Below are 65,985 nucleotides of genomic sequence, written 5' to 3'. Positions count from 1 at the left end.
GATTTATGGTAGATTTTTATATAAAAAAAATTAAATAAATCACCCAGTGAAAATTTTGGAGGATTAAATTCAAATATATCAAAATTGGGTGATTAAATAAAAACCTCAACCCCATTTTAAGTAACAAAATATTATATTGTGGCTCAGTTTTTGTTTGGCTCCATTAATTTTTTTTTCATTTTTTTCTATTTTATTTTCAATTGCAAAATCTTCCATAAAATAATATTATACGTAAATTAAAAAAATTCATTAAATTGATTGGATATTGAACAATACAAAAAGATTTGATTAATTACACAATTTAATTATATTGAATATAGTTATCATCAAATACGTCCTTTATATGTAAAATAATATTTGATATATAAATTATGAACTCCAATAATTTGGCTTTTTAATCCATGCATCGAGAGAACATTTATCCTATCTCCAAAAAAATATTTCAATTATAGCAACACAAAATTGAGATCAACTAATTTTTCATCTTGATATTTTAACATCTGAAAAAAAAATTTATATGAAAGAAATTCGATCATTTTTAGTAATTTTTTTCTTATTGTTATTTTTTCCTCTCAATCAATTAATTTTTTTAAATAATCTAATAAGAATGTTGATGTCATTTAAAAAAATTCCTAATAAACTTTTTAATTTTTTTTTAATGTCAAAAGTGTGTCATATATGAATAATACACTTCAATTTATCATTTTAAATAATTAATCAAATTTGTAGATTTATTGAGAAAACTGAATATATATTTTGACACGTTAATAACTTAATATTACCTAAAAATGACATAGTCCGTGCATTGTACGGGTGGAAAACTAGTTTAATTTGAAGAAGGAACTATGGTTATCATTTTTTTATAAACTATACCAGATATTTCGTCTTCGAGTAATAAATGGACTATAGGGGTGGGTTGTATTAAAATGAATAAAGGTTTTACGTATATGTCTTTCTTAATCTTGCAAATCAAACATGACAACAAGGTATGGGACAAATATGTCACAAGATGCTCATATATATGATTAACATGTAATTTGGATTAAATCTAGTTTAATTAATTTATAATTGATTTTGCAGGTTTTACCATTTTTCCAAAGGAAAAATTGCAGCAACGGTCCCTAACATTTTCATTTTTTGCAGACATTATATTAACCTTCGTTTTATACCAACGAAGGTTCCTAACCTTTCATAAATATGTACTTAAGGTTCACCTTGATGGAAACCATCCAAAACATCGTTGGTTGACCTGGAAAATTAAAGAATCACCATCCAATAAAATCGTGCAAAATATCGTCCGAAAAGGTATCAACATCTAATAAAATCGTTGCGGTAGCAGACAGTTCAAGGATGTTTTAGACAGTTTACGTCCAGATGGACCTCGAGTGCATATTTATGAAATGTTAGGGATCTTCATTGACACAAAATGAAAGTTAAGATAAAATCTATAAAAAAATTAGAGATCGCTGCTGCAATTTTTCCTTTTTAAAAAGGTGCTAATGCAAAAGTATAACCACATAGATGAATTGGGTTTTGACGATCTACGAGTCCATTGAGGCCCAAATGGCCCAATTCAATTAAGAAATTCAAGGATATGGCACCAAAGAAGAGACTATCACTTCTATAGCACTTTCTTATTCACAAATTTTAGTTTTAGTGTTAACTGTTAACGAGGTACTACAAACCAAATTTCTATTGGTGATTGTTTGTGTAGAGTACCCCCTTATTTCACATCTAAACTCTAAGTTTCTTCCAAAATTTTAAAATTTCAGTTCTGAAAATTATGGAATTGTGTAAATTGATAATGATATTAGAAATTAAATTTCGAATTTTCAAAAAAGAATTAAATTTCAATTTCTAAATGACACCACATTGTTGCAACTAGCTTAAAGTGTCATTTCGATCTCATCAAAGCATCTTAAAACTCCGACAAACTTTGCACATTCATAACTAATTTTCCATTTAGTTCTCAAAACACAATCTCAACTAGTAAATAATATGCTTTGAATACTTAACTTTGAGTCAATATACGTCACAATCGTTAAAGTTTTTATTTATTTTTACTTATATCCTCAACAATAATCGTCTTTGTATTTATATTTTTGCATCAATAATGAAAATTTCATACCTTGCAAATTGTAATCGTTGATGAAGTTCTTGGTCCAGAAAATTCGCCATGATTGCAATTAGTTATGAGTTATTTCAAGTATCAAAATGGAGATATGCCTATTTAATGTAGTTCTTGTCAACTAAAATATTCTACTGGTCGGCTATATGAATCACATTTTCAAAGTTTTTCATCCAAAACAATTTGATTTTTAACAAACGAAACTCACACTTTAATTGATATTATCTTCACTTGTTAGGTTACATTATTCTCATCGTTTATCCAAATTTTCGAATGACTAGTTCTTATGAGAAAAAAAAAATGAAAGTAATGTTTTATTGCTTGTGGCTTATTTATTAATAGAATAACATTTGATTTTTGGCACTCTTCCAGTCACAAAAATTAGGTCCATTCTTTTTCAGTGAAAGCTACCAATATAATAGTAAGGGTCATGCCTCCATAGTGTATTTATTACTCTATGGGCGTTTAACACATTTGAGGAGACATTTTTTCAACATAGACATGAATTATAAGCACGTCTTAATGATTGGACCTACATACATTCAAATGTTTACAAATTGTCCTTATTTAGTTTGAATATTCATTTTAGAGCCTGTCATAACAATTTATAATTAACCTAGAGTAGTTGTACAAATACGTGATGACTAGTATAAGCCTAATGATCATCTTGACACGTGTAATGTGATGACTTCGTTTATCTTTAAAGTTAGGCCGAGCACTTATAGGGGTCTTACCGACCCCTCACAAGGATGGGGTCCCTTTTTTTATTTATTTATTTATGGCATCGGGGTCCTCATGGGGCTGACCCCATGTGAGGGGTTGGTAAGACCCCTATAGAACAAACACAAGGCTTTGTTCTTCTAAGTATGTGACATGTCAGAGCAAACATCTAGAAAAAAACTTAAGCAAAAGAGTGAAAATCCGTATGCCAGAAAATTTGGGTCGCATTATTTTGCGCTAATGAGTTGATATTGTTTGAGCCTCATTTTTGAATAGTGTAATGATGTGAAATGTGTGGTTAAAAAATAAAGAAAAAATTTAGATTTTCGTGTAATATTATTTTATTGAAGAATGTGTGGTTGAAATGATATCAAAACACTGTTTAAAAATATATATTTTTTAAAATATGGGATTCAAACAAGGGCATAATTTTAGGTTTAACACTCTTTTTGTTGTTTTATCTTATTTTGAATTTGTCCACTATCATTGTAGCGTACGACTGGATATTTTAAGCCAACAGACCACAACAAGACTAGGCCCCTCAAACAAGTGACACGAGTTAGCACGAGATGCTCTTAGAGCTTTGGTTGAACAATCATTAGTGTAGGGCAAAACTTGCACAAAACAAAATGCTTTAGCAAATATCTTAATTCTTAGCCACTCGCATGCTAGAAATTGAAATAATTCTCTGGAATAATCCATTGTTATGTTGGTCCCAAAACCAAAAATGCTTTGAAATTGCATTATTTGAAGATTTTTTTTTTCTATGTTAATGTTCTTCCCTTTTGCAAAAAGGAGAAAGAAAGAAAAAGTTGTCTTGTTTAATGTACTAAAATTGGGGAATCTTAGAAGGAAGAGAGAGAAAAATCTAATGGCATCATGGGTAGGCAAGCATGATGCCCTTTCCTCCCTATGCAGCAACGATGGTTTGATATGATTTCCCAAAGTCAAAAATGTACTAAGCATGAATGGTGATTGTACTTTACGATACGTCTCGTGTACTCATTCTGTAGTATTGAACATGACTGAGAAAAATAAAAGAAGTTAAAATATTGTTCATGAATGATGTTAAGAATAAATCCCACATTGAATAACAATGAAATAAATATGCAAAAGGTAAGGATTTTGGATTATTTTACTTAATAAGATTGATAGTTAGAGATAGAACCACATGTTTTAACACGCACTACTAAAAAATATAACTTCAGGCACGAATTTTTCGTTCCTAAAACCTTGATATCCATTGTTATTTCTCTTTACCAATGGAATATTTGTAATCACAATTCCGTTGTTAATTTGAGGGTTGCTGATAATTACCAACGGATTGTACCGTAGGTAAAGAGCAAACATTTTACCAACGAAAATTCCGTTGGTAATGTGTGAATTTTTTACTAATGAAATTTTCGTTGGTAAAAATCTAAATCAATACCACCTGATTTTTTGTTGGTAAATGTCTACCATTACAATTGGTAAAAATCAATGTTGTAAATAGTCGTATAGGTGTGAGGCATGGTAAAAAAAAAAATTACTTTTTTTTTATAATTGTTATTATTATTTATTTAATAATTATAATTTTTTTTAAAACTTTTAAACAATTGAATTGAAAAACCAAAATATTATTTAACCACTTATTGGACCACAAATTTATAGATGACAACTCCAAAGACTTAATTGTAAACTTTCGATGTGGGATAATTGAATTACTTTTACCAACGGATAATCCGTTTTTAATTACCAACGGAATATTCGTAGGTGAAAGATTCAAATGTTAAATGGTCATATTAGGCACAAAATATCCGTTGGTAAAGAAATATTATCATTACCAATGGAAAATCTGTTGCTGATTATCGTAGTTGAAAGTGAATTACTTTCACAAACGGATAACCTGTTTCTAATTACCAATGGATTGTTTCCGTTGGTAATATTTGGCACGTCACCTACGGAATATCCGTAAGTGAAAGATCCAAATGTTAAACGATTATATTAAGCACGGAATATCTGTTGGTAAAAGGATATCATTATTACCAACGAAAAATCCGTTGTTGATTATCATAATTGAAAGTGAATTACTTTTACCAACGAATGATCCGTTTCTAATTACCGACGGATGCAATCCGTGGGTAATTTTCTGTAGGTAAAAAACTATTTTTTAGTAATGATAGTATCACTGCTCAAACAATGTCTAGAAGCTCAAACAAGTCATCATCTTGCTGGGAATATTAACGATAAATCTCACATCAAATGAAATAGAGCCCCAAGTCTTAATACGTGCAATCTCAACCTATAATTTGTTTGATGGAATAAGAAAAAAAATGAAGATAAAATCTTATTGAATATTGTCTGTAATGGTGCATGTACTCTATACTAAATATGCCATTTTTGGATTCTACAAGTGTTACTCTCTAATGATTTTTTTTCTTTTGAGAGTGTTTATAGTTATCCCACTATATGATGGTGAAACGTATCTTTTCCAAGCATCTAATAAAGAGTTTAAGATTGAAAGGTATATATCTAGTCATATGGAAGAATAGTGCACATCCTTTTCATTAATAAATTGCTAGCCTGAGATTATCCTAATCAAAATGCACTTTTGTGGAGGATAATGATTCAAAGCCATCACCTTGACCAAAATTTCAAATGATCAAGATTTTGAGGCAAGATGCAAAACACAATTGTTATCTATAAATGGAGGGCGTTCGACTAGGTATTAGCTTGAAGTTAGATTTTTAAGTTAGCAATGTAAGAAACAATTAGAGTCATTACATTGGATTAACTCAAAGTTAAATCTTAAGTTAGTATGAATCAAAATCAAAGAAAAATACAAAGAAAGCAAAAGAGGGCTAGGGTTGGGTTTCAAAGAACCATAACATTCATGTACAAAAAGAGAATACAATGATTTATATTCTCTAATGAGCAAAAAGTTTAAACTATCGTAACTGTGCTAGTAAAATGACACAACTACCCTTCTAAAAATATGAAACATAAGTTCAAAATTTACAACTAAATATTTTAACAAGACGCAATTAAAATATCATTACAATCCATCATTTATTACAGAACAGACGTTCAAACTTGCATATTCTCCTATAGGTGAACTTATGAAACCCATCTTTTATTGTAAGTAATCCTCCACAGTTCATCCATCCCTAACAACGATTTGTGAATTTAAGACGTGAAACAATGACTTGTGAATGTAAGACACGTATTTTTAGTGGTGTGAAATGCAATTAGAATCGTTAATTATGCAAGTTGTGATTTGAGTCTATCTCTTTGCCCCTTGTCACACCCAGGTCAACTAAAAAAATGAAAATAATACAAAATCGATAGCAAAATGAGCTAAAACGACACATAAATGGATAAATTCAGAAGTCTCCTCGTCAGTTCAGAATCACTTGTAACTTCTGTGTCAATGGTGTTTGATTATATCTGTTTTGAGTCATTTTAATATTATATATATATATATTTAAATGAAGTAATTTAACATAATATTAAAACACCGTCACCTATTTATTCGAATTTCAATTATCGGGAACTTAGTAAAATGAAATCGACCCATTTTATAAGGGACATGGTGAAAATAAAATATAAATGAATTATGAATAAATCCCCTAAAATCTATCTTGAACTTTTAGACAGGACGATTTAACAAACAGAAGAACAATGTGCAACTTTGAGTATCTCTTGTTAGCATTAGAGAGATAAAAAAAAAAAAATCAGCTTCCAGCCTCAGAAATGCTCTGTAATGCAGGTTGCCAAATTCTGGGTTTTGCAGCAGCGCCAGAATTTGTTGCTGTGTTATGTCTTGACCTATGTCTTTCATGCTTCACCTGAAATTTGTCAAAAATTCACATATATAATTAATTACAGAACAAAACAAGAAAAAAAAAAAAATTATTATATGGTGGTTTTTTAAATAGATGGGTAGGAATGATACCAAACCTTCCCTCATTCTATCCAAAATATGAAATTTCTGTATTTCACAATATATAAACTTGGATGAGAGTCAAGATTTAGAAATTTTAATTCTAGTTTGTAAAAATGTTAACAACAATAAACTAAACAGGATTTCTTTGCTATAGACTCAGACGAGAGTCAAATTTTTAATATATATATATATATATATATATATATATATGTTTACCTGTTTGATTTTCTCCATATCAGAGTTCCTAATTGCTGCACCAAAATCTGAACTTTCTTTCTCTACAATCCTCTCATCTAGTTCTGGCTGTTGCTGCTTCATTTTTGCATGTTTTTTAGCCCACAATCCTTTCATCACCTCTATAAACAACACCCACAAATAAATAAATAAAAAATCTCAATAATCCCATAAATATAATTTAGGCGAAGAAAAAAGAAAAAAGAAAAAACCAACCTTGTGTAGTGATAAGTCTATAAACATGGCCAAGAACAAGGTTGTCTGTTGGCCTAAGGAGTTTTATACGCGTAATCCGAACTGGCATGTTGTTGTTGTCTACTGAACTTCCGTTCTTGGCGGTGGTGGCTGTGGCGGTGGTGGTCGAGGAGGAGTATAAAGTGGTGGTGAGTAGAAGAGCAACATAATGACCAGGGTTCATTTTCATGATTTCCTTAGCAGAAACTGGGCAATATAGTTTGTCTACTCTTCCGTTTGGGTGTTGAATCACTAGAGAAGCATTATCAATGGCCTGGCAATTTCCCATCTCTCTCTGAAATTCAATGAGTTTCTCTCTTTAGATTTAATGAGATTTTGAGAAGGGAGTTTTGGTATTATAGCAGAATCACTTTATAGCCACACCTTCAGCCTTTATTCTGGGGCATATGAGCATGACCTCAATTCTATATATATCTCTCATCCCTAGAAAGAGATAAAAACAGCCATCATAATTATTCTTACGTTACTACTGCATAGATAAAAAATTTGAAAAGTGGACTTGCAATAATTACATAGGGTTGAATTCACTCTTAACATTGATTCACAGATTAGACCTTAGCTTAGCGAAGTGGGTTACAACTAGAATTGTAATGTTCACAATGGCCCATATTTACAGTCATACGACTTTACGAAGGTAAATTAACCTCCTCACCGAAAGGAGAGTTTGTCCAATTGATTATAGACTCATAAAGTGAGGCTCAGCTTAGAGATGTGTGACGCAATTAAGTCATTACATTTTACCGTTATTGAGTCGATATTCACGATGGTTCATACTCTCAATTAGGTGAATTTGCAAAACCTATTGACCTCGTTTTTCGTAAGGATGATGTGGACATAGAAGTCGGGCCCATTCGCACATACGAAAGCGAATTTCGGCATGTGATCACGAGTTTCTAGCCGACGGTACTCTGAAGTGTGGGTATAGGACAAACTCAACGTCGGGAGAAAAAAGTTGTTCGGATTCCGACGATTGATTCGTGAAAACAATTGTATTATGATCAACAATTGCAAACAACTCAATTGAAGCTAAATAACATAAACTTGTGGTTGAGTAAATATGTAGTTTGCAAGAAAGAAGAACAAGAGTAGTTTGTAGTGAGTGGGTTGGCTGTTTAGCCAACGAGTGTCGGTCATCTTTTTACCACGTGGATAAGAGGGCCCTGGACTCGGTGCCACGTGGGGTGAGGTGCAACAAAACCAATTATCTACTCATCCCTCCTCATCTTACCCTGTTCACAATGAAGATCATCCTTTTAAAGACTGTATACCAAACTGATTTTACAACCCACAAATTTTTTTAACTTAATGATATGGATGCAATTAGAGTCATTACATTCTACCTTTTTCAAAATCGACGTCTATGTAGATCCATATTTTTAATTAGATAACATTACGAAATCAACTTTTATTGAAGGTAGCTCTCCTCAACTCACCTTATCCACAACTAATGTCATCCTCATAAAGTGTCTAATTTTTTACCAATTGTAAAATCACATTATAAACAAATGGTGTCCAAGTAATTATAAACCTATTATCTAAACCTTAGCTTAACCATGCGTCCAATTTGATCTATTTCCATATGGTACATATTTTCTTAATATACTATTATAATAATGTGACATTCATCATAGCATACAAGGGAATATTTATCTTTTACAGTGGAATGGTGATAATTTTGAGGGCACAAGGGGACAGAGAATGTCGGGCAGGTCTGAAATTTACCTCGTAATCACAAATAAATGCCTCTTAAAAAAATAAAATTAAATTTATATTCCTGGTGATACGTTACAAACTTTAACAACCAGCTGTTGGGCAATACTGGTTGGGATGGTGTCAAATCAAGAATTGCCACGCGTACTTAATTATTCACTATATTCTTTGCATAAAACGACGTTACATGCCAACGTAATGCGTTCATAGGTAGCATTATTAGTCAAAAATTGATAAATCACGCGCCAATTACTTGCTCCCTACCTCAAACTCCTCCTCCTATGCATCTTCGTTTATTTCTTCTCATTTTTTATTGATTTATTGTATTTTTTCTTTTCTTGAAAATAATTTTTGCAAGATTGAAGTTTTTCCATATTTAACATTTTTTAGTATTAATATATGTATTACTTTTATAATAGTAGAAAACGAGAGACTTGAAAATGGAAGAAAATTTGAAATACTGATTATAGAATAATGAAGTTTATCAAATAAATCGTTTTCATAAAGTGTAGAGGGGAAAGTATATCAAGAATCAATCTGAAAACCGATCGCGAGTAATTAAAAAGAAAATGAAAAAATGGAAATCTTAAAAGCAAGGCAAAAATTAGTTGATTGGTGTCGACGGACTAATGCACTCATAAACCAACGAGTTTTTCTTTCTTTTTTCTTCTTCCTTTTTTTTTTTATTATTATTATTATTAATATTTTGATAAAGCCAATTCTACTTTCAAGTGATTGGAGGTTGATTTGATGATTTGACCTTTGATTCGTTATTTTTATCAATTCAATGCCCAAAATACAATCTCGAACAGGCAACTAAATTTAGATTTTACCAACATTTTAACGATTCATTATAAGGGTGAAAGTTGTTTGATTTGGACGACTTCTAAATTATTTTTAAACCAATCCATTTTCAACAGTTCGAAAATATCACGACGGTGTACGATGTAAGTAGGGATGGCAATGCTCGGCTTGACCCTTTAACCCACGAGCTCGACTCTGGCTCGTGGCAAGTGGAGCTCGTGAAAGACGAGTCGAGCTCGAGCTCGGCTCGATCCACGAGCTTGACTTGGCCCACGAGCTCATGAGCTCACGAGCCACAAGCTCGTGGGCCAAGCCAAGCCCATGAGGCGCTCGTGAGCTCATGATTTTTTTTTTTTCACATTTTTTGGCTTTTTTTTTTTTTTGTAAATTTACATATTTTTTAATGAGCCCGCAAGCCGGCTTGACGAGCTGAGCCTGGAATTGAGCCCCTGCTCGGCTCGGACTCGTCATTTGACGAGTCCGAGCCACCCACGAGCCGATTTTTAACGAGCCAGCGATCGAATCGATGAACCACTCGACCTATTTGACATCACTAGGTGCAAGGTTTTGGCATGGGCGTGGCTCTGGACCCATAGAGGATTGAGAGAGACGTTTCTCATTGCTCACCAAACCACAACCTTGAAATTCCGTGGGAAGATAACGTAGTAAACATCAACAGTCCCACTCCTACCCTATCCCACCCCTCCAAGTTTCATGAATTTTAAATTTAATATTAAATATAAAGATAAAATATGGGTTTAATTAGCTTAATTATAATTGATGTTGGAACGATTACAATTCAAGTTAAAGTTTTGCTTTTATTTACTTATGTAACTTTTTTTACTACCAGCTCGATCTCGATTCGAACCTCTTACCACTGTTATTGAGTTGCAATAACGTTACTTTTAAATTACTTAAATGATAATTATCGAATGCCATAAAATATTTAGTTCATCCTTACTTAACACCAATTATTATTTAAATATGACGATTAAATTTCGATTCTATAATATAATTTTTTCGTGAGTCAACATCCAAACCTCGGCACGCACAAGAAGCATGATAGACAAGCAGAATAAGTGGTTGTCGCGTGTGAAGGATTGGCATAAGCCAATCACTACAGGAAAAAGGGCAGTTATTTTTGTCCTATTTTCTGCTTTTACAAACATTCCTGCAATTTTTTGGATTACAATTCCATTTTTTACAACCATCCCATCTTATTTCTCTGACTTCACTCTCATTTTGTTTCCCATTATTTGGACCCAAAATATACCAAAATCAAATTTTTTGTTGACTTCATAGATTACAAAAATCAAACATTAATTAGTATTAAATTATACTGTTGAGTATCATTGTTCTATAATTATGATTTAACCACCTCCTTTTATTTTCATGCTTATTTTTCTTATTTAAGAATGTAAAATATTGTCATTTAATCTAGGAATTTGATGGTTGAAGCTCAGTATACAGCCTCCTCACAAAAAGAGGGGGGCCTCATCCGATAAAAAAATTGCTGGCCCCCCTCTTGTGAGGGGGGTTAGATACTGAACTGTCAAGCTTGGTGTACGAATAGCAAAACCCTTTAATCTAGGAAAATGCTAAAGTGATTGAAAATGTTTGATAAAAAGAGTGATCGCGTCTTACATGTCGTGGATCCCGCTTGAATAAAAAATTATTCATCCACCTTATTTGTGGGGTCTCTGTCATGAAGTGGTTCTCTGTTAGTTTAGCATGGTCCCTTTAATCTATCATGGTGTACATTATTGTGTTTCTAGTTTTCATTAAAGTTGTAAATTAGATTAGGTCGGGTTCATAGACAAAGACCCAATCCACATGAGCTTTGACAAAATTTTCCATTTTGACTCTGCGCGAGTCGTGCATCTAGAGAATTGAGTCCAGCACAATTCATCTCTCGAGTCTAGTTGCTTCGTTTAGAAAGAAAGAAATGTGGGAAAGGCAAAGCCAAGGAAGAAAAAAAATATATAGAAGTTATAATCCATGATGTAATAAAGACTGGACGAGGCTAGCTTTTGTAATTTGTGAAACCTTTTGTTTGTAATAATCTAATGTGAAATCTCATTCCAATCTCAATTTTTGTCCTAATAATTTGATGGTTTATCTTAATGATTGAATTATTACTCATAATAATTTTACATAGTGGAATACAAGAATGGGATTTCAAATCATTAATAAAGATTTCCTTGACCAATTTGAATTTCCCAATCTTTGAAATTTATAACCCAAAAATTCACCAATCGCTAAAATTCGGTGCAAAATGAATTGAGTCAGCCCGTCAGTAATTGAACAAAGGCACAATCCGCATTATTTAGTATCCCACAACCTTTTTCATTTTTCAATGAGTTTCATTTGCACAAATCGTATACCCCAATAGTCGAGCCTTACACGAGTCAAGTTTTTTCATTTCTTCGATGGGACTCACTTTTATACCTCTAGGTAGAATGTTAGTAGTTCGGGGAAGGAGGGATGTTTGGTCATTACAAGTTTTATTATTAGTTGTTGAGGCTTGGAAACAAACAAAAGGTACAAATCATGTGGCTTTCTTTCAAACACAAAAAAATCAACTTTCTGGCCAAAATAATCTGTGAGGTTTTTCTGTCTTCAAATCAGACGAGTGACAATTCATAGTGGTCCACTTTTTTCTCAAAATTATTAATGTAATTTGGTCACAAAATCTTCTCAATTCATTTTAAATTAGATCACATTTATGCCTTTGAGAGCACAAAAAATCTTCCAATTCTTCCACTGGTTTACACTTTAAGATTCTGGTTCAGAGCTAAACCGTAAAAGCAAAAGGCCTTTCTTTAATAATTTGAATTGTAAGAAAAAGGTAGAAAATCTTGATCAAGAATTTTAAAGCATTTATACACTCTTAATGAAAGAAAAAACAAAAAATGAAATAAGAAAGGACGAGACCAAAATGATTTTAATATGATCGACGGAGAATTTTTCGCGTCGAAAATATTTCTAGAAGATCCCGCACTGCAACTAAATGCTTATGTTAGGTTTAGTAACGTGAATTGAACCGTATTCAACTGAGTTCTTGTTTTATAACGTGCACGTTACTAAATTATTAAGTTGTTTATAGACGACTCAAGCAATGCAACAACTTTAAGGGGGGAAAAAAATTTGGGATGGGCAATCCCTCTTCGAGCAAGCATGGGCAAATAAAAATCTTATGCTCTGCCCAATAAACAAGGCTCTCACGTTTTATCCACAATTTCGGTATGATATCTGATTGAAATGTCGGAATATTTGCATCAACCATATGAATTTTACTTATATTTGTATATATTATTATAAGGTTAAAACGTAAAAGAAAATATTGTTTTAGTATATGAAATAGAATTATAGTCCCTATTTGGTGGATATTAAAATCATATTTTTAGTAAATTTTGATAAAGATTGATAAAATGTCACTGGTTGATCCAGCTTCCGGCATGAACACGGGCTAATACAGCACAGAAAATAATAATAATAACTTACACATAAAAAAAAAATTTACTAATTTTTTTTTTAAAGGGAATTTGGGGCGGACAGACGAGCTTAGCACTGGTCTGCCCATCCCTGAATCCTCCTCTGAAAATGTGTGATTGAAAAATTGTGAATCCTATAAAATTTGTGATTAAAATAAATTGTTGATTTTGACTTAAATTAAAATCGCCAAGCATGGGCTATATTTCACCAAAATGTAAGATGCAGCACGGAGTAATTCAAAAGCAAGGCTCTCGAACCCAACATGTGGTGGATCTAAGGACACAAAGTTGAAGTTCTTGATCCTTTGTAAGGAGGTACCTCTTTCCCTAAATTTGTAGAATATTTTGTCGAGTTCCTTGGAAAGAGCCATAGAGGACTGTGGCAGAACCTGAATTTCACAATGGGGAGGTGAAAAGTATTCAAGGAACAAAAAAATATATGTAATTATGTATATCAAAAAATTTGGAATTTCTATATAATTTTTTATTAAAAAATCAAAATGTTGCAGGAACGGTCACCATCCCTGTGACTTTGCCACTGATTGAGGGGTTCGTCTAAGAGGGGATTGTGGCTGAATGTTCAAGTGAGAAAGTAAAATTCCAAGAAATATTAGAAAATTGGAAATTGATTTGTGTGGTTATATTTACTTCTTTTTTCAAATTTGATTTACTAAGATTAAAAAAATGCGAGGTAAATAATAGTGTATTTGCATGTGCGCATGCAAGTGAGGTTAATTTTATTTTAAAGAAAAATAATTTCTCGATGAAAATATATATTCAACATGTTTTTTGAACCGTATTCAACTGAGTTCTTGTTTTATAACGTGCACGTTACTAAATTATTAAGTTGTTTATAGACGACTCAAGCAATGCTAGAACTTTAAGGGAAAAAAAAAAAATTGGGATGGGCAATCCCTCTTCTAGCAAGCATGGGCAAATAAAAATCTTATGCTCTGCCCAATAAACAAGGCTCTCACGTTTTATCCACAATTTCGGTATGATATCTGATTGAAATGTCGGAATATTTGCATCAACCATATGAATTTTACTTATATTTGTATATATTATTATAAGGTTAAAACGTAAAAGAAAATATTGTTTTAGTATATGAAATAGAATTATAGTCCCTATTTGGTGGATATTAAAATCATATTTTTAGTAAATTTTGATAAAGATTGATAAAATGTCACTGGTTGATCCAGCTTCCGGCATGAACACGGGCTAATACAGCACAGAAAATAATAATAATAACTTACACATAAAAAAAAAATTTACTAATTTTTTTTTTAAAGGGAATTTGGGGCGGACAGACGAGCTTAGCACTGGTCTGCCCATCCCTGAATCCTCCTCTGAAAATGTGTGATTGAAAAATTGTGAATCCTATAAAATTTGTGATTAAAATAAATTGTTGATTTTGACTTAAATTAAAATCGCCAAGCATGGGCTATATTTCACCAAAATGTAAGATGCAGCACGGAGTAATTCAAAAGCAAGGCTCTCGAACCCAACATGTGGTGGATCTAAGGACACAAAGTTGAAGTTCTTGATCCTTTGTAAGGAGGTACCTCTTTCCCTAAATTTGTAGAATATTTTGTCGAGTTCCTTGGAAAGAGCCATAGAGGACTGTGGCAGAACCTGAATTTCACAATGGGGAGGTGAAAAGTATTCAAGGAACAAAAAAATATATGTAATTATGTATATCAAAAAATTTGGAATTTCTATATAATTTTTTATTAAAAAATCAAAATGTTGCAGGAACGGTCACCATCCCTGTGACTTTGCCACTGATTGAGGGGTTCGTCTAAGAGGGGATTGTGGCTGAATGTTCAAGTGAGAAAGTAAAATTCCAAGAAATATTAGAAAATTGGAAATTGATTTGTGTGGTTATATTTACTTCTTTTTTCAAATTTGATTTACTAAGATTAAAAAAATGCGAGGTAAATAATAGTGTATTTGCATGTGCGCATGCAAGTGAGGTTAATTTTATTTTAAAGAAAAATAATTTCTCGATGAAAATATATATTCAACATGTTTTTTTATTTTTCGGGAGTACATTTGATGTATGGTTAACAATATAAGACAGTACAATCAATAAGATTTTAACTTCTTTCTTAATACTATTCAATACCATCAAATCTGCTTTACCGAATACTCTCTACCATATATAGATACAAAGCTTTGAATGCGAATGATAAGTTTTTCATTTTTCTTGTTTCTTTCATGATATAAATGAAGAAATGAGTGGGTAGCATAGAATTTCTTTTCTTTTTCATGTAATTAAGTGGTTGAAAACAATATTTTGTAGGCCCAAATGTCACACCATTGCATTAAACATTCTTACGAGCCCCCCTTCCCTCTATCACCAAACAAATAGGATTATAGTTTTAGTGTTTTGTAAGGGCAATGCTGGTCAACATATCTCACTATGACTTCCATTTTATTTGATTAACCTCTAAGCTTAATAGGATTAATAATGGAGTTACTGTTAATTAAATAAGATTATTAGAAAGTTTTTGCAACTGGTGGGAGGCCAAAGCAACAAGGTCGTCTAGATTAGTCTGTACATCAAAAGTGGCGTTAAACCGCGTATAATGTTAAGGTCGTAGTTGTAAACAAGCTATCAAATAGGAGAGTTATAGAAGTAAGCTGAGGGACACTCAGAAAATCTATTTGGTTTCATGATTTTAGACTCATTTATACTACCAAAAATATGCATTTTCGAAGGTTCTTGAGCACATATCAGAACATTGAAAGTGATTCTGGTATAGGTTACCTAAATCCTTTCTTCCAACTAAAAATAGTATTATGGTCTTCGAGTTCAAAAGTAGTATTTGGGTTCGAATTATTGCTTTGCACAGTTACAAATGAGTTTTCGAGCTTTCATTAAGGCCTCAAAACACTACACACAAACTACACCTATAAAATAAGAATAATGTTATTCATAGTAAAAATTATTAATAGACACCTTACGTATACACGTGGCAGTCATGTATGCCACGTAGGATGATGACGATTACAGTAGTCTTTAATATGAATAGCATTACTCATAAAATAATATCAACATATATCGAACAATTACATACTAGGGTGTTTAACATGCCTTATAAAGGCCTTTCCTATATTGCTATTTCAATCATATTTCAGCACATTTGATCAATATTCTACGTGCACGTGTGGATTTATATCTAAGAAAAAACATACATACAGCTCAACTTGACAACTGAAAATTCGTAACCATTGCTTCATTGCTACTTCAAATTCATATTCATAACAAATAGATTTATAGATAAAGAAATAAATTCGAACAAACATCAACAAGTTCATTGACTCTGAGACTCAAGAATCGACTCTATACTTCCTTGAAATGGTCAGGCTGTTTATATTTCTTTACCATGTTACAAATTATAAAAGTTGAACAACAATGGTACGGTCTCTTTGGCCCATATTTAGTTATTAAGAACTACTTAACGACACGAGGAAAACTTACACAGATGGGAAATATTTATTGAGATTGAAGGGAAGGGAATAGAATTCCTCACTTCTTGCATCACTCTTGAAGGAATGGAATCTGTCCCACCAATGTCTTCCTCTATCATTCCTTACTTGAGGATCCTTCTTGTCTAATGTGTTGTCGAGAAAATACGCCAATATCCCGGCCACAAAGGCTTCCGATGAGAAAGGGACGTTTATTATGTCGTTGAACTGGCCACAGAAAACAAGCAAAATCAACATTTTTGTGAGTAAAACTTTGGAAGAAGCAAGAAATTTAACCACTAATGGCATATTTGGTAAGATGGACCAGATACTCAATAGTATTAATGATTAAATAAACGCTAAAATCTCGTTCATTGTATTGTTGAGTATGGTCTAATGATGTACATAAAACGCACTAATAAAGTAATTTTTTGTGCATACCCATCTCCCAGACGTGTGGGCAGGGCCATAGCCCTTAATAGCAGTGTACTCGTTGAAGTATTGGGGCACGGACAATCCCATGAATATCGAAAAGCCTAATATGAATTTGTTGCGGAAACTGTTAAGCTGGCAGAACTGAAGAAAAGCTAGACCGCTTGAACCTGTATATTCATGTTAATTAAAATTACAGAATAAGTTCATATATCAATAATAGCTTTAAGAAATTCAAAGTGAGATTTTTGACGGGTTAGTTATGCATACCAACATAAGCAAAAAAAACACAATATAAAGCAGCAAAAATTGGTGCTGGGATAGAAGCGAAGACTGCTCCAAATTTGCCTGCAGAGGAAATTATTCTTAATTAAGACGATACAACAGAAAGAGATTACTTAGGAAAGAGATCAACTAATCTGCATGAATTGAAAATTTTAGAGTACTCAACCAAGAACAGAAAAGAAAAGCATGAATCCAGCAGATATCTGCACAACTCTTCGACTGCCAACACGCGTCAGTCCTATCAAGCCAACGTTCTCACTTTACAGGAGCAAAGAAAAGCAGTCGAATTATAAGGAAGTTATGACTGAATAAGTTAGAATTAAGTAATTAAGCAGAAAAAAAAAATGTAATCTCTTACACAGCAACTGATGATCCATTTCCAGTTCCAAACAAACCGGACAACAAGATAGCAACGCCCTGAGACATTAACATAGGCAAATAATTTTAGAAATGCTTTGAGAAAAATCATTTGAAAATGGAACTGGATATGCCTCTTGAGTTCTTTACATTCAAAATAATTGATTAACAAAATCTTTACTGATACAAGTATGTCAATCACGTATTCATCTTCAATGTTTCCATTCTGAAGCATAAAGAAATCATCCAAAATGTTTCCTGACCTTAATTATCACCTATTTCCTGAGCAAAACGATATAATTTATTGATCAAAGGTGACCCAGAAAGTAAACTTTCACAGTGAATTTTCACCTTAACCATTCACAATCAGAAATGACTTCACAATGTTTATTAATTATTCACTTTTGTATTATCTCTTGCTTATAGCATATTGAGGTTTGTTTAGATTTGAGCAAACAATGTACAAAGAAGATGATTGGATGTATGAACAATGCAACAAATTTATCCAGGTAAACAATATTGGCCTTGCAATTTTATTCTTCCCTTCTCTTTTCTCCTTCGAATGTGACTCTTTTACTTTTAATTTTTTAATTTTTTAATTTTTTGGGATGGGAGGTCTGATGGACGGGGCCTATGAGGTGTCGTATTTACCTGCCAGCCAATACCACGGCCAAGAATAGATGGTGGCAAAGGAGTTGCACTAGATAATCTGGACGCACCAATGAAGGCACCACAGGACTGCATTTACCATTTGGAAAAATGTGCAAAAAAAAAAAGGAGAGTTAGAAATAGTCGAAGAATTTATGCATAATAAAAAAGAAATAAAAAAACAACACAATGAAAGCATGTTTGGTTAAGCTTTAAAGCTACTTTGTACTAACTTTTTTGCCAAACGTGTTTGAGATTTGTGGAAGTTACTTTCTTTAGATTTTCAGTACATAATTTTTTCAGTAGTCAAGCTTAGGCATACATGCTCTGAATAATCAAAAATCAGCAGAACCCAAATTTGATTGTAAACAAGAATCTATGGTTATAAAAGGGATGCCAATTACTGGATGGAACGACAATAGAGCACCGAATGATACTGCAATTTTGTAAGCACTGAGCAATGCTGAAAACAAACCTCTACAAGAGCAACAAACGCTGCCATCATCATGGCAAAGGCTTCACCAGCATCAAATGAAGGTGCTCCCCATTGAAACGGGTATGGAACTCTTATCCTGCAAGGATACCCCGAAAACCATGAAGAACTCGTTGGCCAAGTGCATCAATGCATTTGTTTATAGTTAACATTAGCAATTCAAAACAAAATGCACCAAATGCTGTTAGTACCAAACCATTGCTGTAATTTAACCATTGCACATTAGTCACTCCAATTGAGCTCACTCATGTATGATGAGACAGACAATCAGATTAGTAAAGATTATCCACTACCTTGTTAATGATTAATCTGTAGTAATTTATTATCCATTTGAAGATTTTAAATCAATATGATAGCAGCATAATTGGAAAACTCATTGAATCCGCCCTTAAGGTTCATTAAGAATGAACAGCTTAACGCACTTTCTTCTGCATTTCTTTACTGGGCTAGATGAAAGATGATTATGTACGCAAATGTCATCCAAATTCAGCGAGACATCTCATGAAAAAAAATTAATGTATGCAAGTATAAACAAATTACTGTAGCGGCAAGTGAATGCAGATCTCCCGTTGAGAGCAAGCCACTACAAAATTTGTTTGTTTGCATGTGCATGCGTATTTCTGTTTTTCTTCTCAATTATTATTGCTTTCAGGATTGTTATTGGGGATTAAATCTCTAAACAGCTTCTGCCCATCCTTGCCCAAAGCAATCTAAGTGCATGATGGCAATTAAAGAATTAACCCACTTGATTGTAAAACAAATGATGCGTCCAACATTGAAATTATGCCATCAAATGACTGGGTAACAAGCGAAAATACCAGAGTAATTGACTACTAACGTTAAGAGGGGAAAGGGGGGATTTGCTTACCATGGAGCAGCGTCAATGAGTCCTGCACGATCGGTTCTGCAGCTTGTTTGAGTCTTTGGTGCTTTATCGTTATATGCCCCACCCACAGTAAGTAAATGAGCATAAATCCATACAATCACCACCGTGATTAAAACCGCAAAACGTTCAAAGATATGCTTTCCTGGCTTTATCAGGTCAACCAGATACTGCAATAACCATAAAAATTAACAGTAGAACGCTTCTTGGAATTGGATCGCATAGAACAAATACTGCAATAATAAGAAAAATTATATCTATCCTAAAACATTTAACTACAAGATGGCATGTGACATAAGATATGTTGAACTTTACCAAAAATGTTATGAAATGGAAAGTGGCGTTCCTAAATCATGTAAGAGAATTGTCAAAGTGCAATTAAGACTATTACCTGAGAAATAAAAATTACAATTATGAGCTGTGGCAACCCAATTTCAACACATTTGCCAACCTAAAGAAAAAAGGAAAGAGATCGTATCCAACCCCTTTTAGCAACTAACAAAAGCCAGTAGTCAAACAAAGTAAAATCATTTCGACAGAAAGAGAGAGATCCAGTAAAGACTCGTGCATACCCCAGGGAAACCAAACTCATAAAGCCCAAAACCTGCAAGAGCAACTAGTGGAACAGCTGAAAGTGGACTCAGGTACCTAGATAACATGGATATATTAAGTTAGTTTTAATGATACTGAGAACAATCAAAACACTGCATAAAAAACTGGATAAATATATCATTACAACAGACATGTTGATTATAAACAGTATCAGGAGAAACAAGGTCCAGTTAAGCTAAGCAAGGAAACTAAGTACATGTATATTAATTTTGTAATGCAAACAAACCTTGCAACATTACGCCAAAGGCCACTGAAACCTAGTACTATTTGAATGGTTGAAGCTACAATAAGTGCACCCTGTGTGGCCCTCATTATCTTCTTGAATTTCTGCGCAGCCATTGGAAGTAAATCATTTATTTGGACCAAATTTCACCAAAAGTAACTAGAGGCAATTTACACCACTTTTAATAAAGCTCCCTCAGTGCAATGTTGCCCTGAGACTTACTAGGCTTTAGCACCATTTAATTTTCAACTCACTCATAACAAATAGCTGAATTTCTATCAACATGGACATTTGGGTGACAAACCACCAAGTGCATCTCAATAGTATTTTTAGGTCCAATTTGACAGGACTTCTGCTTTTGCTTCTACTTCTTCTGAGAGAGCATCCAGAGGAAGCTGACTACTCTTGTTGCCAAACAAAGAACTTTCAAAATTTAAACATGTTCAAAAGTAATTTCTTAGTTTCTTTTCAAAAATCCAGCAAACTGGTTCTTAGTAGTGCTTAAAAATTACTTTCTAGACAAAAATGTAATTTTGAAAATCATGTTTGGCAAAGGAAGCAACTTAAAGGTATATTCAATTCATTTTTATGCACAAACAAACATGCTATAAGTTTATATAGCAAGCACTGCAGGACTCATGACATCTGAAGAACAAAAGGCATTGGGTACAGTATCAAGATCGCTCACCGAAACAGGGTCTGGATCATTCCATCGACCAGACAGGATAATCGAAATTGTGGGTGCAACAAAAGTGTATGACCCTCCGATCACAACAGGTAATCTTGTTCCAAAGAGTGATTGCAATAGAGTGTTCAATCCAGCAACAAACAGCAGAGTCTGAATAACTTTAGCTTTCTCCTCCTGGAAATAGAGCGTGTATTTGGAAAGGTCAATAAATATGAAACATATAGGAAAAAAATAATGGAGAAAATTTAATGTCATTTAAGCACTAATAGCTCACATTTCCTCCCCCCATTTGAGGAACCAGCGCTGTGGGTATGATGACGGTTGTGCCAAGCATTACTATATAATGTTGAAATCCAAGAAGGATGGCCTCAGCTGTAACACAAAAGCCACGCATTGTGAAATTGAAATTGCTCGAAACCATTTTTTGTATTAACTTATAAAACTTACAAGTAACTAGATTCAAAAAAGAGGTAAAAGATATCCTTGATATTCAGAGACGTAGGAATTACTTCAAACTGGCACTATACTTTAAACGAGATTATTTACACAGCGAGTGGCTTAAAGAATCCCCACAGGCAAGCTTCTTCATTACACTCACAAGCACTACCACTTCATAACAAAGACCTCAAAATAATAGCAGAAAGTATTTACTAAGACTATAAAGAAACAGTATGAATATGATAAGATACTAACGCCATGGAGGAGGACTGGTAATGCAGTAGAAAACATTGGGAAGCTGATCTTTTGGTATATGCGGCGGTGGGTCATCAGGCTTCACCACTATCGGCGCCATTTCTTACTCCTTGTAGAACAAAATGCAAATGATACAAATCTGAAAACAAACCCGAAATCATAAAATCTATCAGAATCCCATAAAAATGACTGCAAAATTGAAAGAAAAACTGAAACTTTATGAGTACCCCAGAAACCAAAGGTTCAAGATAATCAAGAAATCACCCACATTATGTATACATGGCACCCCCACCTTTTTTGCTAGCAGTAAAAAGTAAAGAACACGAAATGCTGGTGGGAAAGTGAAGGCTCGAGTATAACGGCAATAAGGGATATTTTGTGTGTTAAGAAGTGTAGTTATTGCTGTAAAATGAAATATATATGGACCCGGCTGTGAAAAGAATAGCTTTTATATTAGCAAAATAAAAATTGAAATGTAGTAAAGTAAAGTGGTGAAAATCAAAGAAGTGTTGCACAAAAAGAGACTAAAAAAGGGAGGAAAAGAGTATATTTTGCCTAAAGCTAAGATAAAAGAAGTAGAAAAAATAGCAGGGAAAAGTGTGAGCAAAATGAGAAGATAAAAAGAAACTATGCATTGGCCGCATTCCCCCTCATTTTCTTGTTTTTATTTGCTTCCATTATGAAATTAATTCAGACTACTGAACTTCGCCTAATGTTTCATTCAAAATGCAAATTAAATTTGACTTTCATTATTTGTGTGTGTTTGATAGGCATTTTTATGTAAAAATGTATTTTAAAATAGTAAATTGATTTGAAATGTGTGATTGAGAAATAAGGAAAGGTTTTTTATTTATATGTAATATTATTTTAATAAAGAATGTGTGGTTGAAAAGAATAGAGAAAAAAATGTATTTTAAAAAAAATGGCTACCAAACGAATTAGACATTCTATGTATTTGTCTAGTAAGTCGCAATACAAATAAATAGGAGCTTTAGTTAAAAAAATGGACGCCAAACTTGAATATGTGCTCTAAATGAAATATTTTGTAAAGTCAATAATGACTCTTAGTGGCCAAGGTAACACGAACGGTGAAGTTCAGTGGCCATCAATTAAATTAATCGACAATTTGTTAAGTCGCCATATGAATTAGGATTAAACTGAGATGACAGGGGTTCTGTGAAAGGATTAAATTGAGATGACAGGGGGTTCTGTGAAAGGTTCTATTTTCACAGAACCCCTATAGGTACTCACAGTAGACGCATGTATAAAATAATGTCCAAACCCCACCCACCCTACCTATGTTGTGAGTATCTATAGGGATTCTGTTCACAGAACCCCTGTAGCTCAAGCATCTTCCAATTAGAATTAGCATGTATATCCGTCTTGCTTTAAAGCTTCTTTCTTTTTTCTTTTTCTTTTTTTAATTAAATATAATATGGGCGCATGGTGTATTTATTAAACATTTAAAAAAGTATCCAAGCCAAAAGAAGAAAAAGCAAAGAAAGATGTTTTGGTATGATGTGTTCCAGCCGCATATTAATCAAGTTTCTTCCCGCCGAAATTGTTGAATTTCATTTTCTTAATGTAGAAGAATCCACATGCATGGATGAAGAAGAAAATTTGAATTAAAACTCTCCACCTTTTTTGATAGCCACAACTTCAATTGCATAATGGAGAAGAAACATTTATAAAAGAAGACAATTTGAAATGAAATTCTCCAGCAGCAATTATTGATTGGTTTTTCGACACAAGTTTATGACAGTTTGTAGCCAAAAATTTTCTATAAATATGTGCTACCATAAAGAGAAAATAGATGTCCCTTGAGGGGAAGAAAAATAGGATAGAGAAGAGAGATAAAAGAGAGATTAGAGAGACTATTTTGAGAGGTTTTTTTGAGTTTGTAAACTCCGTTGTAAATTCTATTCAAGTAGAAATAAAATTATTTTTCCTCTTTTATTCTCTTCTCGTGATCGGAGAATCACAACAAGTGGTATCAGAGCCAGGTTCATCAATTAGCCCTCGTAGTTTTTGATAAAGCTTTAGCAAGCCAAGATATCAATGGAGGAATTTTCATCAGGAGCTATGATCAAGCTCACTGCCACCAATTACACACCGTGGAGGCCTCGAATGGAAGACCTCCTTAGTTGTAAGGATTTGTATGATCTCTTGGAAGCCAAAGTTATAAACCTCGATCCTACCAAGGAGACGGAGTGAAAGAAGCTAAATAGAAAAACTATCGATCAAATTCGACAATGAATTGACCATAGTGTTTTTCACCATGTAGCACAGGAGACAGATGCATATGCCCTCTAGAAGATTCTGGAGGACATGTACCAAGCCAAGACCGCTTGAAACAAAGCCCTGTTGATGAGGCGTTTGGTGAATCTAAAGTTAAAGAGTGGAACTTCAGTTGCTGAGCACACCAGTGAATTTCAGAGCTTGGTAAACCAACTGTCATCTGTGGAGATGCCGTTTGGGGATGAAATACAAGCCTTACTACTTTTAAGTTCTCTTCCTGATAGTTGGGAGACATTAGTAGTATCTCTTAGAAACTCAGCCCCTGATGGAAAACTTACCATGTCTATGGTTAAGGATGCCCTATTTAATGAAGAGGCCAAGAGAAAAGAAGTAGACATGAACCAATCACATGCCCTTGTCACAATGAACTGGGGAAGACAGCAAGGAGACGTTCGAGGCGAGGGGAGAGGCAGAAGCAAAAGTAGGGGTAGATCCATAGATGGAAGGAAACCTACTTACAAGTGCTACTATTGTGGTATGGAGGGCCACTTGAAGCAGAACTGCAGAAAATTGCTACGAGAGCAAGGCCACAACAGTTCGCATCCGAAAAATAAGGAAGGAGAGACACTAGTCACTATTTTTGGGGAGGTGGCTATCTGCTCCATCCATGAGGAGACATGTCTTCATGTCTCAAACCAAGATATTGAGCGGGTAATAGACACTGCAGCATCTTATCACGCCACTCCACGTAAATATTTCTTCACAACATACAAAGCCGACGACTTTGGTGCAGTGAAGATGGGAAATACTAGTTCTTCTAAGATCATAGGAATTGGTGATGTTCAGATACAAACGAACCTTGGGTGTAAAATAACCCTGAAGGATGTTCGACATGTACCTGATCTTCGGCTAAATCTACTTTCAGTGATAGCCCTTGACAAACAGGGCTATGTCAATCAATTTATCAATAGCACATGGAAAATGATAGAATGCTCCATGGTTGTCACTCGAGGACATATATGTGGCATTTCATACAAGACTAATATGAAAATGCATGTGGATAGCCTCAATGTAGTAGAACGTGAAGCTTCTCAAAATTTGTGGCACTAGAGACTTGGTCACATGAGTGAGAAGGGATTGTCTACTTTAACAAAGAAGGAGCTAATCACAGTTGCCAAGGAAGCTGCGCGGATCCTTGCAGTCACTGTCTATTTGGTAAGCAACATAGAGTCTCCTTCAATTTCTCTTCTACGAGAAGATCAGAGTTGCTCAATCTAGTACACTCTGATGTTTGTGGTCCCTTGGAGGTTGAATCACTAGGCGGTAACAAGTATTTTTTAACATTCATTGATGACGGTTCTCGAAAGGTATGGGTATATTTCTTAAAGACGAAGGACCAAGTATTGGATTACTTCAAATCATTTCATGCCATGGTAGAGCGTGAAATAGGAAAGACGCTGAAATGTCTTCGCACAAATAATGGAGGCGAGTATACTTCCAAAGAGTTTGATGCCTATTGCAAGACATACGGTATTCGACATGAGAAGATGGTCCCACGTACCCCACAACTTAATGGAGTCGCCGAGAGGATAAATAGGACGATCATGGAAAATGTCAGAAGCATGATAAGTATGGCTAAGCTGCCAAAGCCATTTTGGGGAGAAGCTGTTCGAACCGCCTGCTACTTGATCAACAGATCACCATCGATGCCGTTGAATTTTGAAATTTCGGAGAAAGTATGGTCTGATAAATATCCCTCCTACTCTCACTTGAGAGTATTTGGCTGTTTAGCCTTTGCACATATATCCAAGGAGCTAAGACAAAAGCTAGATGCAAGGACCACTCCATGCATCTTTATAGGCGATGGAGATGAGAAATTTGGATACGGATTATGGGATCCAAAGACAAAGAAGGTCATCAGAAACAGGGACGTAGTGTTCTATGAAAACCAAACATTAGAAGATATTGAAAAGCCCACAATATATCCTAATTCTAATTTTGGTGCCCAAAATATTGCTCCAGATTCAGCACCAGCACAATTCACTATAGATAACGACGATGTGCATGAGGAAATGCCGGAAATAGAACAAGAGGATGAAGAAGGGGATATTGATCAAGGAGAGTCATAATCCTCTTCACCAGAAGTTGTTGGACCATCACATCAGCCAGATGATGCACCTCCTGAAATCAACGATCCACAGGTAAGAAGATCTGAACGAGGACGGACTCCATCAACAAGATATCTAGAATCAGAGTACATTTTGCTCACTGACGAAGGAGAGACAGAGAGCTTTCAAGAAGCACAAACTCATGTGGACAAAGACAAGTGGATACAAGCAATGCAGAATGAGATGGAGTCACTGCAGAAAAATCAAACATATGAGTTAGTTGAGCTTTCGAAGGGAAAGAAGACATTAAGGAATAAATATGTTTTCAAGCTCAAGAAAGATGGCAGTGGAAAAGTGGTAAAATATAAAGCCCGTTTGGTAGTCAAATGATTTCTTCAGAAGAAGGGAGTTGACTTTAACGAGATTTTTTCAACTGTTGTAAAAATGGCCTCAATTCGAGTTATCCTTGGATTAATAGCCAGTTTGAATCTAGAGCTTGAACAGATAAATGTAAAAATAGCATTTTTTCATGGTGATTTATATGAAGAAATTTATATGGAACAGTCAGAAGGTTTTGAAGTTTTAGGGAAAGAAAACTTCGTTTGCAAGCTAAAGAAGAGCTTATATGGTCTTAAGCAAGCACCCAGACAGTGGTACAAAAAAATTGACTCTTTCATGGTGAGTTAAGGCTATAAAAGAACAACTGCGGATCAGTGCATTTATATTCTACACTTTTCGGATGGCAATTTTGTTGCTCTTCTATTGTATATAGACGACATGCTGATCGTCGCACAAGATGCAACAAAAATCAGACAGTTAAAGAAGGAATTCTCCAAGTCCTTCGACATGAAGGACTTAGGCCCAGCTCAACAGATTTTGAGAATACACATAACTCAAGATAGGAAGAATAGAAGGTTGGGGCTATCCCAAGAGAAGTATGTTGAACGAGTGATCAAGAGATTCAACATGCATAATGCCAAACTTGTCAACATTCCATTGGCCAACCACTTCAAGTTGAGCAAAAATTCATGCCCCTCATCCAAGAAAGAGATAGAGGAAATGTCATTGATACCTTATTCTTCAGCAGTTGGAAGCCTGATGTATGTCATGGTATGTACAAGGCCAGATATTGCCCATGCAGTAGCCATGATGAGTCGTTTTCTTTCTAATCCTGGAAAGGAAGATTGGGAGGCAGTCAAGTGGATTCTCAGGTACCTCAAAGGTACATCAAAGATATGTCTGTGCTACGGGGGAGTTGATCCAATCTTGGAAGGTTATACAGATTCAGATATGGCGGGAGATCTTGACAGTAGAAAATCTACTCCAGGATTTCTCTACACTTTTCCAGGGGGAGCTGTTTCATGGCAGTCAAGACTATAAAAGTGTGTTGCTTTATCTACAACAGAAATAGAATATATTGCAGCAACGAAAGCAGGTAAAGAAATGTTGTGGTTAAAACGATTTCTCCAAGAACTAGGGATCAAGCAAAAAGATTATAAAGTACATTGTGACAGTTAGAGTGCTCTTGACTTGAGTAAGAACTCAATGTATCACTCTCGAATAAAGCACATTGACATTCACTATCATTAGATAAGAGAGGTGATAGATCAATAACTGTTGAGACTAGTAAAGATTCACACAAATGAGAATCCAGCATATATGTTAACAAAGGTGGTTTCAAGAGAGAAGCTAGAGCTATGTAGAGGCATAGCTGGGTTGGTAGTCAGATAGCAATTGATTCAAATGCGACTGGAGGGGGAGAATTGATGTGTTCCAGCCGCATATTAATCAAGTTTCTTCCAACTTCTTTCATCCGAAATTGTTGAATTTCATTTTCTTAATGTAGAAGAATCCACATGCATGGATGAAGAAGAAAATTTGAATTAAAACTCTCCACCTTTTTTTATAGCCACAACTTCAATCGCTTAATGGAGAAGAAACATCCATGAAAGAAGACAATTTGAAATGAAATTCTCCAGCCGCAATTCTTGATTGGTTTTTGGCCATAAGTTTATGATGGTTTGTAGCCAAAAAATTTCTATAAATATGTGCTACCATAAAGAGAAAATAGATGTCCCTTGAGATGAAGAAAAATAGGATAGAGAAGAGAGAAAAAAGAATGATTAGAGAGACTCTTTTGAGAGGTTTTTTTTTTTTGAATTTGTAAACTCCGTTGTAAATTCTATTCAAGTAGAAATAGAATTGTTTTTCCTTTTTTATTCTCTTCTCGTGATCGGAGAATCACAACATGGTGTATACTTAGTTTGATAGCCTTCTAATAGTAGGTGAAGCCCGTGTTTGGAAGAGCAAATTAGAGGCTATTATTTTATATTGTTATGACAATTAATTAATTCAAATTTCAAAAAATAAAATTTATACTTTGTTTATTGTTTATTTTATTTTATTTTTGTTATAAACATTGATAATAAATGTTAAAAAGGTGGAGAGTAACCAAAACGCTGGACCATAATTAGGCGAGTAAAGTCTATGGTGATAATTAAAATTGGTAGGTGAATTGCTTTAAGTTGGATCCATTAGATCTCATCAAATTAAAATTTTTCTCTTTCATATTTTCAAATCACACAATTTTCAATAAAATAATATTACAAGTAAATAAAAAAAATTTCGTTCTTTTATAATCTTTCATTTTTCAAAAAAACACTATTCTCCCCATTATAATCAAAATTAATGGAGCCCAAATGGGGGCTAAATCTGATACCCCAGTTGTTTTTTGGTTCAATAGGGGGAATCATTTTAATTAGGAACAAATCGAAAGAGAATTAATTATTTTCTGTCCAATCTCAAACCAAATATAAATTTTTATTTTTAATATATTGTAACAAATTCAATATTCATTTTGAAAAATATATTTAATGACTCTTAAATTATGCTTGGACAGATCCCGATGAGTTTTCCTACCACGGCTGTTTACTGAAGGTATGATAAATTTATTTATTTTTAACATGTTTAATTTTTAAAATAAAATAATTCTAATATTGCATAATATTGTAATACTTAAATGTTCTAAATTTTTTACATAGATATTTTTCCATTACAAACTCTGTTCGTGTTTGGTATGAATTAAATGATATTGGATCTACAAAAACATCTCCTCTTATTACTAAATTAAATAACTTTAGACAAGATTTCAAGGTTGAACCCTAACCTTGAGGATCCCCACCGCTCTACTCCTAGAGTTTTGTGAGGAGGTAAATCGCGGAATGTGCTCTAACAGGTCAGGAACAAGAACTGCATGTACACTGCGCTTACGAGGAGTCCAATTTCATATTTCAGGAATCGAACCCCCACACTGCAACTGCCAGCAAGGCGTGGAATAACTTTACTCCCGTCCTTTGTACCACTGGACTATGCCCCGAGAGGCAACTTTAGACAAGATTTCAGTATAATGAACATGCATTGTGCTATAAAAATCTACAAAAAAACACTAAGTTAAATTAGCATAAAAAATAATCAATTTTTACATTTTCATTATCCGAAAAATGTTCACTACACATTAAACAAAATATCATAATATAACAATTTCCTTACAAATCGAGTATTCTTACTTATCATCTGCCCAGAGAGGTATTTCACTTTTTGAATTATGAGTTATATACAATAGAGACATTTTCTGAAAATAAATCTAAACTCGGCATAATTTCTTCAAAATTAAGCTCAAAAGTAAATTATAAACTAAGCAAATTATTTCCATGCCCCATTGAAATTTCATATGATTTTTTTATAGAAAACTTTCCCTCCTTATAATGAACGTTTCAATATTTCAATCATGGACGTTAGTTAGAATATAAGTTACTTTTCTATAATTGTGGGAGGCAACTTAATGTGTCACCATTAACTTAAAAGGCATAAAGCAATTTAACAACCTTAATATGGTGGGAGAAAGGGGACTACCTAAATTTTGTCCTTCTCTAATACCTAGATAAGAAATTGGTTCCAGAATTATTAAAACGATAATGTGCTTACAACATGTTTAATCGTGATTAAAAGTTACTTTTTATGAAAGTACATAACTTTTTTAAAGCTTCATACTTAAATCGATGTATTTATTATACTTTATCATCACATTCCACTTGGATAAGAAACTTTTAAGTAAAATGTAAGTTCTGGCTTGACTATTTTCGTGTTCATAAACTACAAAGGATAGTGAGTGTTAAGTTTATAATTGTATAATTTTTGGTGTAAGCGACTCACTGGAGTAATTCAAGAAAAGATTCGTGATTCCAAATCACATCAATTTATTTACGATTTTTGACGTTAAAGGTGGTTCGCACTTGATCTAAATAACAAACAGGCTGGATTTTGAACTTCATTTCAAAGTCGTCTACAATATCTAACAAAAGTTAAAACAATCCAAAACTCTTTTATCTCTCACTCAACCACATCTCCATATCAATTCGATTTAAATTTTTACAAGTATATTTCAAGTATAAACCACATTTTAAGGTGAATATTATGTTAGCATGTTAAAGCTTATTTTCAAGAAGTAAATCTGTTAGAGATTGTAACTTTAAAATCACATTTAAGAAAGTAACTTTAAAAATGTAATTTTAATTAGTTTTTTAGAAATGAGAAAGGGACGCAACGGGCGTGGGTGTTGCTTTCAATTTTTTTTTTTTTTTTTTTTTTTTTTTTTTTTTTAAATTTAAAGGATGCCAAAAAGGGACCATTACATATACAACTAACAAAATTCCTCAACTTTTTCCTTTATTAGAACAGACATTCAAGCGAGTATCTTTACTTCTTTGTTTGATGCCATTTTCATTTTTCCATCCCTTCAAATATCCCTTCTCTTTTGATCTCTTCCGCCTCCATTCATGCAAAAAGAAGAACAGATACGGGGGGCAACCCCAGCCAAGTTGGTCGCGCAGTTGGACTAGCAATCGTGAGGTTGCTAGTTCGATTCCTCTTGAAGCTGCCTATTGGCCTTCTTGGTTTGAGCCGGTCAGTTATGGGTAACCTAAACTGGTTTACCTCCTTGTGGTCCTTTGTCGGCTAGGATCACAAGGCGGGATTTACCTAGTGCGCACCTTCAGGTAGCGACTGCGGGTTCCCTTGTCAACAAAAAAAAAAAAGAAGAAGAACAGATATGTATAATTTTAACGTTTTTGTATGGTCGACTCTTAGTTCATGGTTTCAAACATAACGATAGGCATGGGCTCTGCTTGTCCTTTGGACTCGTGGGCGGCAATGATTAAGCCAGGATCGGGCTAATCACGAGCCTTTGAATTAAATTTTTTTTTTTTTGTTTTAATTTTACTACTTTTAATCAAAAAATAAATTTAGATTTCAAAAAGTAGCATTAGAAGCAGCAAAAAATGCAACCTATTACAATGGCTTACGAGGCGGTTCATCATTTTGACTAACTTGGCAAAGGTGGCTCATCATGGTCCATATTTCAACAAGTTCATGACATTAACGGGTCTTGTCTAAACAAATGGCAGCCCATTACCACATTCACCAAAGACAAGAATTGTCTCTGCTGTATACTCAATTCATTATCTTGGAAAAAGATAAAGGGGCAGGGGCCCTGTCCAAATAGACAGGCGCCCCCTCCAATAAGAGGTGCCAATTAGGCGCCTTGGATGAACATGTGGCCCTGTTCGTCCAACAAAACCCATTATCTTACCTACGAGCTTACTACAACTACCTGTGTCTTTTTTCCCCCTGTATATTGGTAACTCTGCCTTGAAACGAATAGTAATTATTAATTTATTCTTTTTTAAGTTGAATTACAATGAACATGGTAAGCTATATATTTCATGCAAAGTGATTGCCTCTTATTCTGTTAAGGAATAAAATCACGAAAACATAAAATAGTTTATAAAGAATTGTGTTACTCTTCTTAATAAGGTAGACATTTTTAAATGGAAGCTCAAATCTTAATATAGTATCAGAGTCTATTAAGTTTCAACGAAGAATTCAATCCGATCAATACTGATAAAATAAGCATACGGATTTCAAGATTTGTCTATTCAAATGAGCCACCATATTCAAGGGATAAAATCTCATGTCGAATAAGATAAAAATATAAACCAATTTATAAAGGGTTCGGACTATTCCTCTTAATAAGATTGACCTTTTAAAATAGAACTTTAAGTCTTAACATATTCTATACACTTTTGATACATTTTGAAGATTAGTAAGTAAAGCAAAACCCGTGAGCAAGAATCGTAGAAGAAGAATTAAGTTTTAATGTTTAATTTGTTAATCAATTAATAATAAATAATCTCACTTCAACAAACTCGCACTTTTTTCTTTTGCACTTTTTGATACATGAAAAGATATCACAATAAGAGCATTAGATGATAGAGGGTCTCACTTTTTCTATAATATTCAATTAAGGTCCTTAATCCAAAATAATGAGAGATTGGAATCGGTCTCTACAAATGGGGGATCTTAATTTATTTGTTGATTTGATAATATTTTTTTGGCGTAAAAGTGGTTTAGTGGCTCGAGATAGTGACGAAGATAAAAATAGAATAGAAAGTTAGTATGTCTACGGAGTAAAGTTACTTTTAAGTAATATTTTATCTTTGTTGGATAACTTAATTTCAAGTAAAAAAATCAAAGCATATGCCAAATAAAGGATTTAATTGTCATAATATAGGATCTATCTACGTATAATTTTGAAACACGAATAAAAAAAATTAAATTCAAAGTAACAAATTCTTGACTATCTTTACACAGAAGAAGAAAAAGCTTCTTCTTAATCCATCGGAATTAATTTTTTCTAGCATGTTTATCTAATTATTTTCTCTACTTTTTCGGGATGGACCCCCCCCTCCCCCCCTTCTTTCTATCTAATTATAAGGTTGCATTCACTTTAAAAAGTTTCTTCACCATTATCACTACTAGTATCGATCGTGCATTGCACGAAACTACGATAATTTTACACGTGATTTTGTTAAAAATGAATAAATTATTTTAGAACATCTAAATAAATTAACTATGTAGACTTATATTATTAACGATACAAAGTTATACTGCACGAAAGCCATCAATAGACAAACCCAAAGAAATATTCATATGTTATCTCTGAAAACAAACCCTCTACTCCATGAAAGCACACAGAAAGTTGAAAAAAAAGTATGGCATTCTTAGACAACCAACTTCACCTCTCTTCAAGAAGAATAATAACTTCATTACAGAACATGCCTCTTGTCAAGGGTGAATCTAGGGGTCGAGTTTAGTTAAGGCGGACCGCGAGTGTTAAAAGCTTACTATCGATAGCCAACGTCTATGATAGTGGGGTTGTTTATTAATACTTAATTAAATAATATTCAAAAAAATCGTATGGATTAGAGTTAGAAGAACTAGATACGAACTCTCATTTTGGATGAAAAAATCATTCCATAATTTACAAAATGCCCTAATTGATTTTTCAATTAAATAGGCAATATATATTAACAAAATGACAATATTCAGTTTATAATTAAAGTTAATTAAACAAGCATTATTATATGAACAAAATTGAATTATTTATGTGTTTATATCAATTTTATGTGCTCGTATGGTTCCACTTTTTCGCAATCGATTTTTTGTGAACGAAAAGTGAAATCTTTTATTCATTAAATAAATTTTGTTAAAAGATTCCTTGTGACATTAAGGTCAATTTTCATACAAATTCATTTACCATTAATTGACCAAATTCTCAAATCAATTGATTAGAGGGGAAAAAAAGAAAAAGAAAACCAAGAAGAGGGACAAAGCATCAATTTGAATTTTTCTACTTGCATTAAACCAGTACAATTGAACATATATTATTTTGTTAAATTATGTGTTAAAAATTAATAAGTGTCATGATGGTAAAGTAGTCAATATGTTTAACAAAGGTGACAAGTTTGAATCACTTTCCTTGCATTTGTTTTGGTAAAAATTGTTGAAATAAAAAAAAATTATTAAAAAATAATGCTCTTGAAGATATTCGAACATAAGATCTCCAATTCAATAATGAAATGGTTAGCTAACTGAGCTACCAGAAATGTTTGTTGTTAATATGAATTATCAAATATATAATCTAAAAATTTTATATATTATCAGCAAAAAAAGTTCCCCCTCATGAATCCAACTAGGGCGGTCCAGCTAGGGCGACCGCCCTAGCTGGCCGCCCCCTAAATTCGCCCCTGCCTCTTGTAATATTTCAGTTACAAGTACAATATTTCAATGCCTATCATAAGATGTAAAATGAAATTGTAATTTGATAACAAAAAAAAAAAAGGGAAAAAGAAAGAAAATAAGCGGAATGTAGTAAGATCCTATCAAATCAAAGATCAATTTCAGGTTCTGCCTTTGGTGATGGATACAGTGATATGATTAGCATTTCCAAGAATCTATGAGATTAATTCATGGCTAAGTTTGGCTTGTGTGTTATGACAATAAAGTGAACTCAGTGCAAAATGCAAAACACCATTGCTCCCAAAATAGACAACCAATAAAAGAGTCATATGGACTTATAAAATATTATCCTCTGTGATTTCTGCCCAATGGCCTTTCTGAAGGAAACCAAAAGATCCCTGCACAAGAGGAAAGATACATAAAACATGAATAAGAGCCCTTTTGACATGGCTTTTAAAAAGTCAAAAGAAGCTTTTGAGGTTCAAAAGCTGCTTTTGGACCCGTTTGGAAAGTGATTTTGGTGGTTAGAAGAGTTTTTAGAGTAAGTTGGTTCAATGTAACTTCTTCTAAAAACACTTTCGGAATAAAAAATGTTTTTAAATATTAGTTTTCAAACAAAAATTAAAATAGCTTCCTCCAAAAGTTCTTCTACAAAAGGCAAAAGTAAAGCAAAAGTTATGCCAAACTGTTGGGATCCTTGGAGTTCAATCAAACAATAATCATCAATCAATAAAGGATTTCAAGGCAAAATCAAGAATATAAAATGGAAAGATACAACCCAATGTTTCGGCCGGAATTTGGACAGCCCCTTCTCCTCTTCCTTATGGCTGATTTATAGGCTCAGGAACAACTCCATGTCATGCAAATCACGTTCCAAAGAGAGAGAGAGAGAAACCGGTAAAGAACCTCGCCAGAAAACCGCCACCAACGGACCCTCAACCTTCAACCAAGCCGAAGGTTCAAAAATGTAGAGAGAGTCGACTGGAAAGGGAGAGAAAAGACCCTGTCTACCAAAAAAACGTGGGGGGAGCCTTTTTGTGTCAACCATCAAGTCAAAACATCTCCCCAAGACAAGGCAACAAAAAATATCTCATAGATTAAATCCCGGCCATCGATCCCATCCAATGGTCCATAATAAAACTAGACAAGCACAATCCATGTGAATTACACAATTAGCACTTAAGTCTAATGGAGTTAAGAGAACCATATTCTCACATTCTTCACCTTGGTTCTCATAACACTCTCTCTTGGTTGCAAATTTGCACATGGAAGAACTGTTCATCATCATCGCCCATTACCTGCAAGAAAAATTAACCAGTGTCAATATGTAATAAAGATAAGCACAATTTAAATTTACCTGCAGATAGAATTTTTGTTCCCACATCAGAGGGATTCCTTTCAGTGTGAATTTTAACAAGATTAACTTTACCTTGAGACAGTTTCTCACGAATAAAATGATACTTCACCTCAATATGTTTAGTTCTCTCATGATAAACAGGATTTCTACAAAGCGATAAAGCACGTTGACTATCAGTAAACATAATAGGTATATCATGCATGAAGTTCAATTCCTTTAAAATTTCTTTTAACCAGGTACATTCCTTAACCACCTCGGTTATGGCAACATACTCTGCCTTAGTACTTGACAAAGTAAATAAAGGCTGCAGCTGTGACTTCCATGTTATACAATTGTCACCAAGTGTAAAAAAGTAAGCTGTGGTAGACTTTCTGCTATCCTAGTCACCAGCAAAATCAGAAACTACATACCCCTTTAGAGTAAGTTTTTCAGATCTTTTTTCATACACTAGACCCAGATTTAATGTACCAACAATGTACCTTAACAACCATTTCAAACCTGCCCAATGGGGCTTTCCAGGGTTGGACATAAATCTGCTCAAAAAACTTATAGCATAGGCTAAGTCAGGCCTGCTTGTTGTCATAGAGAACATAACGGAACCTATAGCATTAGAATAGGGTATGTTCCTCATTTCTCTAAATTCCTCCTCAGTTTTAGGAGAATGTGCATTAGAAAGATTCATGTGAGCTGCTAAGGGAACGTTTACAGATTTTGATCCATTCATACCAAATTTAGTTATGACTTTGTTTAGATAGGCTTCTTGGGAAATGACTAGTCTATTTTCAGCCCTATCTCTCTTTATAACCATCCCCAAAATCTTCTTAGCACTCCCCAAATCTTTTATATCGAATTCTGATTTTAAAAGGTTCTTCATCTTAGTGATTTCAGTCTTACTTGAACTTGCTAGAAGCATGTAATCTACATACAGCAACAAGTAGACCTCACAGCCCTCCTTACTATCATTATAGTACAGGCATGCATCATATTCACTTCTTTTAAAACCTATCTTCAGTACATAGGTATCGAACCTTATGTACCACTGTCTAGGGCTTTGTTTAAGCCCATACAGAGATCTTTCTAATTTGAACACACAGTTTATTTTACCTTTCACCTCAAAACCTTGAGGCTGACTCATGTAAATATCCTCTTCCAATTCCATATGTAGGAAAGCAGTCTTGACATCTAGTTGTTCCAGTTCCCAGTTGAACTGAACAACCAATGCAAAAACCAGTCTGATTGTTTTGTACTTTATCACAGGAGAGAATATCTCATTGTAATCAACCCCCTCCTTTTGAGTGAACCCTTTCGCCACTAATCTGGCCTATACCTAGGGGGATCACTAGGATTATTTCCTTCTTTCAATTTGTAAATCCACTTATATTGAACTATCCTATGATCCTTAGGTTTGTTAACTAACTTCCAAGTTTTATTCTCCATTAAAGATTCCATTTCTTCCTGCATAGCTTTTAGCCAATTTTTAGAACATTTTCCATTAACAGCTTCTTCATAACTAGCAGGTTCTATTTGTTCAAGGGCTTCACCTGAAACCAAGGCAAAATCAGTCAAGTTTAGGGATTCATATCTAGGATTTGGCCTGATCTGCCTCCTCCCCCGATCCCTAGTAAGTTGATAATCTTGATTAGGTAGCTGATCATTAAAATGTTCAACTTCAACTGGTTCAATGTTAACTTGAAGTTCAGTCACCTCTTCGGGTTCAGTTTCAATTTCATTTTCATTTTCATTTTCATGATGTATAGGGTCATTTTCGTCATTCCCAGGTGTAGGTGAATTTAGCCTAGTCAGCTTCACCTCATCTGAATACTCTTCTCAGTTTCAGATTTGTTAGTTTCTTTGGTTTTTTGTTTTAGACATGGCATCTCAGATTCATTAAAGACTACATTCCTGCTGTTAATAATCTTAATACCTTGGACTCCTAAAACCCATAACTTATAGCCTTTCACACCCTCGGAATACCCTAACATCACACACTTGACAGCCCTCGGCTCAAGTTTCCCTTCAGATTGGTGGGCATATGCAGCACATCCAAACACCCTCAAGTGTTCTAGATTTGGAGGCTCTCCCATCCACAACTCCTATGGGGTCTTAAACCCTATACTGCTGGATGGAGACTTATTAATCAGATAAGCTGCAGTACTTGCAGCTTCAGCTCAAAAACCTTTCGCAAGGCCAAAGCTAATCGACATACACCTAACTTTGTTCATTATGGTCCTGTTCATTCTTTCAGTAACAGTTCTGTGTCTTGTTATACCTTTCTGGTTACAGAAATTGTCAAATTCGTTATTACAGAATTCAAGCCCATTATCAGTTCTTAATGTTTTAAGTTTCTTGTCTAACTGATTCTCAACAGACTTTAACCAAACTCTAAATTTTTCAAAAGTTTTCGACTTAGCCTTCAAAAGATAAATCGAAACTTTTCTTGAGTAATCATCCAATAAGGACAAGAAGTACTTGCTTCCACCAAATGTGGAGTGCTTCTCCGGGACCCATAGATCAGCATGGACATAGTCCAATGGTCTGCTGGTCCTATGAGAGCTAGCTTCAAAGCTCACCTTATGGGACTTACCCAAGACACAAATTTTACAGAATTCCATAGTTTCGATGTCATCTTTTCCAAGTAATTTCTGATTACTTAAAGATTTTAGCCCTTTAAACCCAATGTGACCCATTCTGTTATGCCAAAGTTCAGTTTGTCTTTACTCACAGTAAGAAGGCTAGAATCAACTGGTATTTCAGTTCTACCCTCAAGATAGTACAGTCCATTCCTCTTAGGCCCTTTCATAACTATGAGAGAACCCTTTATAATTTTCAAAATCTTGTTACCAGACTAAAGGTATATCCCTCATCTTCAAGAGAACCTAAGGAAATGAGGTTCCTCTTTCAATTTGGGACATATCTAACATTTCTGAATTGCGTGACGGCCCCATCGTACATTCTGATGGCTATGTCACCAACTCCAACCACATTTTGAGAATTATTGTCTCCCATGTAGACAATCCTAGGTTCAGTCTCTCTATAGTTATAGAACCAAGACCTATCAGGGCACATATGGAAAGTGAATCCAATTTTTGTCAAATTCTTCCTCAGACACATTCATGACATGCAAACTATTAATTTCAGAAACAATAGCAGCATTATCAACATCAGAATTGTTCGGGTTTTTTTGTTTCCTTTTCCAGTCGAAGCAGTCTTTCTTGAAATGTCCTAACTTTCCACAGTGATAACATTTCTTACCGCTTTTATCTTTAGATTTAGATCTCATTTTAGATTTTCCTCTCCCCTTCTTGTCATGGAAGTTAAATTCTTTCTTTTTAGGTTTTCCCCTAACAAATAGGCTCTCTTCCCGGGAATGAGTTTTGTTGTTTCTTTTTAATTCAAGTTCTCTTGATTTTAGTGTCCCTACCATATTTTATGACATTTTTCATTTCTCTGTAAGATTCGGGTAAAGAGTTTACCAATATGACAGTTAAATCCTCATCGTCAAATTTTTTTATTATTATGAGCTAGACTCTTAACAATTATGCCAAAGTCACTCAAATTCTCCTCAACATCCTTTCCCGGGTCCATCTTAAAACTAAACAACTTTTTCAATAGGTATATTTTGTTAGGAAAAGTTTTAGTTAAGAACAAGGCATCTAAAGCAATCCACAAAGTTCTAGCAGTTTTAGCACTATCAACTTATCTCACAATGTTGTCGAATATATGCAAAATTATAGAACTGTAAGCAATTTCATTCATGTCTTCAATTTCAGTTGGTTTAGCTTTTAACTCATCAGAAAATGTAGCGGGATGATCGGGAGCTTTAGCAACTCTCTGTTGGACCAAAATGGCCCTCATTTTCTGTTTCCATATCGAGTAATCCCCCTTTCCATCGAATTGCGATAATTCGACCCTCGAACCCATTACAGATTCTGTAAAAGAGTGGCCTGTACTCGTGGACAAAACAGAAAAGGTTTTGAAAAATTCTTTTCCAGATGATCAATATAAAAATATGAATGCCAAGTTTAAAAAACAATTTTAGAAATGAAGCACAACAATCACATAATCCGTTCATGAAACACAGGTATATAATGCAAGTAAATATGCTTCCAGGTTACAAATTAATCACAAGAATTCAATCAACAGAGGAAACCAAGCAATAATCATGAATAAACCGGTAAGGATATCAAACCTAACCTAACAGCGAGTTTGGAATAATCTTACCAAACTGCTGTTGAAAAATAGTTTATATACCACCAAGTTTCTGAACCGAATTGCTGTAGACGTCAAGCCAGGGGCAAAATCATCCAACTTTTTTTGTAAGACCTGAAACAGAAAACAAACGACATCAGTGCGTTCAGGACATCGAAATAAGTAAACTGCCCGAAAAAAGCTCGCCGGAAAGTCCAGCCACGCGCCGTCACCGGAGTTCACGTGACGCCGGTGGCCGCTCCGGTCACGCGCCCCACCACAGGGAGCGCCTTGGTCTGCTGGTTATGGGTCCAGGGTTAGTTTCGCCAAAAAGTCAGTAGTTTGGCCGAAATTTGAAGTTTCAGATTCGGCCAAGAATGGGAATCGCGATTTCCTTGAAGTTTTTGATCGATTTTTGGACAGATTTCACTCTTCCTTGCTCTGATAATCCTTGGAGTTCAATCAAACAATAATCATCAATCAATAAAGGATTTCAAGGCAAAATCAAGAATATAAAATGGAAAGATACAACCCAATGTTTCGGCCGGAATTTGGACAGCCCCTTCTCCTCTTCCTTATAGCTGATTTATAGGCTCAGGAACAACTCCATGTCATGCAAATCACCTTCCAAAGAGAGAGAGAGAAACCGGCAAAGAACCTCGCCAGAAAATCGCCACCAACGGACCCTCAACCTTCAACCAAGCCGAAGGTTCAAAAATGTAGAGAGAGTCGACTGGAAAGGGAGAGAAAAGACCCTGTCTACCAAAAAAACGTGGGGGGAGCCTTTTTGTGTCAACCATCAAGTCAAAACATCTCCCCCAAGACAAGGCAACAAAAAATATCTCATAGATTAAATCCCGGCCGTCGATCCCATCCAATGGTCCATAATAAAACTAGACAAGCACAATCCATGTAAATTACACAAATAGCACTTAAGTCTAATGGAGTTAAGAGAACCATATTCTCACACAAACGGACCCTAAGTATATTTCCTGTTCCAGCTCCAAAGGTGAAATAATAAATAAAATATGCAAAACCAGGGATACGAAAAAGGAAAATAACCATACCTGATCATACCGCCACTAACTGTTCCATAAACAGGATCATCCCAAAAGAACCCAAGGTTTCTTGTCGCATAATTTGCTCAAATGTCAGTTCTGAGGCCATACAAGTTTACGAACATTAACTTCTCCAATTCTGCTAACTTCCATTCAAACTCCAATCCCAATTCAAAATATACTTGTATAATATATGTCAACTGCTTTTTTTTTTTACTTCAATGAAGCAATAAGTCATCAATATCACCAGCTTTTCATTCATCCAATTAAACAAATTCTTCTCCTTAGGTAACACTCGTTTTACATACATTTTAGTTACACAAGTTTCACTCCAAAAAACGTCGAATTAAACTCTTCTATATTCTGCATAGCATAACACACAATTTCTTTTTACAATTAAATATATATTTTTTCAAATGGTAGATTCTTTCCCTTAACATGTGTTTTTTATTACAATTAAAATTTGTTATGTTATTGAGGGTTGAGAAATAGTGAGAAAAATATATCACATTAGTAGTAAAAAAAATTACAGGAAACGAAATATTTGAAGAAATAGATTGCATAGATTTATTGAGTTTAGATATAAAGTTTTAATAAAATGAGCACATTTATGATACAAATGCAGTTTAAAAAATTGAAAAAGGAAAGAGGCATTGGTCTGGAGTGAAGAGGCATGATCGTTACATCAAGAAATAGAGAAAATTTGAGAGAAAAGATAAATGCTTAAAGCAAGAAATTTAACAATATATGACGTAAGCATAATATCATGCATGACGCCTTATGAACAGTCTCAGAACTCTCCAAACTATTCATAATGTGTCATCATGATGTTATGCTAACATCATTTATTGTCATATTAATTTTTCTTTTTTATCTCATTTTTTCCCCTTTTTTCTACACAACCACCGTGCCTCTTTATTCCAAACCGATGCCTCTGTACTCCATCAGCGTTTAAACCTGAATTCTCTCTAAACGATACACACACCCACCGAGTCATTTTCTATACTCTTTGTAGAAGTTTAGACCTTTCTATATATATATAGTACTTAAATTTTGTTGGCGATGAAATAGCTCATATAGCCCTAATACACTTCACTTATGAGTGATATAAAAAATATTTGAAACCTAAAGGTGATAAAGATTGCAGAGTAAGAACATGTTATAAAATAGGAAACACATTGTATTCAGTTGAGAACATAGAAACACTATAGGAATGGTACAATAATTTGGAGACATTAATGTGTTGTTCAGCACAGTAGTTTACTTGCATGCTATATTTTAATCTTTACATCTTTTTCAACCCTTTAATGAACTTATTAGACATGCATAGCTTTAGCTGGCCTACATATGCAAATGATTGCCTCAAATTCAAAAATATTATGCACTTTCATTTAGCAACATAACTCAACCACATACATGAACAGTGAACACAGTATCCACTTTATGAATGCAATAAATATCATTTGGGTTACAAAGGTTAACATCAATACCTCAAATGTGAGGCTCAACTTGAATTTATACTAATAAAATATCAAATACAACAATCTTACATTTAAATTACATAAAAAAAATAATAATAATAAAAAATACCTAAACTAAATTCATCTCAATTTGAATAAGCACACAGGACATAAAAATTCACACGCAACTAAATTAAACATCATAGGAAGCATCTATAATTAAAAAAAAAAAAAAAAAATAAAATTACACAACTCTTGACAATTTTATCAATAATGCTATGGTGATCGAATTTTTTAATATGACGACTGATCGACGCTGACAATGGGAGTGAGCCCACTTCTTTTTTGGACTTTTTTATTCGCAGGACCACCTACATGTGAGAGAATGTCAACCATTATGTCAAAAAAAATTCGGGCAAAGTTGTTTAATAGCAGTTTTATTGACCTTAAATTAAGAGAACATTAACTCAATGGTAAACAAAAACAAACCAAACTCAGATGTTGGAGAGTTAAGTGAGAGAAATTAAAGGCGGCTATGATAGCAGGGATTCATTTCTTGGTCCAAAGGATGATGAAGAATTGAAGGTGAGGGACCCTAAAGCCGTGACTGAGCAGAAGGAGGAGAGAAGCAAGGGACAGCAGATTGAGAAAGAGGAAGGAGCAGAGTTGGAGTGCGAGAGAGCTCAAATACTCGAAAATGATTCAGCAACAGTAGTGAAAGTTGGTACAAGTACCGAGGAGAATGTTATAAATAAGGTAAATGATTCAGAAGCTGGGACTACCCAGAAACATGTTGGAACTGTAGAAGAAAAAGTGATTCTAAGACCTAAATTAATCATAGAATGCAATCTACTCTTCAGCTGCATCAGAATTTTTTTGACAAATACACCATACAAAGTTCAATAAATCCATGCGATTTAAAATTACAGAACATAAACTACGCATAAAATAACTGAAAGAAATCACATTAAGTAGAAGAACAATTCAATAATCGCACAAATGAAAACTATTAAAAGGTGACAGAGTAGAGTTTGGTGTACCTTAAGAAATTATCTCCGATGTAATGCAAATAAAACTTTAGTATTAAAAGGGTGTTTTGTTGTTGATTTCTTGTAAAGCAATTAAAAATAACTTAATAGAAGGTAGTGCTAAATAATAAAATTATTTAGAATGAAATCAGTGGCGAATCCAGAATTCCCGACGGATCCAGATAGGGCGGCCACCACCTAGATCCCCCACTGAATGGGATTATACATTTTCAAAGCCCTGCAATGCAAGGTAGACCTGTAACCAAAAGAAGATAGCCAACGGAATAAAATGTTCTAAATTCCTGAAATTAAGAAATTCATCAACGATGATGAGAAAACCGAAGCAGGATCGAATTAGGATCATGGAATAAACTTTCAATAAATATAACTATAATAAGTTGGTAATAAATCATTAGTTTCCCCTTTTTCCTTTTCTTTCCTTTGTTTATCAATGATTCATTAGACAACTTCTCTTAAAAGTTCACTATATGTGCACAGATTATTAAAGTCTAAATATGATTTCATCACTTTATTCTTGATCCTTTTGAATCCATCGCCGTCCTTATCCATTCTTTTTTTTAATTGAATTTATCTTTATATTGGTTCATCATATTCTGGTATATCAAATAACAATTAGAAATCAAACCTAACAAAATAGTTTTTGTTACAATTTATCAACTTGAGAAGCCATAAATTATTAATGTACGAAAAAATTAAAAGTTTTTGTGAAAGGGAAAACATTGCAAGAAAGTAATATCACAGGATCTAGAAAATATTTAATAAACATGAAACTTCAACAAGAAGTTGATATGGGTCTATAAAATTACAATAACGTGCTCACATCAAAGCAAAACTAATAACTCGAAAGCTGAATAAAAGAATAAAATAAAATACATATAAACATCATTAAACGTGACATGTACAACCATAAGAAATGACAATCATTTCCTTAGTTTGCCGAGTCCTCATTCTTTCATTTAAAGTAGGTCTGTCGAAACAGTGCTGCCGAGAAATTAATCAAACCCTCCCAAAAATTAGACACAACTTATTTCAATTCATGAAAATTAACTATGAAAAAACGCACACGTGAACAGCAGATACAGATATTTAGGAATCCCAATTGGTTTTTCTCAGAATAGAAAATTCATGAACGATAGAAGTGACTCTTCGAGGAATCTGATGAATAATGATAAATTGCTCCTCTACGCAGCCAATCCTGGGAAGAAACGAAGGAAACTGAACTGAAAGAGTTCATGAGAGACAATACAATACAATACAACACAACAAATCGATCGTGGAGAAAAGAACCGAGGGAAATTCTGTGAGGTTTTGTTAGGGTTTTTATTGTCGAAAATAGGATCCGAAAGGATGAAAATGAGAAACGATGAAGTAACAAAAGTATCTGTTGACCCCAATAAATGTTGCCAACAGATATTGGACTCACCCACGCACATGTAAGCGAAAGTCCAACACGCTAAGACACGTGGAGGGTCTAAAAAGGACAGATCAAGGCCATGGGAGTAGTTCAACAACGCGGGACGAGAACGTTCTGAATCCGACGATATGATCGTAGATCGATTGTACAATAATTACCAATCGATGTTTGGAAGCGTATATTTGAATATGTATAAAATCATCTATGTTGCAGGATAATGAGAGAGAGTTGAGTAAAGTATAATTTCTTGTATTGATTCTTGCATTAGCCTTTGTATGGGGTACATAAGGAAGTATTTATAGTGTCACTAGTTAGATCGTGGCCTTTAGTACGAGGTACACGTGGCCTCATCCGGTTGAGTTACATGTCAAATTGTAGGTATCAGTCGCACCTAGCCCGTTATACATTTATTGATTGGTAGAGCCGCCTCTACTAGTGACAAGACTTAACAAGTACACTCATGACAAACGTCCTATTAATCATTCAAGTAAGATCTTTGTGCACAAGATCTTTTGGGAGAGGTGTCTATGAAAGATGTTGCTTTGTGCATCGGATGCTGCCACCTCGTCTACAGAGCTTCGGAAAATAGGGCATCGTCCACCTTCAAAGGGCCTCGGCATATGGGCTTTGGAAGCTCCTTATGAGGCCATGATAAGTGAGCCTCGATGTATATGGGCCTAGGCATCTGTGGACCTCGATTTGTGGGCCTCGGCTATTCAACTTACCTTGGATTGAGTGCCACGTGGTTCGGCATGAGTTGGCTGTGGGCCCTGGTGGGTTGCCCAAGTGTGCAAACACGTAACAATATCTTTTCTTTAAAATGATAACTTTTCTTTAAAAACTTGCCTCTGGTTCTTGCAAACCGTTCATATTTTTCCTAATCTTTTCATTCATCTTTGGAGCAAAAGTTCTAAAAGCTTAGACAAAAGTTTTTGTGTATGATTCTTGATTTTAAATTTAGAAATTTCTAAATTTTTAGATACGTCATTTCTAATCGTCGAGAGAAGTTCCTATGTTCTTCGGGATTGTTGAGATATGGTTGAAGAAGTTAGAAGTTCTTGTTAGTCAAGGTCTGTTTTGTTCATTCAAATAAACTCCTATGTTTTAGGAGAATTAGAGAGCCAGTCAAGTCTGTTGAGTCTGTTTTTAATTAGACCAAGTCCTTAGCCGATTCACCACAATCTCAGGGTTGTTGAGATGTGGTTGTGCAACTTTTGAAGTCCCTGTATTTGCAGTGGCTATTTAAAGCCAGTTCAATAATGTTAATAAGTAGAAATCATTCAGCTGAAAAACTTGTGGGCTTGTGCTTTTTCAACATTCTGGTATCAGAGCTTCGAAAGGGGCCTGAGTGGGAGAGAGATTAAACACTGTGTGTATGTGTGAGAGTAAAAGAAGAGCGAAACACTGAGAATTTAAATTAAAAAAAAAAGAGTGTGTGTGAAGTAGAAAAGTCCGAGAGAGTGTGCGGAAGAAGATAACTCCGAGAAAATGGCTAATGAAGGACAGAATTTGCTAAGCATCCCCAAATTTGATGGCGTCTATGATTACTGGAGTATGCTTATGAAAAACCTCCTCAGATCGAAAGAGTATTGGAACATCATAGATCCGGGATACACAGAGCCTTCTTCCACAACCATATTGACAGCCAACCAGACAAGAACTCTAGAATAACTGAAATTGAAAGATTTGAAGGCTAAGAACTATCTTCTACAGTCTATCAAAAAGTCCATTCTGAAGACTATTACTCAGAAAGAAACTGCCAAACAGCTATGGGACTCGATGAAGATCAAATATCAAGGTAATGATAGGGTTCAAAGGGCTCAACTCCAAATTCTTGACAGAGACTTTTAACTACTGGAGATGAAGCTCGGAGAATCAGTGACTGACTACCTTGGCAGAGTGATGGTTGTAGCAAAAGTAGCCCAAGCTCGGAACCAACCATGCCCTACCGACCAACCCCATAGTCAGACTTATGCTAGTCGTACTGAGCTTAATGATGGATCTAATATATTGGCCTCACTTCATGGAGAAAGAGAGGTCAGTGACCTGGGGGTAGGCGACTCAATCAATAGGAATTCTCTCTGGAATGCTTAGGCCAATACCAAGAACTCCTACTCGTACGAGAGCAGTAGCCACGGTAATGCCTTCAACACCGGTTATTCCCACAGCTGATTCTATTCCTTCTATTCTTCGTTTCAAAAGAGTCCCCACTGAGATGTAGTATGTGTTGGCCCGCCCTTGCTTGGGCATAGTTTTGTGGAGAAGACATGCCGGATGTAAAGATTGTTGAGAAGATTCTGCGGACACTCACAAAAAGATTCAACTACATCGTGTGCTCAATTGAAGAATCAAAGGATATTGATCATCTCATTGTTGATCAATTGTAGAGTTCCTTGCTTGTACATGAACAAAAATTCAGAAAGGTTGGAGGAGATGAGCAAGCACTAAAAGTGTCATACGAGGACAAAACAGGAAGACAAGGGAGAGCACGAGGAGGCTTTAGAGGCAGTGGAGTTATGAGAGGCAGAGGCAGAGGTAGAGGTCTGAACAAAGTAACCATTGAGTGTTTTAAGTGCCATTAGTTGGGGCACTTTCAGTATGAATGTCCGCAATGGGAAAAGGCTGCCAATTATGCTGAAATAGATGAGGATGAAAAACTGCTTCTAATGGCTTTTGTGGAAGAGAACAAATCAAGTAGAGAAGGGGTGTGGTTCCTTGATTCAGGCTGCAGCAATCATATGACAAGGAACAAACAGTGGTTCACTGAATTCGACAAAGATTACAGGCACTCTGTGACGGTTGGAAACAACATGAGAATGGCTATGATGGGCAAGGGCTGTGTTAAAATACAAGTTGGAGATGCCAAGTAGGTAGTTTCTGATGTCTATTATATTATTGAATTGGAGAATAATTTGCTCAGCATAGGTCAACTGCAAGAGAAAGGTCTAGCTATTCTGATTCAAGATGGATCTTGCAAAGTCTATCATACGACAAGGGGTCTTATCATGTAGACACAGATGACAACAAATCGTATGTTTGTGGTGCTTGCACATGTAGCTGCCCAACAATCAAATTGTCTCAACACTACCACAGAGGACATCACTGAGCTGTGGCATCAAAGGTATGGCCACTTGACTCATAAGAATCTCTGTACCTTGCGATACACGAATTTAGTGAAAGGACCACCTCAACTTAAGCCTACAAACAATGTATGTACAAGCTGCATGGTTGGAAAACAACAAAGAGATGCCATACCTAAGAAAAGCAAATGGAGAGCTTCGAAAAGGCTTCAGCTTATATATGCTGACTTGTGTGGTCCCATAACTCCAGCTTCAAACAGTGGAAATAGGTACATATTAAGTTTTATTGATGACTATAACAGGAGGATATAAGTGTATTTTCTTGTTGAAAAGATTGAGGCTTTTGCAATGTTTAAAGTATTTTAAAACTTTGTTGAAAATGAGATAGGATTGTATATTTGTTGCTTGAGAACAGATAGAGGTGGTGAGTTCATCTCAAAATATTTCAATGAGTTTTGTACTACTCATGGCATAAAAAGGCAACTTACAGTAGCGTACACACCCCAGCAAAATGGAGTAGCAGAGCGTAACAATCGTACTATAATGAATATGGTACGATGCTTATTCATAGAGAAGAAGATACCAAAGTCATTTTGGCCATAAGCTGTGAGATGGACAGTCCATGTTCTTAACAGAAGTCCTACAGTAGCTGTGAAGAACAAGACATCGGAAGAAAGCTGGAGTGGCGTGAAGCCGAATGTTGATTATTTCAGAGTGTTCGGATGCATAGGCCATGAGCATGTTCCAGATGTCAAGAGAACAAAACTTGAAGACAAAAGCTTCAAAGCCATTTTGCTCGGTGTCAGTGAAGAGTCCAAGGCTTATAGGCTCTTCGATCCCATTACAAAGAAGGTAATGACCAGTAGAGATGTTGTGTTTGATGAGAGCAGTTGTTGGGATTGAAGTGAAAAAGGAACTGATCTGAAAGTGCTTACTTGGGGCGAGAATGAAGAACAAGAAAGTACAGCAGAAGAAGAAGGTGACAATGAAGCGGATGAAGAGCAGAATAGAGCTGAAGCTGGGAGTAATGAAGCAAGTCCTAATAGCAACATACACGTGAAAGTTCACCAGAAGAAGCAATTCAAGAAAGAAGAGTTACAAGGCATCCAACATGGATGAGAGACTTGAAAGCGGGGAAGGTTTGTCTGAAGAAGAAGACTTACAAAACTTTACTATGTTTGCTTCTAATGAGGATCCTACAAGTTATGAAGAGGCTGCATTGAGTCTTAAATGGAGAAAAGCAATGGATGTGGAAATTGCAGCCATAGTGAAAAACAAAACTTGGGAGCCAATGGACTTACCTATGGGAGCAAAGAAGATTTGTGTGAAATGGGTATATAAAACAAAGCTTGATGAAAATGGGACGTTTGAAAAGTGTAAAGCACAGTTCGTGGCAAAGGGCTATGCACAAAAGCATGGGATAGATTTTAGTGAGGTTTTTGCTCCAGTGGCTCGTTGGGACACAATCAGAATGGTGTTAGCATTGGCAGCTCAAAGAGGATGGATCGTGTTTCAGCTTGATGTTAAAAGCGCCTTCTTGTATGGTGAATTAAGTGAAGATGTTTATGTGGATCAGCCTCTTGGTTACATGAAGGAAAGTGAAAAAGACAAAGTTTATAAACTCAAAAAGGCACTTTATGGCTTACGACAGGCACCAAAGGCATGGTATAGCAAGATTGAAGGCTACTTTGAGTCAAGCTTCAAGAAATGCAGCTATGAGCACACACTTTTTGTAAAAGTCGAAGAAAAAGGTAAAATTTTGATCATAAGTCTTTATGTTGACGATCTTATTTTTATTGGAAATGATTTTGTTATGATCGAGAATTTTAAGAATTCGATGATGCATAAGTTTGAAAAGACGGATTTGAGAGAAATGAAATACTTTCTGGGAGTTGAGGTTAAGCAAGGAGCAAGAAGGATACATTTGTGTCAAAGTAAATATGCTAAGGAAGTGCTCGACAGATTCAGAATCACAGACAGTAATCTTGTGAGAAATCCAATTGTGCCAAATTCAAAATTGTCAAAAGAAGGATGTGGAGCTAAGGTTGATGGAACTTGATATAAGCAACTTGTTGGCAGCGTTATGTATCTAACCGCCACTAGACCAGATCTCATGTATATAGTATGTCTCAACAGTCGGTTTATGGCTCATCCAAAAGAAGCACATTGGGCAGCAGCTAAAAGGGTTCTGCGTTATTTTAGAGGAACTGTCGATATGAGAATATACTATAGAAGAGAAATGCTTGATGATTTGGTGGGATATTGTGATAGTGATTATGCTGGCGATGTTGATGTTTCTCGGAGTACAACTGGTTTCGTATTCATGTTGAGTGCCGGAGCAGTATCCTAGTCTTCGCAAAAATAGCCTATTGTAACATTGTCAACTATGGAAGCGAAGTATGTTGTTGTTGCAGCTTGCGCCTGTCAATGTGTCTGGATGCAGAGAGTTCTTAATAATATTGGCCATGATCATTGTAAGTATGTTACTTTATTTTTTGACAATACTTCTACAATCAAATTAGCCAAGAATCCTATGTTTCATGGTAGGAGCAAACACATCAATGTGAGATTCCATTTCGTTCGAGATCTTATAAAGGATGGTGTTGTGAAACTTGAATTTTGTGGGAGTAGTGAGCAGCTCGCGGACATATTAACAAAACCCCAGAAGCTAGAAGCATTTGAAAGACTTCGAAAAATGCTTGGAGTTGTGGCCAAAAAGGAAGTAAACTGAACTGCTCTCAGCAGCTTCTGTTTAGGGGAAGGATTGTTGAGATATGGTTGAAGAAATTAGAAGTTCTTGTTAGTCAAGATTTGTTTTGTTCATTCAAATAAACTCCCATGTTTTAGGAGAATTAGAGAGTTAGTCAAGTCTGTTGAGTTTGTTTTTAATTAGACCAAGTCCCTAGCCGATTCACCACAATCTCAGGGTTGTTGAGATGTGGTTGTGCAACTTTTGAAGTCCCAGTATTTGCAGTGGCTATTTAAAGCCAGTTCAATAATGTTAATAAGTAGAAATCATTCAGCTGAAAAACTTGTGGGCTTGTGATTTTTCAACAGGGATAACGAGGTTTGCAGATTTTGGATGGAAATTAGCTTCAAATCAACATTACGAGGAATGTGCACTAAATGAATATTCTTTATTTGTTTAAATCATTTTGTGTTGTTCAATAGTTGGACATGACCCTTTGCATGTACGCAATAGCTAAACTACGTCAAATTAATTATGTGATAATTAATATTTTTACTTATCCATTAAAGTAATTAGTTTGAGACTAATTAAATTATTTAACGTTGGTAAATTACTATAAACAGATCTTACCGCAGTTATGATAAATCAAAGCTTAAACACACAAAAACATTTAAAATAATAATAATAATAATTGAAACTATTTTTCATGACAAGGCCATTTCTATATTGTATTAATTATTTTCAAATGGCCACAATCAGCCAACTAATGCCTCATATATTGGAAATGATATTTACAAGTAGTAGAATTTATCCAGTCCGTATTCCAAGCACAAAACCGTTTGGTCAAATATTTTATATAATTTTATTTTTTTCATCACTATATTTTGATGATTTGTAGTATTTGTTAGAGAACTAATATTTGAATGCTATCCTTGTCATTGTTTAACACGACAAATTATTCTCTCTTGTTTAATCACTAAGTAACTACACTATACATGATAACACGTCCTTGTTTTGATCAAAGCCAACCGAATGTCAATTGATCAAATATATATATATATATATATATATATCTTAGCAAAGAAAGAACTTTCAAAAGCTCCATTCCAAAGGCCAAAGTTCAAACTAATTCTTGCATTGTAGTCGAAGAACGAAATTTCAACAATCAAGTTAGAGTATACTTGGCAAAGCTTAAGTTATAATTCAAGTTGATCAAACATACTTTCAAATTTCGCAAGATTTAAAACTCACTATTCACTTATTATTAACGAGGAACAAAAGTAAAAGTTCACAAAAAATGGTAAAAAGTAATAGTCTTCAATTGCTGCCATCAGTGTCAATTTCCCTTTACTTAATATGCCATCGTTTAGAAAATAGAAAGGAAAAATTTCATACCTAAGATGATAACCGTTACCCATTTCAAAAGTAAGAATACAAGTTTCAAATTTCAAAAATCAGATATTCATTAAAATTTATTTATAATTTAATTAATTAATTATATATTTTATTAATTAAATATATTAAGGTCATGGATCTATATAATTTGGTCACAGATTCACAATTTAATTAGTCACACACACACACACACACACACATATATATATCACAAATCAGAAATTTTTAATGTGACAAATTATTTTACGGTCACAATTCAAAACTTTTGTAGATCAAAATTTGTTCATCGGTCACAGATAAAAAATTTATACATCACAATTTATTTATAGGTCACAGATTACAAATCTTATAGGTATTTATTTTTTAGGTCACACATTATTTTTTTGTCACAATTTATTTTTCTTATTTGTTACATTGGTCACGGGGTAATCAATTTAATGGTTATAATTAACCAATTAATCTGTGACTATCACCAAACAACCACTACCTCCAACATCAGCAACACAACTATCATAGCCAGAACCACCACCACCATCACCCTACAGCAACACACCACCATCTCTAACAAAATCAACACATCACGCCACACCATCACCTTGCAGCGACACCCCCACACCACCGCCACACCACTACCCCCCCCTCCTACATGCTCTAATCAAGGCCAAAATTTTTGATTTCAAATTGAATTCTCAATCTATGTTAAGCTCCCTCCATTTCTTATCAATGTCAGATCTGAAACCAAAACCATCAATTATGTTGAACACCACAAAGATCTTTGTTGTTAGTCTCCACTAGTCGCCTTGTTGCTTGCCACCACCTATCGTTGTCGAACGAGGTACGTGTCGGACCCGGTGTGGGGAGGGTTGGGACATTGGAACAGTGAGAGTGGCATAGGTAGAGAGGGTGAGAAGAGAGTGTGAGAGGAGAGTGGTAATTGAATTTTAGGGTTTGGGATGAATATGGGTATTTAATTTTATAATACAATTATTAATATATAAAATATATTAATTTATTTAAAAATTTTGATTTTTGAAATAGTAAGCTTTATGATTAATGTAATGGGATCTGTAAACGTATTAGAATCTGTAGTTTCCACAAATAGAAATACATCACATAAAAATTAATATGATAATAGTCATTTACAAGTTAAATACAAATAAAATTAATAGTATAGTATAATAAAGTCTTCAAATATTCAATAAAACAACAGTTTCAAATATTATAGTTTAATAAATCACATCGCTAAAATATATAGAGTAGGGAACTGAGTTGAATAAAGGTAATTTTTTTGAAACTAAGTACTAAATATATTGTTGCGTGTTGTCACATCTGGCCAACCTACTTGGGATAATGGGCCACTCATGGCGATCCACGTGGCATTCCTGCCGAGGTGGCACACAATGTCGAGGTGGGCTACATTCGAACTACTGAGCCGAAGTCCATTTGCCGAGGCTCTCTTCTGTCCGAGGTCCATTGACCGAGGCCTACGAACCGAAACCCGGCTGCTGGAACCCGTTGAGAGCAGCTGAGGCCCTCAAGTGGAAGTATCATGACAAATGGCCGAAACCCCGAAGCTGATGCGCGAGCCTCTTAACCACAAGGAAACATCCTTTATGGTCACTTCTCCCAATTGATCGCCTGCACAGATCTTGTTCGAATGATTGATAGAACGTTTGTCATAAGCATAAAGGTCAATTCTTGTCACTAGCATGGAGGCCCTGCACAAGCAATAAGTGCGCCGTAAGCTAGCAAGTCAAGTCTGGCATACAATGCCGAGGTGGGGTTACATTCGAACTACTTTGAGCCGAAGTCCATCTGCCGAGGCTCCTCTTTGTCCGAGGTCCATTGACCGAGGCCTACGAACCGAAACCCGGCTGCTGGAACCCGTTGAGAGCAGCTGAGGCCCTCAAGTGGAAGTATCATGACAAATGGCCGAAGCCCCGAAGCTGATGCGCGAGCCTCTTAACCACAAGGAAACATCCTTTATGGTCACTTCTCCCAAGTGATCGCCTGCACAGATCTTGTTCGAATGATTGATGGAACGTTTGTTATAAGCATAAAGGTCAATTCTTGTCACTAGCATGGAGGCCCTGCACAAGCAATAAGTGCGCCGTAAGCTAGCAAGTCAAGTCTCATGCCTAAGAACAGACGTTTGAAATAAGGAGATGAGGCCACGTGCCACTTCATCCAAGGGCTCCCATTCCATATGTATCACTATAAATACCCCCATTGTATAATGTCAAAGGCTAATACAAGAATCAATACTAAAGACTACATTTACTCAACTCTCTCTCATTTACTTGCAATACACAAATCGAATTCATACGCTTTTACACATACATTTACAAGCACCGATTGGTAATTATTGTACAATCGGATTACGAACAACCCGCCGGATTCCGAACGTCACCGTCCCGCGTCGTTGGGCTACTCGCACGCCCCTTTGAACAGCTCGTTTTAGACTGTCCACGTGTCTTAGCGTGTCGGACATTCGCCCACGCAAGCGCGGGTGGGACCGGCATCTGTTGGCGCACTTTTTAGAATCAACATATGTATTTTTCTTTAAAAAATACAGTAATGCCTATTTATTATTAATTATAATATAACGTTCTTTCTTTTCAAAAATTATTATCAAACCTTTGTCAAGTGCAATTTTGCACGACATAAAAATACCTAGAAATGAGGTTCACCTTTCAAAGTTCAAACACAAAGCCCATAAAGGATCCGCAGCTTGAGTTGGAATGGGTCGGGCTAGGTTGGTTTAGGCCCAATCTCTCACAAAACCGCTAAATTGGTTGGGTGAATTGAATCGCAGACCAATCCAACATTGACTTTCAAATTAAACCGATCCAAAGATTCAATTTCGCTATCGTTTCCACTGAAGAACCTCTTCGATTATGCAACCTACACTTTCAAGCAATTTTGAACTTCTTTTCCCTTTGCATGGATCATCAAGAAACTGATTTTGAAACAACTAGAACTCTCCCCGTCTCTTCCTAATTTTAGAACCCTGAAAGCTTATAAGTGAAGGTAATGGTTTTGGTATTTTATCTTTGACCTCTTGGTTGAGCAAGAGAATAATGGAATTAATGTTTAATCTTCAATAGGATGTTTTCTTTAATAAAAATAGGCTCAACGCACTTTTGGGATATCAAGTGTTTGAGATTGAATGAGATTGTAAAACTTTCAAAATCGCGAACAAGTCTCTATCGGATGACACCACCATACAAGCGATGGACTCATGATTAGCGAAAGGTGGATGAGCCCAAGCCCCGATAAGTGAGAGGTCGATGTTCTGAAAAAGATGCTCGAGCACTTTTAAGGCGAGTAGCGAGCGGTTTTGTGGCAATTTTTCTCCTTGGTCCATCTTTAACTTCTTTAACTCTTTAAGACCAATACTACCAACCCCTAACTCTTTTAACTTTAATTACAACTCAATAACTATGACTTTGAACACAAAATTAGCCAATTACAATTTGGACCTACTCATATATTTTTACCTATTCTCTTATTTTTGAATATGTATTTTTGTTTAAACACCTAAAAAAAAGTTAATTCAATCAGGGTTGAATTAAGTCGAGCTAGTTCGGGTTGGTGGATAAAACTTGAAATTGAAATTGACCTGCTTAATTTACTTATAGAACTAATCGAACCAACTAGAAAATCATATAAAAACTGACCCAAATTGACCTGAGTTGGTTCATGTTGGTCATGTTAATTAGGCGTGCAATTAATATGCCCAGCCTTCTCCGTGATCACATTTCTTGGTGGAGTCGTGTTCACGGGGACACATATGTTGACGGTTTGAAGAGAGAATTTAAGAAATTTTATTATAAGAATAAGCAAAGAAAGGCTCTCATAATCTTTGAAAATGAGTATGTGTCAACATGTACTCGAGTATGAGTGAGGTTGTTCTATTATTATAAAACGTATTTTTTTTTCCTCAAGTCTTATTGTTTGTTTAAAATGAATGTTTGACAGTTGTTTAAGATCAATGTAAATTATAAATAGATAAGATAGGTGAACAGTACTTATAAATTTCGTGAAATGTATAGATAAAAAATAATTTGATCGATGTTGAAAATAATACTTCCCTTTGTAAAATCAAACAACACAGGACCGAATTGATCTAGCCCAAGTACCATATCACTTTTCCCTAACTTAAGGACCCTCAACTGATATTAGAACTCTAGATCTTACATTCTCCAAGTCAATAGATTGCAAATAGCCTTGCTGACTAGTTTTCTTCCCCCTCCCACTGGGAATTACTGCCTGCAGGCTGCAGTTGATGTTATGGACCAGCTCTTCATCAACGAAACTAATTTGATGTTCACAACTGCCAACAAGAGGTCCATTTAAGATTCTCTCATAGTTGTTAACTCAGAAATTCTTTGGTAAGTAGTTGTTCAAGATCACCATTTCGTCCCTAAAACCTGGTATGGGGAACAAATACTCAATTGTCGAGGGTGATGGTAATCCGTACATACCTTATAGCCTTTTAAATATGGATTTACTGAACTGTCCCATCACTAGAAGCTAAGATCGATATGCACCAATATAGGTTAATACTGCCCTTTCTTTCTTAATTGGATCTCTGCAGTGCAAGGGAACTTATCGAAACTGAACTTCAGTAAGGATATTTTTAGGAGGCTGAATGTAATTGTGTTATGTTTTAAGATCTGAAAGCAAACTTACGTTTGGCCTGCAAAGAATATCCTTTCCCGAGTTCAATTTTGTCAAGTTCCCATGTACTTTAGAGGTCCAAGTTCCAAATACAAGGGAAATATTGGCCATTCCTGCTACATTCTAATAAAGGGGCGATTTAGAAAATCCATATTTGATAGGATATTATAAACCCACCAAGCCTATAAGGTATTTACGATTTACTGTCTCTATCATGCCATATTTTAGGGGAGATACTTCAATCAAGAATTAGTGGCCATCAGTCGGTTGACCCGGTCAGTTTTCCAAAATGGCCTTTGACCAGTGAAAAAGAAGGGAAAATTATTTAAAACAGTTAAAACCAAAAAAAATGAAGACAAACCCAATTTTACCCCTCACTGGGCAAGGAAAAAACGTAGAAGCCGAGAAGGAAAGTACTGTAGCACAGTCGACCCAGTCACCGACAAATAAGGAAAAACAGGAGACCCAATTGGCCAGTTGACTCTGAAGAAGGTAAGAAATTTATACCAAAAAAAATTATGTTTATATTTTTATTTTTGGAATAAAGTATGATTTCATATATATTTGTTGAGAAATCGTTGTGTAAATGTAGAATTTGGGTTGAGAGTGGAGATCGCCGAAAATGGAGTTTTCCGGCGATCTCAGCGGCCGGAAATCACCCCCAGAGACCTGGGCACGCCGTCTGGGCGTCTGTCCCAGTCAACTGGGCAACCCAGTTGACTGGGCGCCTGGTGCCCAACTGGGCAGCTGGGCCGGTCGGCCCGGTTGACCTAGTTGACTGGGCCGGGTGTTATTTTGGGCCCTTTTTTTGGGGTAATTATTGAAGTTAATTAAATAATTATTAATGGCTTATATTGTGTTCTCTAATATGTAATTATTTATTTGAATTGCTTAATTTGAATTTATATTATGTATTTAAAATTATTAGTAAATATAAGATGTAAATGTTATATTATTTATCGAAATATTTATTAGTTGCTAATATAGATTAATTAATTATTTTATATTAAGTAATGGTAAACAAATTAAAACAAATAATATAATATTAAATAATTAATATATCTAAAGAATTTAAAAAAATATTTAAACATTTGTAAAATAATAAAAATAAGCAATTAAAATATCAAAATAAGTGATAGTAAAATAATTAAAGAAATAATTAAATATTAAATAACATATATATATAATTTAAATACATATTTAAACATTTGTAAATAATTAATATAAGTTTTAAAACTTCATTAAAAATAAATAACTAAATTAACTGTTAGAAAAAAAAATTAAAATAAGCAATTAAAATATCAAAATAAGTGATAGTAAAATAATTAAAGAAATAATTAAATATTAAATAACATATATATATAATTTAAATACATATTTAAACATTTGTAAATAATTAATATAAGTTTTAAAACTTCATTAAAAATAAATAACTAAATTAACTGTTAGAAAAAAAAATTAAAATAAGCAATTAAAATATCAAAATAAGTGATAGTAAAATAATTAAAGAAATAATTAAATATTAAATAACATATATATATAATTTAAATACATATTTAAACATTTGTAAATAATTAATATAAGTTTTAAAACTTCATTAAAAATAAATAACTAAATTAACTGTTAGAAAAAAAAATTAAAATAAGCAATTAAAATATCAAAATAAGTGATAGTAAAATAATTAAAGAAATAATTAAATATTAAATAACATATATATATAATTTAAATACATATTTAAACATTTGTAAATAATTAATATAAGTTTTAAAACTTCATTAAAAATAAATAACTAAATTAACTGTTAGAAAAAAAAATTAAAATAAGCAATTAAAATATCAAAATAAGTGATAGTAAAATAATTAAAGAAATAATTAAATATTAAATAACATATATATATAATTTAAATACATATTTAAACATTTGTAAAAAAAAAAAAAAAGGAATACGCAATTAAATTTGAAAATTAAAATATCAATCAAATTATTTTTTTGCAAAGCAATTAAAATAAATTTGTAAATATGAAATAAGCATTATGCGTAAATAATTAAAATAAGCATTAAAACATTCATTAAAAATGAAAAAATAAATTAAGTGTTAGAAAAATAATTAAAATATTAAAATAAACGATCAAAATAAGTGTTATTAAAATAATTAAAATAATTAATTACATGTAAAATAAGTAATATGCATAAAGAATTTAAATAAATATATAAACATTTGTGAAATAATAAAAATAAACAATTAAATTAGGATATGAAAATGTCAATTACATTAATTTTTTACGAAGCAATTAAAAGAAATTTGTAAATATGAAATAAGCAATATGTGTAAAGAATTAAAATATGTGTTTAAACATTAATTAAAAATGAAAAAGTTAATTTAGTGTTAGATAAATAATTAAAATTAGCAATTAAAATATTAAAATAAACGATCAAATTAGCAAATTAAGTATATGGAAAATAGTAATTTACGTTCATTTTGTTTATTCCATTATCGGTTGGTTATTACATCTAGTAGCAGTGTGTTAGTATATATTTTTCATATTTTTGTTTATCGAACATTATTTGCATAGGGTTCTAATATTTGAAATTTTGCAGAATGGAATATCATTTGGACGACGCTGTCAAACAGATCCCTGGTAAAGTTACATCGAATTGTAACTTTACTAGCTTCGCTTTGGTATTGGATTTGTTGGACGACGATCACGCAGATATATTACTACGATCATGATTATGGCCATTGTATTGGTTGCGTGATGTACAGTGGTCTGAGCAACTGCTGGATGCCCTGTTATGTCGCTTGCTGAAGCCAGTTGACGGAGACGCCCTCTATTTTGATCTTGGGGGCAAGGTAGCCACGTTCTCTATATTTGAGTTTGCCCTCGTCACTGGACTGCGATGTACGGACGATACAGAGGCGAGGGCCTGTGTTCCGAGGAACAAGAGGCTGTTGAACGAATATTTTCATGGACAGACGATGGTCACTCTAGCGCAGCTAGGAGATGCATTAAAGAGATGTGATCGGATATCTGATAGGTTGAAGCTAGGCTTGGTGCTTATCATCGAGAGCATACTCCGGTGTCATCACAAGAAGACATCGATTGACATTTTTCATTTGGAGGTTGTTGATGATATTGATGCCTTCAACAACTACCCATGGGTTGGAGATGTTTTCTTAATACATTACGGGTGTTTAGGAGGGGGTTTTCAATGCCAAAGGGGGATAAGCCCGAGCGCAAGTACGATGCATATGGACTGCCGTTGGCGCTGCAGGTATATGTTTAAGTTAATGAATTACCTACACTTTTTTTTATTGAATTCTATACATAATAATTGTAATTGTTTCAGATATGGGTGTACGAGACTGTCCCGATCTTGGCCAGTCAGTATGTGAGGAGAGGAGAGACACGCTATCGTCGGATGCATCACTGGCGAGCACAAGACAAGCCGCTTACCAGACAGTTATCGGCTCTCCTCGACGATCCTGAGGTACGTATTATACAATTGCTATTTATGTTGTACGTCCTTTTACAATCTGAATACATAGTCATTAACTGTGACATATCAAAATGACAGCTTGAAGTTCTCACTGAATTGGCACCGTCGATCGAGGAGGAGAGTCAGTTTTATATTCGCAAATTGCCTCTTCGTACTGCGCATGACGATCAGATGCCTGAGTCCAAGATGGATCGAGATAGGGTATGTCACTGTGCAGGATTTGTTGAATATCACTTCGATCTTGTAATTAAGTGCTTCACTTGTAATATTTATTTTTTCAGGAGGATCGTTCAGTATTATCTCCGTTGAGGATATCATCTCCACCGAGGAGAGCACGTCCAGCGAGGATGTCACCTCCGCTGAGAAGATCACGTCCAGCTACACTGGAGGTTCAGATGCCTGAGTCCAGCGTTGATCGAGATAGAGTATGTTACTTAAAAATAATTCTTCGATTGTCGTTTTTATTTTATTTGTTAGGTTATTCATTTGTAATAGTTATTTTTTCAAGAGGGCCGTCCAGTATCGCCTCCTGCACATAGTCCCCGTGCTTCGACGATTGGTTTGTTCGAACTCCTGATGGAGATGAGAGGAGACATGGCAGAGTTACGGGATAATGTCGTGACACTACGAGCTAAGTTCGGGGACATAGCACAGTTACGATATGATGTCGCGATGTTACGAGCTGGGTTAGGATACCTCCATGCTGAGGTTACAGCGATATGGGGTGACATAGCAGGCTTGCGTGGGACGAGCGATTATCGGGATGGAGGAGGTAGCGGAGGGACAGGTCACTATCGGGACAGAGGGGTCGGTGGTTATCAGGGGAGAGGGGGTCAGATGGGGTATGTTGACTCATCGTGGCCATCAGTTGCTGCATTTGATTCATTTTTAGACGACAAGATGGGGATGGAGGAGCGAGAGAGGATACCTGTGGTGGAGGGGGTGCCCATGCAGGATATACCTGAAGACGTGGAGGGGGTACCCGAGGAGGAGAGGATACCGGAGATGGAGGTGGTACCCGAGGTGACGTCACCCGATGCAGAGGGGATACCCGAGAAGGTGGGAGTGCTCGTGCAGGGGATACCCGAGGACGTCGAGGGGGTATCGGAGGTGGAGGTGGAGGTGGTACCCGTGCAGGGGATACCCAGGGATGCTGAGGGGGTACCGGAGGAGGATAGGGTACTGGAGCTGGAGGTGGTACCCGTGCACGGGATACCCGGGGATGTCGAGGGGGCACCGGAGGAGGAGGGGGTACCCGAGGTGGAGGTGGTACCCGAGAAGACGCCAGACTCATCGGTCGTAGTCTTTGTGTCGGAGGAGGTGGTCCCGATAGTGGGCGAGGGGGTCGTCCCGATGGCTGGGGAGATGGAGATTCCCGATGCGCATGAGGAGAGGACGATGGCTGTTGACGTGGTCAAGCGGGTGGTCGGCAAGAGGCCAAGGGTGCCATCACAGTACGTTCTTTCTCCCTTTACCGCGGAGGCGAAGAGGAGAAGGTTCGTTGATGGGACGCACCCGAATTTATTCAGGGAGGTGGACCACGCCAAGTGGAAAGCCTTTGAGACAGAGTGGAGAGCACTGCAGCCTGGGTAAGTTTTGTATTTTATGTAATTACTATAGTAATTTAGGCTATTCTTTATTGTATAGGGAAGTAGTACTTCCTCATTTATTGCTTTCATTTATTATATTCATTTGTTGCATCACTGCTTTTTGGAGGTCAAGTTCATGCCCCCTCCTTCCGTGTATTTTTGATTTTTATGAAATAAATATGGTTGGGGAACCCTTAACACCCATCGACCTTCCTTGGTGGACCCTAAAAAGTCACTAAGGATGTGTGGATGTCTTTACCAAAAAAAAAATGTAATTACTATAGTACGCAGACGCAGACGCTGACGCTGACACATGTATACTTCATATAACTAAAAATTATGTTCTTATTTTTTCAAGGCCAGCCGCACGATTGCTGAGAAGAATATCTCAAATGCTTACAAGTGGTTCCACGACATCACCACTTCGTGGGCTTGGCTCGCCGACGATGTAAGTGAAATGAAAATATTGTTATTTACTATGTATGTTCAAAATCAATTTTTTTAATGAAATTCATAGATTAACTCCTTTCTTTATTGGTGTTTCTTGATGTAGCACATCGATTTGAGCATGAATTTGCTACGAGATCGTGCTGAAAGACATCCAAAATCGTTCAACATTCCTGGCAGACTCATATTGAACACCCAGTTCATCCGTGCCGTTGACATTGAGTACCAGTCGTTCCAGGCTATGGGTAGCGAGTACACGGTGCCGGCATAAATGATGGAATGGGTCGTAGGGATGTGGCCAAGTGTCGATGGGAAGCCATGGGATGGCTGTACGCATATGTACGTACCAGTATGTGTGAATCATCACTACATTGCAGTGGAAATCGTATTCGCCGACTCCACGATATATGTGTACGACCCTGATCATTCATGCCTGACACAAGGCCAGCTCGAGCAAAATCTAGAGTCGGTGTCTGTGATCGTTCCCATGATGGCTAGACGAGCGAACATCACTGTACAAGACAGATTGGCCACCGTGCGGAACACGACGACGATGAGGCAACAAATATCGTAAGTGTTTGTAATTTTTTTATATCATTTACATCTTAGTTTCTAACTAATTTTCGATGTGCTAATACAACATTGTTTAATTGTAGGGGTGATTGCGGCATGTTCGTCATTAAGTACATAGAATTTTTGAGTGTGGCACATAAGGTTGATGCAATCAACCAGGCATGGATACAAAATTGGAGAAATAAACTAGCATGTGATTTATTTGAGTTTAATGGGGATCTATAAATAATTGTACATATTTTTACATTTATTTAAACATTGTACAGTTCATTCATTTATTTGTAATTACGAAAAAATTGTAAAATGTTGATTATTTATGTAATATTTAAATATTTATTTTACAATGCAGCCTATCGTATAATGCAGTGTCTAGAAAAAGTTTCGATTTCAAATAATTAACATAAATAATATGGATAACAAATGAATGTAATGAATGAAATGTTTGAAAAAATACCAAATCTAATAATTCACATAAATAATATGCATAAATAATTAACGTCAATGTTATAAATAATTACACTGCCAATAGTTATTAAAATTACACATCCGTTACATTGTCATGTAGAGGAATCTGACTTGTACAATATCTTCTAGTATGCCCTGTTGTACCGCACCTACCGCACTTACGAGGATGGAAAAACTCTCCGGTAGATGGTATTCTAGACGTACGTGTATGTCCAGGAGTACGTGATCCAACTGCTGGTGGCAACAAGTTATTCAGTGGGAGAATAGGGTCGGGCACTTCCCATTCGACTTCATTTGGTACAGGAAATATTGTTTCCGCATATGCTGCTCTCCAATAATCAGTCATGTAATACACACTGCATAAGGTGTGTGGTGGTAATCCTCTATGCATAGCCACTGCCACTGCCACTGCATGTGTACACGGAAAACTCTCCAACTGAAATCGTCTACACATGCACGTGTTATCATTCAAGTCTACAATGTATCCGAAATTACGTGCACATCTCACGGAGAAGCGAAATTGATCCAGTGGTTCTACATATACATTTCTTGCCACATCTAGAGTCTTGAAGAGCTTATCTTCTTGAGCCGGGGTTAGCACACTTGCACAACTCTGTGATTCCTCACATTGATCATGAAACCACTGTTGTAGCTTATCACGAATGTTCTCAATCATTGCGAGAATTGGTAACTCTCGATCTTTCTTGAATAAAGCGTTAAGCGACTCTGCATTGTTCGACGTCATCATGTTGTATCGACGTCATGAAAAATGTGATCGTGCCCAATGTTCAATCCAATTACTTCCCTCAACTTCGTGAAAAACCAACTCATTGCTACATCATTTTCTCCGTCGACTATGCCGAAATCAAGAGGGTAAATTTGGATGTTCGCATCTTGGCATGTTGCAATAATCAACTTGCCCCCGTATCTCGCCTTAAGGGTTGTACCGTCGATTAAGATTAGGGGTCGCATTGCATTTCGAAATCCTCGAATACATTGTCCAAGGGCCATAAAAAAATATCTGAAACGATTTTCATCATCCTTCTCAATAAAAAATGCCGATCCAATATTAATTCTTTCCATGTTATAGCAATACCTGGCCAATGTAAATAAAAATAATCATAATTTAGATAATATATTAAATATTAAATGAACAGAAAAATAAACAATTCAATTAAATAATTAATTACATATAAATAAACAATTGAAATTAAATAATTAAAATTTAAAATAACAAAGAAATAAACACTTAAACAATGAAATACCTGGCTAATTTAGCATAACTCTCCTCAGCCGAACCCATCAAATCCTCCAATGCACATTCTTTAGCCTTCCAAGCCTTCTGATAGCTCATGACCACCCCGTACTCTCGTCGAACATCATTAATGATGTCCGAAGGTCTGTAGATCATTCGTGGATCCTGGAACTTGTGCATTATTTCTCGACCAATGAACCATGATCGAGCCTGCCTATGATCATTTCGACGAATACCCACTTCGCAAGTATGTTCCCGTGCATACTTACGGACTACAAAGAACTCATTCGTGTCCATCTTAGTCGCTTGCAAATGCCAATGGCAACTGTCGTCAACGCAGATAATTGTGTATAACGACTTGTTTGATTTATTCACTTTAAACTCGAAGTTATGTTTTAAAGCAATCCGGTGCACAGCTTCTTGCAATTCTTTCTTTGATTCGAATAGTTGCTCGACATATACATCTTCATCATCGGGAACTACACGCGAACAATTAGAGGACCGTGTACTCGGTCCGGCCTGTGAGCTCCCACCCAACTCATGTCTCTTACGAGATAAAGCAATCAAATTCTCGTTTGTAAATGCATTTTCATTCTCGTTGTCTTCAACTATTGTTGGAATTCTGTGCGTAACAGTGTGACCATGGTGAGTAGCAGTGGTCTCGGGAATAACCACATCATCTTCACGAACAATCTGAATTGTATCCCAAACATCATTTACATTACGATTCTCTTCATTTGAAATTTCGTGTTCACCCTCGTAGACATTCTTCCCCAATAAAGTTACACAAATAGGAGTCGACTTCCGGCCTTGGTTCAATTTAATTAGATGTTTCATTTCCACTTCAGAAGTAACTTTCATAGGTGGAATTGAAATGGTTGAATGCTTATGAAACAAAAATCCCAATTCCATATCGTACTGAGAGGGATCGACGTTAAGCATGTTTTGTATATCACTGTACATTTTTGCGAACGATGTACTCCTTGTTATAAAAATTGCTTTAACCCCATCTCCTTCACTTGTCCATTGCTATTCCCACTGAGCATTTTCATTCATTTGAAATTCACCAAAGTAACAAATTGGGACACATGCTGATGTCATATCTGCCACAAATTAAAAATAAGGAATTAATATATAATTTTTTAAATTGTTCATTTCATATTTAATTTAATTTAATACTTTAAATAATTCATTGATTATTTTAATTGTTTCAAAAATATTTATTTCAATTAGTATTTAAATATTC

General features: G+C 35.0%; 3 protein-coding genes across 6 annotated transcripts; 1 reads left to right on the top strand and 2 right to left on the bottom strand.

The window, feature by feature from the left end:
- Positions 1 to 6,540: 6,540 nt before the first annotated feature.
- LOC111401686 lies at positions 6,541 to 25,437 on the bottom strand. 2 transcript variants are annotated; one of them, XM_023029546.1, is made up of 5 exons: positions 25,424 to 25,437; positions 23,180 to 23,186; positions 7,224 to 7,583; positions 6,990 to 7,129; positions 6,541 to 6,675 (listed from the first exon to the last, which is right to left on the bottom strand). In XM_023029546.1, exons 3-5 carry the CDS (start codon positions 7,528 to 7,530, stop codon positions 6,562 to 6,564), a joined length of 561 nt encoding a protein of 186 aa, XP_022885314.1. In that variant the 5' UTR covers positions 7,531 to 7,583; positions 23,180 to 23,186; positions 25,424 to 25,437; the 3' UTR covers positions 6,541 to 6,561. The 2 variants fall into 2 exon arrangements, with proteins under 2 accessions (XP_022885314.1, XP_022885313.1); XM_023029545.1 differs by lacking the exons at positions 23,180 to 23,186; positions 25,424 to 25,437 and having other exon boundaries at positions 7,224 to 7,645.
- On the bottom strand, positions 16,533 to 22,476 carry LOC111401685 (nucleobase-ascorbate transporter 6-like). 3 transcript variants are annotated; one of them, XM_023029542.1, is made up of 15 exons: positions 22,286 to 22,475; positions 22,059 to 22,197; positions 21,640 to 21,737; positions 21,366 to 21,539; positions 20,681 to 20,781; positions 20,415 to 20,490; positions 20,234 to 20,293; positions 19,828 to 20,012; positions 18,942 to 19,038; positions 18,470 to 18,556; positions 17,820 to 17,878; positions 17,628 to 17,719; positions 17,447 to 17,524; positions 17,186 to 17,346; positions 16,533 to 16,972 (listed from the first exon to the last, which is right to left on the bottom strand). In XM_023029542.1, the coding sequence occupies exons 2-15, from the start codon at positions 22,156 to 22,158 to the stop codon at positions 16,754 to 16,756; spliced, it is 1,587 nt and encodes a 528-aa protein (XP_022885310.1). In that variant the 5' UTR covers positions 22,159 to 22,197; positions 22,286 to 22,475; the 3' UTR covers positions 16,533 to 16,753. The 3 variants fall into 3 exon arrangements, with proteins under 3 accessions (XP_022885310.1, XP_022885312.1, XP_022885311.1); XM_023029544.1 differs by having other exon boundaries at positions 16,754 to 16,972; positions 22,327 to 22,476; XM_023029543.1 differs by having other exon boundaries at positions 16,754 to 16,972; positions 22,351 to 22,476.
- A 21,489-nt stretch (positions 25,438 to 46,926) lies between the features above and the next one.
- On the top strand, positions 46,927 to 48,077 carry LOC111400477. The gene is made up of 4 exons (XM_023027890.1): positions 46,927 to 47,103; positions 47,454 to 47,618; positions 47,664 to 47,932; positions 47,987 to 48,077. Exons 1-4 carry the CDS (start codon positions 46,927 to 46,929, stop codon positions 48,075 to 48,077), a joined length of 702 nt encoding a protein of 233 aa, XP_022883658.1.
- Positions 48,078 to 65,985: the final 17,908 nt, after the last annotated feature.

Source organism: Olea europaea, chromosome 10 (genome assembly GCF_002742605.1).
Source record: "Olea europaea var. sylvestris chromosome 10, O_europaea_v1, whole genome shotgun sequence".
NCBI lineage: Eukaryota > Viridiplantae > Streptophyta > Magnoliopsida > Lamiales > Oleaceae > Olea > Olea europaea.
Note: the sequence above shows the minus strand (reverse complement) of the source record. Positions and strands in the feature narration are given on the sequence as shown.

Bases quoted from the DNA above. Each gene is read 5' to 3' on its own strand.
- LOC111401686 (XM_023029546.1), bottom strand. From the start codon at position 7,530: ATGGGAAATTGCCAGGCCATTGATAATGCTTCTCTAGTGATTCAACAC. The intron at 7,130-7,223 runs GTTGGTTTTTTC...TGTTGTTTATAG, and splicing joins TAGACTTATCACTACACAAG to AGGTGATGAAAGGATTGTGG. The intron at 6,676-6,989 runs GTAAACATATAT...GACAAATTTCAG, and splicing joins ATATGGAGAAAATCAAACAG to GTGAAGCATGAAAGACATAG.
- LOC111401685 (XM_023029544.1), bottom strand. From the start codon at position 22,158: ATGGCGCCGATAGTGGTGAAGCCTGATGACCCACCGCCGCATATACCA. The intron at 18,557-18,941 runs GTTTGTTTTCAG...TGGTAAATGCAG, and splicing joins CGTTTGTTGCTCTTGTAGAG to TCCTGTGGTGCCTTCATTGG. The intron at 17,347-17,446 runs GTATGCATAACT...ATGAATATACAG, and splicing joins TGTTTTTTTTGCTTATGTTG to GTTCAAGCGGTCTAGCTTTT.
- LOC111400477 (XM_023027890.1), top strand. From the start codon at position 46,927: ATGAAGCTCGGAGAATCAGTGACTGACTACCTTGGCAGAGTGATGGTT. The intron at 47,104-47,453 runs GTCAGTGACCTG...GATCAATTGTAG, and splicing joins CACTTCATGGAGAAAGAGAG to AGTTCCTTGCTTGTACATGA. The intron at 47,933-47,986 runs GTAGGTAGTTTC...TAATTTGCTCAG, and splicing joins ATACAAGTTGGAGATGCCAA to CATAGGTCAACTGCAAGAGA.